Consider the following 61023-nt stretch of genomic DNA (forward strand, 5'->3'; position numbering starts at 1 on the left):
GGTGGGGGAGGGCGTTCTACCTCCAGCTACACCCCCAGGCCTTTAAAAAAAATAAAGCAGACTCACTAAGTTACCACTGCAGTCCTCCTTAGTCTCCCGAATACTGAGATTACAGCCATGGCCACAATGCCCAGCTACTCCGCTTTTTAGAAAGTGCCTTATCTAGTCAGGCCTGGTAGTGCACACCTGTACTCCTAGGACTTGGGAGGCTGAGACAGGAGGATCGCGCAGGTTCAAAGCCAGCCTCAGCGACTTAGTGAGGCTCTCGGCAACTTAGTGAGACCCTGTTTCCAAATAAAAATATACCATAGGTCTGGGAATATAGCCTGGAGGTAGAAAGCCTCTGGGTTCCACCCCCAGTACTGCAAAAAAAAAACAAAAAAAGATAAATAAATAAATAAATAAACAAACAAAAAATACTAGGACTGAGGAAGCTGTTAGGACCCCCTCTGGCACCCACACGGGGCTGAGTCACTGCTGTAGCTGCACACTTAACTACGCGCATCCCAACTGATAGCAAGAGCCAGTGCCCTGTTCAGTACAGCAGCTGGCACGGTGCCCGGGACACTAGCTCAGGAGAAGTTCAGTGGAGAGGGGGTCAGTGGAGAGAGTTGAGGCCCGGCGACAGGGAGCCCGGGACGCCTCTCTGCGGCAGCCACTGACTCCCCTCCCTGGGCAGTCCTGGCTGCCTTGAACTCTGCCCCACTTTTCTTTTCCCAGGGCTCCCTCTCATCCTGCTTTGACTCAGCCTGCGGCTACGGGTCACGGATGAGACATCTAAGAACCAAGCAGGTGGGATAACACCCAAGCATCCCTTTTTATCCCAGAATGCCTCGCTGTAACAGAAACATCTCGGGCTGCCAGCGGAATTAGGTTCCAACCGAGGTAGTAGAAAGAAGGTCTGTGGACACACATCTGGGCTCAGGGTCTAAGATGCTGTCCTCAAGCCGGGCGTGGTGGTGCATGCCTGTAATCCCAGTGCTTGGGAGTCTGAAACAGGAGGATCACAGGTTCAAGGCCAGCCTCAGCTCCTTAGTGAGGCTCTCTGCAACTTAGTGAGACCCTGGTTCAAAATAAAGAATAAAAAATAGGGCTGGGGGTGCAACTCAGAGGTAAAAAGCTCCTGGGTTCAATCCCCAGAACCACAAAAAAAAAAAAAAAAAAAAAAACCCTAAGTGTCCTGGGCTTCAGAAAGGATACGTCGCCTAGCAACTGTCCTCTAACCGCTGACCCCCACGTCTACGGAAAAGGAATTTCTAAAATCCATCCCGAGAGGGTCTGCATTCCCCAGACCCAACTCCATTCCTCCTCGCCCACGCCTTACAAGTGGCAGGTTGGGGTCGGAACGGCCTGTGGAACGTCTACACATCTGACAGGCGTCCGCGTGTGGTGCCGATGGCCGGGACCAGCCTGAGACACTCTCCCGCGCTCCCCTCATGCCAGCGGCAGCAGAAGCATCCTCCTCTGCCGTCCCAGGAAGATGGAGCGCGGCCCGCCCTCTGGCACACGATGGGCAGTGGCCCGTGTCTGAAAACGAATTCCTTCACCCACAGCGATGTCATTTTTCCTGCCCAGAGACATGGCTGGAGAATGAGCTGGCAAATGGGCGCTGGGGCCACGTGCGGGGAAACTCGGTTCCTGCTGCCGCTGCCGCTGCTGCCCACAGGTCCTGAGTAATCGCCCAGAATTCACTTCGCCTCTATCTGAACCCTGACTCTGCTTCCTCAGGAATTCCCCAGGGCAGAGAGTCTGCAACCGCTCAGTTCTTTTGCTGCCGGCAAAGCTGCAGATGGAATATTTGGAGAATTTCCTTTGAGTGAGGAAATGGTGACCTTTAAACATTCATCGAAAGAGAAGGAAGCAGCCGGCTGTGGTGGGAACACACACCGGTAATCCCAGGACTTGGAGGCTGAGACAGGAGGATCGCAGGTTTGCGGACAGATGCGGCAAATTAGTGAGGCCCTCCGCAACATCACGAGACCCTGTTTCCAAATAAAAAATGAAACAGATCTGGAGGTGTAGCCCAGAGGTCCTTGGGTTCCATCCTCAGTACCACAGGAAGGAAGGAAGGAAGGAAGGAAGGAAGGAAGGAAGGAAGGAAGGAAGGAAGGAAGGAAGGAAGGAAGGAGCCTATAATTCCAGTATTTGGGAGGCTGAGAAAGGAGGATCACGGTTTGAGGTCAATCCTGGCAATTTAGCAAGACCCTCGGCAACTTATTTCAAAATGAAAAAATAAAGGGTTGGAATTGCAGATCAAAGAAAGAATGCCCCTGAGTTCAGAAGGAAGGAAGAGAGGGAGGAAACGCCACAGCACGATCCCCTCTGCCAGTGCCACCATCAGGGCTAAGCGGCTCAGCCTTGGCGCAAGCTCAGCATAGCCTCTGGGACACGGCTGGGAGGGACTCTGGTGTCCGGGGCAGAGCTCCACCTATCTGTCCCCTCACTCGCCAGAGGCCTGGGCTTCCACTTCCTAAAATCAGGAATACGAAAGAGTCTTCAGTGAGAAGTCACGGTCGCTCCCTGAGTCCATTTCTCAAATAGCCCTGACCCTGGCTCATCGGCCAATTGGCCTCCCAGCCTGAGGAAGGGACTTTGGACCTGGCCTCCAAAAAACTTCCCCCTAAAGCCAGGCGTGGTGGTAGGCACTTGTAATCTCGGTACTTGGGGGGCTGAGACAGGACGATCACAGGTTCTAGGTCAGCCTCAGCAAGCAGTAAGGCTCTCATCAACCTAGTGAGACCTTGTTTCAAATTAAAAAAAAAAAAAAAAAAAGAGCTGAGTGCATAACTTAGAGGTAGGATGCCCCCGGGTTCCATCCCCAGTACCACAAAAAGATAAAAATAAAATAGGCCTGGGTAGCTGGGCGCGGTGGCGCACGCTTGTAATCCCAGCATTTGGGAGTCTGAGACCTGGAGGATCGTGGTTCGCGGACAGCCTCAGCTAGTTAGTGAGGCCCTCTGCAACTCAGTGAGACTTGATTTCAAAATAAAGAATAAAAAATAGGGCAGGGGGTGTAGCTCGGAGGTAGAATGCTCCTGGGTTCCATCCCCAGACCTGAAAAAAAAAAAAAAAGGCCTGGGTAGAGGTCGAGATAGAATGCCTCTGAGTTTAACCCCCAGTACCACAAAATAAAAATAAAAAGTCTTCCCTAGACTTCAGGCTATCCTCCTCGGAGGAGGCCCACCAGTCCCTGAAAACCAATGCTCAACTGTTCACCCTCAGCTCCCTGCCTGAGTAAGGCCAGAGTTGTCTCCAGTGACCTTCATCCCACCCTGGCTGAAGCGGAGCAGCCCTTACACCTCCCCAAGGCGGCTACCTTAGCCACCAGCCTGCGTGTTCTTTGGCAAAGTTTCCCAGCTGCAGATGCAAGAGGAAAAGAGGGAAGGACAGAAGGAGAGAAGCGGAGAGGCTGCTTATTCCTGAATACCAATTGTGAACAATATATTGCGTGGTCAGAACTTAATGGAGCCCAGCCCAGTGGTGCACACCTGTAATCCCAGTACTTGGGAGGCTGAGACAGGAGGATGGCAGGTTTAAGGCCAGCCTCAGCAACTTAGCAAGACCTTCAGTGTCTCAGTGAGATCCTGTTTCAAAATAAAAAAATAAAGAGTTAGGGGTGTAACTCAGAGGTAGAATGCCCCTGGGTTCAATTCCTAGGACAAAAAAAGAGGGAAAATCCAGCCCTACAGAAGCCATAAATGGCTTTACTTTTTTCCAGCAACTTCCCTCAAATGCACGCTCTCACACATCGCTGACATCTCAGGCCAATGCAGAACTTTCTGGTATAAATAAATAAGTATCTCGTATATGAACAGTCTTGGATTTCTCAACGTTTCTCTTCCACACCAAGCCCCAGAGGCTGGTTGCCAAGCTTTTATCCTTCAGGCAGGAGATTAAAAGAACCCGTCCTGGGAACCAGGCCAGTACTGCCACGAGGGGCCCCCAGTCCAGCGGCCCTGCCAGGACTAGCCAAGGAGCCGCACACGTGGACTCGAGCTCCCAACCAGCTTGTGAGTTGCCCATGCTTGGGAACCTAGGAGAACCAAACACCAGCAGAAGATTTCTAAGAGGAGACCAAACAAACCAACATTGTAAAAAGCAGGGAGAAGAGAGAGATTATGCAAGAGAAGAAAACTTTAAACACAAGGCCTGCCGTGGTGGTACGCAACGGCAGCACTACCTACGTTGGAATCTGGGGCAGGAGGACCATTTGAGTCCAGGAGTTGGAAACCGGCCTGGGAAAAATAGTAGGATCCTGTATCAAAAAAGATATCTAACTGAGCGGTCGTGGTGGCACACGCCTGTAACCTCGGTACTTACGAGGCTGACGCAGGAGGAGCACAGGTCCAAAGCTCGCCCCAGCAACTGAGTGAGTCCCTGGTCAACATCGCAGGATCCTGTTTCAAAATAAAAAGTGAAAAGGGCCAGAGGTGTGGCTTGGAGATGGAATGCTCCTGGGTCTAATTCCCACTACCAAAAATAGTAATATACACACATATATAACTATTATTCTCAAGGTATTAAGTATAGAAGTATCTCAGGATATAATCTCTCTCAGTATATAATTGCAAATACATAATCTCAGTATATAAGATATATTAGCATATGTTATAGTAATAAGATAGTATAACTGTAAAACAAAAAAAAATATTATGGGAGAGAAAGGGGGGAACATTCAAAGAACAAAATATATGAAAACTCAATAAAAGAGTTGAGAGAGAGCCGGGCGTGGTGGGCACGCTTGTCATCCCCGTGCTTGGGAGGCGGAGACAGGAGGATCGCGCAGGTTCGAAGCCAGCCGCGCGCGCTGGCTTAGGAGACCCTGTTTCCAAATAAAAATGTAAAAATAGGTCTGGGAGTGTAGCCCAGAGGTAGAAGGGCTTCCAGGAACCCCAGTACCACCAAAAAATAAATAAATAAATAAAAGAGTTGAGAGATAAAGTTAAGTAAATCTCTCAGAGAGTGAAACAAAAGGATAAAGATGTGGGAAGTGAAGCTGAACTTAAAATAACATTTGAGGTAAGAGAAAATAATCAATTAACAAAGTTTTCCGAACTTTAAGTACACAAGTTTTTCCAGATTAAACAGCCCGTTGAATGCCTAGCATAATTTTTTTAAGAAAAACTACCCACACAATGAAATTTCAATAGAGTGAGGCTACAGAAACGATCCTACTATATTCCAGACCGAAAGCAACAGTCACATGAAAAGAACCATCTGGTGTCAAACTTATCCATGACAATACTGAAGACAGAAGAAAGTGGGTCGTGAAGGAAAGTCGATCCCAACCTCAAATTTTATACCCAGCCAAGCTATCAACCCTATGTCAGAAGAGACTACAGATGCTGTCAAACACACAAGTTCCTAAAGAAACTATGACTTCTTGCACATATTCTCCCAAGAAACCACACGAGGAAGTCAATCAAGACAGAAGAATACTTGGGGAACAAGAGCATCCAGGTAGGAAAAAGGCAAAGGAAACCCTGACACTGACAGAGATTCCTGGGTACAACAAAGAACTGCCCATCCAGACTAGAGCAGACTGGAACACTCTAGAAAAGCTTTTATCCCGAGATAGAAATAAACTGACCAAGACAACTGAATGTCTTAAGAGAAGACGTAAACAATTAGTGAAGTTTAGGATAGAATTAATGACAGCTAGAGGTGGATTTACCACAGAGCTAATCAAATTTAAAATTTAGAACCCTTCATTCTCAAAGCCCTTTCTAAAGACCTGTACCTAATTTTGTATTTATAATTACATATTTATTTTCTTAAAGAGGACTACAAGTACAGATTATATCCATCCCTAGTGGAAAGGACACAGAAAACTCAACAAATGGGGGTGGGGGAGACCAATACTAAGGGAAAATAAAATGTTGAACTGGAAAGGAAGACTATCTTGTTACTAAATGGCTCACGTCTGAAAACACTTACCACGTACTGGTATTACTGGGTCTGGACCACCAAAATAGAGAAGTCTGGAGAAAAATGACGATGTCGCTCTGGGCAAACTGAGTCACGGCAGAGGGTGGACTTAACCAAAGAGAAGCGTTCCCAGATTTCCCCATGAGTTACTCTGCTCTTATCTGTGGGCTCTGGAAATTTTATAGAACGGAACCTGTGGCCTTTCGGAGTAGAGAAGGAAAGAGTTCGTAGAAACAAGCAGAGAGAGGGGAAGTGATGTCTCCGCTGCCCCTCTGCAGAAGGAAGTCAGGGTCATGGGCTCTGGTTTTGTCAAAGGTTCCCTGGAGGACGCTGAATTTCACCTCCACTCCAAACTTCCAGAATTTCAAACCAGAGGGGGAAAGTGTGTTAGTCATCAAGCGGTGTTTGGAAGCCAACAAACCAGTTTAAAAATTAAAAGCTTACAAGCTGGACATTTGTGAGGCTGGGACAGGAGGATCACAGGTTCGAGGCCAGCCTCATCTGATTAATGAGACTCTCAGAAACTTAGCAAGATCCTGTTTCAAAATAAAAAATAAAAAGGACTGGGGGCATAGCTTGTAGGTGGAATGTTTCACATGGGTTCAACCCCCAGCACCACAAAAAAAGGAATTAATTCATTTAAGTAAAGCTTACATTCTCTTCCTCCTACCAAATTAAATTCCAAATAAAGGTTTAAGTGTAAAAAAAAAAAAAGAAAACTTGGCAAATCTATGAAGACAAAGGTTCAAATAATGCTATGTCCATATATGAAGCAATCACTACTAATCTTTTTTTTTTTTTTGTACTGGAAATTGAACCCAGATGCATTCTCCAAACTACACCCCCAGCCTGATTTTATTTCTTATTTGGAAATAGGGTCTCACTCGTTGCTGAGAGCCTCACTAAGCTGCTGAAGTTGCTGAGGCTGACTCTGAGATCCTCCTGTCTCAGCCTCCCAAGTACTGGGATTGCGGGCGTGTGCCACCAGGCCTGCCTTGATACTAATCTAATATGTATAGGGAGGATGAAGGAAGCAGGGTGGGGCGCAGAGGGAAACACACCACGTGTTGTGTACATGGATGTTTATACCGTGTGTGTGTGTGTGTGTGTGTGTGTGTGTGTGTGTGTGTGAGAGAGAGAGAGAGAGAGAGAGAGAGAGAGAGAGAGAGAGAGAAGAGAGAGAGAGAGAGAGAGAGAGATATGCTGAGGAGTTGAAGCCAGGGGATTCTTTTTCCAAGCTACACTCCCAGCCCAATTTTATTTCTTATTTTCTTATTTGAAAACAGGGTCTGGCTAAGTTGATGAGGTCTTCCTACTTGCTGAGGCTGTCCTCGAACCTGTGATCCTCCTGTCTTCCCCAAGTACTGGGATTACAGGTGTGCGCCACCATGCCCGGTTTGTTCACACCACTTTGAACCTCACTATGATGTACAATTACAATGCAATAATAAAAGTATAAAAACTAGCCAGGGGCCGGGCGCGGTGGGCACGCTTGTAATCCCCGCGCTTGGGAGGCGGAGACAGGAGGATCGCGCAGGTTTGAAGCCAGCCTTGCTGGCTTAAGAGACCCTGTTTCCAAATAAAATATAAAATAAGTCTGGGAGGGTAGCCCAAAGGTAGAAGGGTTCCATCCCCAGTACCACCAAAAAAAAAAAAAAAAAAACTAGCCAGGGGTGGTGGTTCACACTTGTGATCCCAGCATTCGGGAGGCAGAAACAGGAGGATCGCAGTTTGTGGCCAGCCTCAGCTACTTAGTGAGGCCCTCTGCAACTCAGTGAGACCCTGTTTCAAAATAAAGAATAAAAATAGGGCTGGGGGTGTCGCTAGGAGGTAGAATGACCCTGGGTTCCATCCCCATTACAAAAAAAAAAACTAAAATAATAAATAATGTTCTCAAAAAGATAAACTATAAATTACCAGAAGAAAATAAAGGCAGGTACTAAGATAACCCCGAGGACTCATTTCCTTGGCATGAACGTCCTCTGAAAGTGGAACTCAGGGCCCCGGGGTCTCTGGGGCAGCAGGGAGTGTCCCACCAAGCCATCGCCCTGCCTGGCACTCCGCCCCGCCTCCTGCACTCCGCCCACACTCTCAGGTCTGCCTTCTGCTCCGCCCTCTCTCCTCTTCCCTAACACAGCTGGACCTCCAGCTTCAGGCTCTGCACATGCTGTTCATATTGCCTGGATGGCCCGCTCTTCCTACCCCCTCCACACCTCATCTGGCTAAACCCTTCCTCTCCGCTCAAGTCCGCTCCCTCAAGCTGACTTCCTCGGACCTTTTAGGGTACATTCGGGTGTCTCCTGTACATATCTTCGTAGCATCTCATACTACCCCCTCCTTTCTTGGGGGGAAGGGGTACTAGGGATTCAACCCAGGGGCATTCGACCTCCTAGCTATATCCCCTTTTTATTATGAAACAGGGTCTCACTAAGTTGCCGAGGCTGGCCTCAAACCTATAATCCTCCTGTCTCAGCCTCCCAAGTGCTGGGATTACAGGCACGCGCCATGGCCTGCTATAATCTATGTTTTCCACTCTGTATCAAGGAGGGGCTGCGACTGTTGAGTCAGGAAAGGTCTAAGTTCCGTGGTCAAGAAGGGAAGACAGACTCCAAGTGGAAAACAGAGTGAGCAGCGGTGTAGACAATGTGAAACATGGCAGAGAAGGGAAAGGACACTGTGCTGAACTCAACACTCTCACCAACCCAACATCACCGGATCCTTTAAAACCCTCCGGAGCCAGAGCTGCGACCCGGGTTTTACAGACGAGGCGGCTGCAGCGCTGCATTAGGCGGCCTCCCGTGCCGCACGGTAGGGGCCGCGAACGTCACGCCTGCGTCTCCGTTCATCCCGTTGCCTCATCCTGGAATATCCAGTCTCTGCAAATCTGAATCCCAAAGCAAAGCGCAGCGCAAGGCAGCGCGGTGCTAGCCAAGCCTCTGCACGAGTTTCAGCCACTCCCTTCCCGTCCGTCTCTGCCCGTCTCTGCGGCCGCCCTTCTTGCACCTGTGCTTACATCACGGTCGCCTGCACGCGTCCCATGAGCTGGGAAGCTTAGGACAAGCGGAGCTCTTGCTGCTTGTCCCACGGTTCCGGGACAAGGCTGTGGGCTGCCAAGGCCATCCGCGTCCCCATCCCCTGCTGCTCCTTGCCCGAGTCCAGCCTCTCTGCTGCCTGCACGTCTCTGTCCGTCCATCTGTCTCTCTCCACACAATGCAGTGAGCAGCCCCATATGGGGCTGAGTCTGCTGAGCGCGGCCCCGAGACCCCACAGAAGGAGTAATGCAGGAAAGGGAACATGAGCATCATACTTATTTTTCCTTAGATGTTTGTTTCCTGATCAAAATGCTCCAAAACCTGCCCGGACTTTCAGTCTCAGAAAACTCAACTTCCTTTTCCTGAGGGTAATTAAGGGCCCAGCTGACCCTGGGTGTATATGGAACTTTCTAGAAAACAAAACACACACACTCACACACAAAAAAAGCCAAGTCACCCTCGTCATCGAGTCTTACCAGATGTGGCAAAGTGGCCACTTCCTTCTCCTGTGTCATCCAGTGTTACGTCAGAGCCAGGACGGGCATCTAAGTCTGGAGCTCCTGCAGCCGCCTGCGGCCCCGCCTGCCCACCCCGCCCTGCGCCACAACTGTCCTGACCCAGGAGCCTCTCGTCCAGGGGCCAGAGTTCCCACGGAAAGGGGGAAGTGGCACAGAACCACGCGCCGGCATAGAATCGTGCTCTCGGCTATCTGCGTGCGTAAAAAGTGGAGCTCCCGTCACACTGAATGCTTCTTCTCTTTTCTATAAAATATGCTTTGAAGCTGAGCATGGTGGCCTATCCCTGTAATCCCAGTACTTGGGAGTCTGAGACAGAAGGATTACAGATTCAAGGTCAGCCTGAGTAACTTAGCAAGGCCCTCGGCAACTTAGCGAGACCCTGTTGCAAAATAAAAATAAAAAGGGCTGGGGGTGTAGCTCAGAAGTAGAATGTCCCTGTATTGGCACTGGATTGGTTCCATCCCCAGTACCAAAATAAATAAATAAGTCTTAAAGCTAGACACGGTGCCCTATGTCTATAATCTCAGTATTTGGGAGGCTGAAACAAGAGGATCACAGGTTCAAGGTCAGCCTCAGCAATTTAGTGAGGCCTTCAGCAACTTAGTGAGACCCTGTTTCAAAATAAAATATGGCTGCCAGGCGTGGTGGTGCACGTTTGTAAGACCCCGCTTGGGAGGCTGAGACAGGAGGATCGCGCAGGTTCGAAGCCAGCCTCAGCTGGTTTAAGAGACCCTGTTTCCAAATAAAATATAAAAATAGGTCTGGGAGTGTAGCCCGGAGATATAAGACCCCTGGGTTCCATCCCCAGTACCACCAAAAAAATTAATTAATTAAAACAAATAAATAAATAAAAATAAAATATGGCTGAGAGTATAGCTCAGAGGTAGACTGCCCCTGGATTCAGTCCCCAGCGCCACAAAATTTAATTAATTAATTAAAAAGGGATGGCGGGAATTGGGTAAAGGCTAATTGGGTGATATGTGCATGTATGTCTCCACCATCTTGTATCCCACTAAGATATATGACATTAATGCGCCAATAATATTTTATTTTTTGGTGGTACTGGGGGTGGAGCCCAGGGGCTTTTCTACCTCCGGCTACACTCCCAGACCTATTTTATATTTTATTTGGAAACGGGGTCTCACTAAGTTGCTGACAGCCTCACTCACTGAGTGGTAGCTGAGGCTGGTTTTGAACCCGTGCGATCCTCCTGTCTCAGCCTCCCAAGCGCAGGGATTACAAGCGTGCGCCACCACGCCAGGCTAATAATATTTCTAAATAAATAAATAAAAGGGCCAGTGCGCGTCTCAGAGGTAGAGCGCCCCTCGGTTGAACCCAAGTATCACCCCAAAAAAACGCTCTGACATGACCAAGTACACCATCCCGATCTTAGATTTTGGAGGAAGTATCCTCTGAGTTGCCTGGCATTCACTTTATTCTGGGCCCTTTTCTTTTCGGACCTTATTTAACTTTATATCTGGCATGCAAATTTTGCCAGAATGCAAGCCTCTAGTTAGGTTTTCCGTTTGTCCTCCTGGAAACGCCTCTCCGGCGGGCAGAGGGTGCCGATCCAGACCCTCGATGCGGTCCAAGAAGTGGGAGCACGTGGGAGAGGGATTCCGTAAAGCTGTGTGTCATCCTGTGGAAGGGGAAGGGCCGGCTCCAGGAGCCCCCAGTGGGGGAAGGGAAAAGCCAGGACCGTGGGGTCCTTGACCCATTTGACAGAAAAGAACTTCAGCACATGCCCATAGAGACATAGACAGGGAGTTATTTTAGAAAGCAAGAATGCAGAATCAAGGGAGTGAGAATCATGGGGGTGAGGACACCCTCAGTCTGGTGACTGGAAGCCAGTTTCTGGTGTCTGGTCAACACCAGGTCATCGGGCAGATCGTGATCTCTCTCCATCATCAGATCAAGAGATGAGCTTGAAAGGGGAATCAGACTAAGAAATAGGGGAGATCAAACTAAGACAGCAAGACAGGATCTTTCCCGTTTCTCCCTACTCCTCCCCTTATCCTGCTTGTGCTGACACCACACTTGTGGTTAACAAAGGGAGAACTGTGCTCCAGCTGCATAGCCGGCTGACCTCGACAGTTACAACCTGGAGATAGCCTTGAGACTAAACTAAGGATGCAGACGTGCTTGAAGCTGGATCCGGTGGAAGGATCACTGTATTCTTGGAACAACCACAAGGTTGCTGATGTTTGCCAAACCTTTATTCCTTTGTTTGTAAGGCCTATAAAAACCCCTGCGCCCAAAGCTCGGGGCTCTCAGCCTCTGTTCAGCTTTGCTGATCATGCTTTGAGCCCCAGCACGCTGGAAGAATAAAACCTTTGCTTTTGCATGAAGAGAGTGGCTTGGGGTCCTCCTTGGTTGTTGCGCAGGGCGCCGATGTCAACAAGCTGAGCTGAGCTGAGCTGAGCATGGTGGCACACCCTTGTAATCCCAGCACTTGGGAGGCTGAGACAGGAAGATGGCAGGTTCAAAGCCAGCCTCAGCTACTCAGTGAGGGTCTCAGCAACTTAGTGAGACTTTGTTTCCATATAAAATAGAAAGTAGGTCAGCCCGGTGTGGTGGCGCACGCTTGTAATCCCAGCATTCGGGAAGCTGAGACAGGAGGATTGCGGTTCTCGGACAGCCTCAGCTACTTAGTGAGGCCCTCTGCAACTCAGTGAGACCCTGTTTCAAAATCAAAGGAATAAAAAGTAGGATTGGGAGTGTAGCTCGGAGGTAGAAAGCCCCTGGGTTCCATCCCCAGTACCGCAAAAAAAGAAAAAAATTATAGATGTATGTATGTATGTATGTATGTATGTATGTATGTATGTATGTTAGGTCTGGGAGTGTAGGCCAGAGGAAGAAAGTCCCTGGGTTCCATCCCCAGTACAGAAAGAGAAAGAGAGAGAGAAGGGGGAACAGAGAGAGAGACAGAGACAGACTGAAAATTCCCAAAATTATAGGTTCCTCAAGATATCTTCCTTGTTAACAGGACAAAGGGTAATTATAGTTTGGGGCTTTGCTTTTGCTTTTTTTGTTTTTGTTAACTTTAAGATTTACATATTTCCCAGGAATTTGAGAGATACCGGCCTGGGAGAAAGAGCTGGCTGGGAGAGTGATCAGGTCTGAAGAACTCTGGCGCCAGCTGCATTTTACCTCTCCTTCCTGCCTGTCTCCTCCTTCTTCCTTTCCTCAATCCACCTCTGTCCTGGCCTGGATGCTGTGTTCAGTAGGTGATGCCACAGAAGCCAGCTCTGAAATGGTGGTCATTTACCACAACCTCGGCCTCGCCTCGCACGCACGTGGCGCCCAGGGCGGGTCGCCCAGTTCCCAGGAGCCGCCTGGGGAGGAGCGCGTCACGCCCCAGTCACTTCCTGCTCGCAGCTCATTGGCCAGGACGCGCCCCTGCCTGACTGCGGGGGAGACCCCAAAGTGAAGACAGGTGCTAGTCAAGGCATCCCGCCAATGAGCGCCGTCCGCCCCATGTGTGTTCCCCAGATTTCAAGACAGGAAATACCAAAAAAAAGTTCAGAGTACCCAATTGCCTAAAATAACGTCTACACGGGCCTTGAGGAAAGAAAGATATAAAATGCACAGAAATAGTAGCAGCAATGATCTCTAGCTATTAAACTGTGGATTTTATGTTATGTTTCACATATAATAAAACATGGTAGAATATATACTACAAATAGTACAGTATATATTGTATTCTAGCGCATATATTCTGTATATAGTTTATGTACTGCACATAATTATAATATATGTAATATTATATAAACATATTTATATTAATATATATTCATACTATATTAGCATATTTTTAAATGTGATACATTTTGCGTAGTGGAATATATGTACTTTACATATTTTATATAGCAGAATATATATATATTCTATACATATTTTACATATATATTTTACATATTTTATACATTTTACTTTATATATAAATATGTAAGTAAATCATGTTAACATATTTCATAATATATAAAATACAAATATGTTTATAAATATGTAAAGTTATAAATATGTGCAATATAAGTATATAACAAATATATAGTAGACTTATATAAATACGTATAGTAGGATATATGTAAAGTAGAATATACATATATAACATAGAATCTTTTTATTTATTTATTTTGAAACGGTCTGGCTAAGCTGTTGAGGTTGGCCTCAAGCCTGCAATCTTTGTCTCAGCCTCCCAGATCCTGGGATTACAAGCTCACACCTCCACACCTGGCAGAGCTATTCTTCTACGCTATATTATTTTATATTATATTTTATTTTTATATTTTCCTAGCTCAGCAATATTTAATAAAGATGTTTCCAAATCCCCCCAAAAATAGCCATCCGAGTTATTTTTTAAAATTCAGAAACAAATTCAGACCAGAAATAACTGTGTCTCCAACGAGGAAGTTGGCTCAGAGGGGAAGGAAGCGTCTTTAAAACTGCCCTTCTGATGATCACAGCCAGCCAGGGAGAGGAGCGAGGAGCCGGCCCAGACAGGCCCGCCGCCGCACAGGAAGCCTCGATGAGCTCATGTTTCGAGCGCATTCGTGGAAGACGGCAAAGAGAAGGCACGGCCCGATTAATCACCAGCTCGAGAGGAGAGAAAGGGAATTTAGAAGCCAAAAAAGCACCTCAGTTAGGGAACAAGTGAGCTGAAGCAAAGGAAGAGAGGAGGGGAGCCGTGGCCACCCACCTCGGCCTCCACCCCAGGCCTCAGCTGGCCTCCCTTCTCAGCCTTTGCAGAGCGCCCAGGCTTGAGCTAAGACCTCAAGATGGTTTCCGTGTGTACTTGGTGCGAACAGTGCATTTCTCTGTATGCTCTCTGTCCTCTGTCTAACTAACTGCTATAGAACCGCAGGATTGTTTTCAAATAAAGTGATCTTTAAAAGTCCAGCACATGAGCCGGGCGTTGTGGCGCACACTTGTAATCCCAGTAGTTGGAGGCTGAGACAGAGGATTGCAGGTTCGCGGCCAGCCTCAGCAGCTTAGCAAGACACTGTTTCAATATATCAATAAATAGGGCTGGGGTGTGGGTTGAAGGTAGAATGCCCCTGGGTTCAGTCTTTAGTGCCAAAAAAGAAAAGGAGAGAAAGGGGAAAGGGAGAAAAGGAGAGAGAAAGAAAAAAAACAGTGAGTTTCTATTTTCCCCCACTATCATGCATTCTCCGTGTGACCTTGGGGCAATACTCTCCCTCTTAGCCTGTTCCTTCTTTTATAAAACTAAGAGTTTAAGCCAGCTGTGGTGGCACAGGCTTGTAATCCCAGTACCTGGGAGGCCGAGGCAGAAGGATCGCAGGTTAGAGCATAGCCTCGGCAATTTAGTGAGGCGCCCAGCAACCTCGTGAGACCCTGTTTCCAAATAAGAAATAAAATCCATCTAGAGGTGTAGCTCGGAGGTAGGATGCCCCTGGGTTCAATTCCCAGGACCAAAAATTAATAAATAAATAAAGATCAATATTTTAAAAAATAAGACTTTAAACTAGATGGTCTCCAAAGAGCATCCTTCTCCAACATGTAATTCGAGAACTCAGACAGAGCAGAAGGTAACTTTCCTTTAAAGAGCCCCGGGGCTGAGCCCGGGCTGAGGAGGAGGCGTCGGGGGCTGACTCTGCTCGGCACCTCGGCAGCCGCGAAGCTCCGAGCCCATCCAATCGCATCTCTAGACACTGGCTTCCTCCTCCGTAAAGTGTGATAAGAATTCCTACCTCACAGGTCTGAAGAGAGGACGAGTGAGATAAGGTACCCCAGCACCCGCAGCCGTCAGATGTTAGGGCTTAGGCTGCTGTGTTAAACCTTCTTCTCTTCCCTGTCGTGGAACTAAAAAGCAGATTATAACAAGATAGGGCATGAATTCAGACTAAGCACTCGGCCTTCTCTCCATGTGAAGGCTTACACGGGCTTTATCCCTCTGAAGACTCTTTACAAAAAAAAAAAAAAAATCTGTCCCTCGCTATCCACAGGGAATTAGTTCCAGGACCACCCACCCCTGCTAATACCAAAATTCAGGATGCTCAAGGTCCTTAAATAAAATGGCTTCCTACACACACCCTCCCGAGCCTTTAAACCACTCTTATGTGACTTATCATACCTAATACAATGTAAAGTTCTGTGAGTCGTTGTACTGTAGTCTGTACATGTTCAGTAAAGATACCGTTATTTTTTTTCCCAAATATTTTTGATCTGTGCTCGATTGAATCCGGGAATAATGCAGGATCCATGGATACAGAGCCGAATTTTCTTTAGAAAATTTGTCGGGAAAAGTTGTGCTTTCCTCTGCAGTTGAGCCATTCCTGTGTGTCCGTGTGTGTGTGTGTGTGTGTGTGTGTGTAACTGGGGACTGAACCCAGGGGCATGCTACCTCCGAGTTATACCCAAACCCCATTTTTTTTATTTTGTGGTACTGGGGTTCCTGGAAGCCCTTCTATCTCCAGGCTACACTCCCAGACCTATTTTTATATTTTTTTAAATTTGGAAACAGGGTCTCTTAAGCCAGAGACACTGGCTTCGAACCTGCGCGATCCTCCTGTCTCCGCCTCCCAAGCACGGATGACAAGTGTGCGCCACCACGCCCGGCCTTATTTTTTATTTTGAAACAGTCTCGCCAAGTTGCTGAGGGCCTCACTACGTTGCTGAGACTGGCCTCAAACCTGTGATCCTCCTGTCTCCACCTCCCAAGTGCCGGCATGACAAGTGCCGCCACGCCTGTTGCGTGCAACAATTTTAAAGTTTCTTCCAAAGATGTTTACTGATGTTTCCTGTCTTCGCAATGGGATGGCAAGACCACGCCACGTTCCACTGCCGACCAATCAGTCGCCCCTGCCCTGTTGCCTGCGCATCACAGAACAAGAGATTTCACTGGAGAGAGGAAGACAAGAAGGGGAAGCGTCAAAAACCTTTTTCTCTTTTTCTTTCTTTCTTTCTTTCTTTTTTTTTTTTTTTTTTTGCAGTACCAGGGGTTGAACCCAGGGCCCAGGGGCATTCTATCTCCAAGCGACCCCACCCCTATTTTTTTATTTTTTATTTTTAAAACAGGGTCTCACTAAGTAGCTGAGGCTGGCCACAAACCTGGGATCCTCCTGTCTCAGCCTCCCAAGTACTGGGATTACAAGTGTGCGCCACCACGCCCGGCTTTTTCTTTCTTTCTTTCTTTTTAAAAGAAGATCCTAGAATCACTGAAAGATGGGGTGCTTGAGTGACACAAGACCTCAGGAAGGATCTCCTCACCCCGTCACTTGGTGCTGGCAGTGATAAGTGGTCTAAGCATCCGTATGCCGAGGAAGAGAAGGTTGCACTTAGAGCCAGGCTGAGTGAGCTTGGATGGGGTCACTTAGCCTCTTCAAGGTTCTCAGCTATAAAAAGAGGTGCCGGAGCCGGGTGTGGGGCGCACCCTTGAAATCCCATTATTTGGGAGGCTGAGAACAGAGGATCACGGTTCAAGGACAACCTCAGCTACTTAGCGAGGCCCTCTGCAACTCAGTGAGACCCTGTTTTAAAATAAAGAATAAAAAATAGGGTTGGGGGTGTAGCTTGGAGGTAGAATGCCCCTGGGCTCCAGCCCCAGTATTGGGGGAAAATAAAAGGTCTGGGCGTGTAGCTCAGAGGTTGAAGGCCCTGGGCTCCTCCCTATCACCAAAACTAAATAAATAAATAAGCAAAAGGGGCTAGTCCTAACTCCCTCTTGTAGGTGCGACAAGGAGCCCAGTGAGCGGTCCTTGGGAGCCACAAAGCCATTGTCACAGGAAGAGCATGGCCGCCATTGCTCGGATTTCCCTCTGCTGAGGTGGTGAGGGCAGCTACTCGCCGTCGACACACGTCATCGCCCGCGCTTAATTCGGTGGCTCATGAAAGATACATGAGGCGCCCAGCAGAACCTGTAGTGTGGACTCAATGCGTGCCTTTGGGGTTTGTTTGTTTTTTTAATGATTTAGATAACAGGGAATCAAGCGTGTTTGGAGGCCCCTGTGAGGGCCGGCAGGTGCACACATGAGGCCACCGCAGCCCCTGTCACAGGACACACACATGCTAAGTACCCATAATCCTCTCCTTTCCTAGAAGAGATGGGCTGGTAATCTTTGCTCACCCTCACTGAAAAGCAGTCTCCTCCCCCAGAACAGCAAGGACCCCTCACTCTCTAACCCTCCCGACCCTGCTTTTCCTTTGGGGGAAAAAATGTTTCTGGTAGGGTAGATGATATAGTCCTGTATGTGGGAGGCTGAGACAAGAGGATGGCAGGGTTGAGGCCAGCCTCAGCAACTTAGGGAGACCCCGGGCAACTTAGCAACACTAGTTTCAAAATAAAAATAAAATAAAATAGGGCTGGGGGTGTAGCTCAGAGGTGGAATGCTCCTAAAAATCTCATCCCCAGTATCAAAAAACAAAAACTCTAAGAAGGTCACAAAATAGATCCGGTGATACACTAGCCAAGTGGACTATTTCTCAACCAAACTCTCCTTGAGAAATGCAGCTGCCACATCTGGGAAATTCTCTCCAGCAGAGGAATGAGGACGGGCCGAGATGGGCGTCGCCACAGACGGCAGAACCACGGTGTTTTCCCGCATTACCACAGAGGCGCTCTCCTCCAGAACATCCTCCGGGCTCAGTGGCGGCCTTCACCTGCGCATCCCCTCCCTGTGCAAGTTTCCAACCCAGTGTGTTCAGAAGGACTCTGTCTTCTTCGAGGAGCCCGGGCTTCCGACGATGCCCATACAGCTCCCGAGGACGAGCCATCATTAGCGATGTTGTTATTTTTGTTTAGTCGTGTCTCCATAGCAGCCCAGACCCACAATTGTTTCTTAGTAATAGGCTCCCAAGGCGCCGGGAGGCAGGAGCGAGCAGGATTCGGGGTTCTAAGCTGCCCCACGGGGCGCCACGGGGAATAGAGACGTGGGCCCAGGGGCACGAGCTTCTGCCTGAATCCTGACCTCCCTCACTTCCCTGTATCCGAGGGACCACTTGCGGCCGTGGCTCTTGTCCATCACTATGGTAACACCAGCCTGGGCAACAGAGTCAGAATCGAGATGCTGCACGTGGAGTGGACCTCAGCTGTCATCCCGCCAACCCCAGAGTGACAGGGAGACAGGACCCAGGAGCGCACAACGCACTCACACAGCGGTTTTCTTCCAGTTCTCCTCCCTCTCGCTTTTTATCCCATGATTCCATACCTTTTCTTTCTCTCTACTTTTCTCTCTCTCCTTCCCTTCCTCCTCTTCCTGTATCTGAAATTTACACAGTCAAAACTCCAATGGGAAACCCACCACAACGTTGATTCGTGAAGAGTCTGATGAGCCAGGTGCGGCAACAGCTCACGCCTGAGGTCCTAGTGCTCAGGAGGCTGGGACAGGAGGTTCGCAGGCTTGAGGCCAGCCACCTTGGCAACTTAGTGAGACCCTGATTCAAAATAAATAAATAAAGCCGGACGTGGCGGCGCACGCTTGTAATCCCCGCGCTTGGGAGGCTGAGACATAAGGATCGCGCAGGTTCGAAGCCAGCCTCGGCTACTTAGTGAGGCTCTCAGCAACTTAGTGAGACCCTGTTTCCAAATAAAATAGAAAATAGGTCTGGAAGTATAGTCCGGAGGTAGAAAAGCCCTTGGGTTTCACCCCCAGTACCACCAAAAAATAAATAATAAAAATAAATAATAAAAAAATAAACAAAATCTTCCCCACCCTAAGGGCTGACAGTAGAGCTCAGAGATAAATTGCCCCTGGGTTCCATCCCCAGCACCAAAAAAGAAAGAGAGTCTGATTGGTATTGTATCATTCGAACTGCTGACTTTCAGGATGCTGAAAATGTTTGAAATAAACCCCGGAGGCCCTGACGGTGTCGTATGTGAAGATCTGTGCCTTCTCTTCCCCCAACCAACATCTCCAATAGAGCCACTGCTTTGTTTTGTTTTCTTTTATACTGTGTCTCTGTCCACACCTCCCAGAGTGGTCCTCACATGGCTTGACTTATCCTAGGAATGGCCGGATTTGACCCAAGGCTCCGGTAAAGGGCCACTTGATCCCAACACGGCTGGGGTTGACAGTTCATCTCTGTAGGAAACGGGGACCAGATTCAGAGGGGAAGGGGATGGGGACTTGTCAGATATTATCTTGAGGTTATTCCTACGTACTCAAAGAGTATATGCAGAGAGGGGGGGGGCATGGTGACACATGCCTCTAATCCTGGTACTTGGGAGGCTGATACAAGGGGATTGGAGGTTTGAGGCCAGCCTCCGCAACTTAGGGAACTCCTGTTTCAAAAATACAAGTAAAATATAGCTAGGGAGCCAGGCGTGGTAGCACACACTTGTAATCCCAGCATTAGGGAGGCTGAGACCAGAGGATAGCGGTTTGCGGACAGCCTCAGCTACTTAGTGAGGCCCTCTGCAACTTAGTGAGACCCAGTTTCAGAATAAAGAATAAAAAAAAAAAAAACAGGGCAGGGGGTGTAGCTCAGAGGTCGAATGCCCCTGGGTTTCATTCCCAGCCCCTCAAAAAAAAAAAAAAAAATATATATATATATATATATATATGTATGTATGTATGTATGTATGTATGTATGGAGACAGAAGGCCCCTGGGTTCAATCCCCAGTATCACACACACACACACACACACACACACACACACACACACACACTCCCCTCGAACATCACCCAGAAGCTGCCCGTGGTTGCCAGCTATCGGGCTGGTTCACTCTCAGCCCTGGGGTGACAACAAGAAAATTAAGTCAAATTACAGAAAGCACAGCCAGCCGGCTTCCCTCCGCCCCAGCCGTCTAATGACTGATTTGGGGCTTTCTTCCTTCCTCTCTATAACATCTTTTAGACGTTTACAATCGTGTGGCGCAAGCGCGAGCCGAGCCCAGTGAGAACCCGGGAGCCCTGGCCCGAGCCGGCGGAGTCGCGGCCGTCCTCGCTCTGGACGGAGTGGATGGAGCCGAGGAGGACCAGTGGATGGAGCCGAGGAGGACCAGTGGATGGAGCCGAGGAGGACCAGTGGATGGAGCCGAGGAGGACGGGCAGAGCTGCCCCGTGATTCCCCTGCCGCGGCCGGGCCACGCCTTCGTCGGAGCAGCGGCTATAAAAGGCCGCGCCTGACGCAGGCTCCAGCTGCCGCAGGCTGGGAGTCAGCTCGCTGTCTGAGTGAGTCGGCAAAGGTACGTCCTTCTCCCGGCCCTGGCCCCCGACACCTGCGGCTCTCTGCCACGGTCTCTCGCCCGCCTTTTGTGAAGCTGTGGCCTCTCCTTTCTTTTCTTGTCCTTCCCTGATGGGGAACTGAGGGGCCCCAGAACTGGATTCCTGTGAAAGCCACTGTGGGTACCACTATGTCTTTTTTCTTCCTTTCTTTTTCTTTTTTCTTTTTTTATTACTGGGGATTAAACCCAGGGAGTCGCTCCTCTGAGCTGTGCCTTTAGCCTTTTTTTTTTTTTTAAGTACAAGCCAGGGGCATTCTACCTCTGAGCTATATCCCCAGACCTATTTTTTATTCTTTTATTTTGTATGTGTGTGTGTGTGTGGTACTGAGGGTGGAACCCAGGGGCTTTTCTACCTCCAGGCTATACTCCCAGACCTATTTTATACTTTATTTGGAAACAGGGTCTCGTTAAGTTGCTGAGAGCCTCACTAAGTAGCTGAGGCTGGCTTCGAACCCGTGCGATCCTCCTGTCTCCGCCTCCCAAGCGCGGGGATGACAAGCGTGTGCCACCACGCCCGGCTTATTCTTTTTTGAAACACGGTCTCACTGAGTAGCTAGCTGAAGATAACCGCAATCCTGAAACCCTCGTCTCAGCTCCCCAAGTACTGGGATTACAAGCGTGGGCCACCACACCTGGCTGGGCCTTTCTATTTTTGAAACAAGGTCTCACTAAGTTGCTGAGCCTGGCCTCAAACCCGTGATCTTCCTTTCTCAGCCTCCCAGAGACTGGGATTGCCGTGGGTGCGTGCCGCCACGCTGGGAGGGAATCCCGACACCAGTAACTACCTGGAGAAGCGGCACATTTCCAGCTCTGTCCTCGTCTCCTGTCTCCGCATCTCCCTAAGGCAACTACTGTCTCGTTCTCACGGCTTGGGTTTTGCTCTGGACCTATCCAAGCAGACCAAATGTCAGCCATGTGCCAGGCGTTGGGCTGGGCACGCAGCAAATAGCAAGACAAGTAGAACCTTCTGAAGGAGGTTAACAGCCTCGTGGAGGAGAAAGCTCATCTAAAAATTGTGCAAGAAAGTGAGAATGAGAGAAAGGCTGGACGCGGCTGGTCGCTCAGGGAGGGCTTTTCCCTAGAAGCACCGAGTCGCTCCTGCCGGAGCTCGTTCCCAGGGGCCTCGGCTGACAGACGCTGCTGTTCTCTGTCGCAGGAGTCAAGATGGCCAAAGTCCCTGACCTGTTTGAAGACCTGAAGAACTGTTTCAGGTAAAACCTAGATTCTGTCTCCTGTGAGGTACCGAGGGGGTCAAGCCCCGGGGCGTCCCGCGAGGAGTCACAGTGACCACTGTGGGGCGGCTGCTACGGGCCGTGGAGATGTGCGCGCGTGTGAACTTAAGGTGCAGAGAGCACGTGGGAGGGTTGAGCATCCAGGGTGGTAAACTGAGATTGCACTGGCTGGGAGAGAGGCATTCTAGAATTTTCTATGTGTGTGTGTGTGTGTGTGTGTGTGTGTGTGTGTGTGTTACTGGGGATGGAACCCAAGGGCATTCTACCTCTGAGCTACACCCCCAGCCCTATTTTTTATTCTTTATTTTGAAACAGGGTCTCCCTGAGTTGCAAAGGGCCTCACTAAGTAGCTGAGGCTGTCCGCGAACCTCGATCCTCCTGTCTCAGCCTCCCAAGTACTGGGATTACAAGCGTGCGCCGCCACGCCCCGCTCTCCTTTGAAATTAAAATTCTACAAGCTGTTAGCCGTGGCAGTTCTTATAGCACTAAGCCTGTTCTGATGATTACTGATTCCAAACTACTATATGAATGTATGTATGTGTATGTATAAAAGTCCTTAATTTTCAGTAGTAGTAATGGCTGTGTGTGGTGCGCGTGCGCGTACAGTTCCCATTAAACATGATGCCGGTGCCACAGAAGACTAACAAACAGCATTGCCCTCTCCTTGTGCCCTTCCGACAGTGACAATGAAGAATACAGCTGCATAGCTGAGCACCTCTCTCTGACTCAGGTAAGCAAAGCATGTCGCCCCCGCCCCACGGACCCGCCTCTCAAAGAGCAAAGCGCCGGTTGGAGGCTTAGACACTTTCTCCTGCCGTTCTGCTTCGAGCCCGAGACTGGTGTCTTCACTGCAAGGCGCCGGTAGTGGCTGCTCATCAGCTTGTCCACAACAGCACAGACTGCCCCTGGAAACCCGAGAACGCCGGAAGGTGTTCTCAGCCCCTCAGGCCGCTCCGCCCAGGGTCTGTCCCCTAAGGTGACACGTGGTCGTCCTCTCTGGCAGCCCCCAGCCCAGCAGCCCCTGAAGCCGAGGTACCAACAGCAAGCCAACGCGAGAGAGAACTTTGCAGACACTCTCCACGCTGTGTGATGTGGTGTGTCTGCGGCACTGGCTTTAAGAGCTGTTAAGCTGTTCCCACGCTGGGTGTGGTGGTGCAGACCCGTAATCCCAGTGCTGGGGAAGCTGAGACAGGAGTATTGCAGGTTTGAGGCCAGCCTCAGCCACTTAGCAAGACCTCAGCGACTTCATGAGACCCTGTTTCAAAATAGAAGATAAAAAGGGTTGGTGAGGTAGCTCAGAGGTGGAACGCCCCTGGGTTCAACCCCCAGTACCAAGAAAAAAAGAAAAAAAAAGCTATTCGCATAGGAGCAGTGTCATCTCTAGGCATCCATGAGGGGATTGCGTCCAGGACCCCCATGATCCCAACTTCGGCAGACGCTCAAGTCTCTTCTAGTAAATGGCAGGGTATTTGCAGACGTCCTTCACATCCTCCTGTGAGCTTCAGATCGTCTCTATTTATAATACCTAACACCCTGCAAACTATATGCCAAGACCTATTAGACTGTTTAAGAAATAATGACAAGAAAATATACATATGCGTTCAGTACAGATGCAGTTTCTTTTTTCTAAATATTCTCAATCTGAAGTTGGCAGCTCTGAGGCTGTGAAGTCCATCAATAGAGAGGGCTGACTGTGTTTTTTTAAAAAAATTGAGCACTCCCGGGAGTGATGGCGCACGCTTGCAATCCCTGCGCTTGGGAGGCTGAGACAGGAGGATCGCGCAGGTTCGAAGCCAGCCTCGGCTACTTAGTGAGGCTCTCAGCAACTTAGTGAGACCCTGTTTCCAAATAAAATAGAAAATAGGTCTGGGAGTGTAGCCCAGAAGTAGAAAACCCCTGGGTCCCACCCCAGTACCAAAAAAAAAAAAAAAGAAAAATGAGCACTGTCAAGGAGGGAGGGAGGGAGGAGGGAGAGAGGGAGGAGGGAAGGAAGGAGGAGGGGGGAGGGAGGGAGGGAGAAAGGAAGGAAGGAAGGGAACAGTGGTGAAGGAACTGCCTCTCAGCTGCCACTTTCTTTTCTCAAAGAACTCCTTCTATGATGGAACTGACGGCCCACTCGATGAGGACCGCGCGGATAAACTCGCGTCTCTGGGAGCCTCTGAAAGCTCCAGGACATGTCCCTTCACCTTCGAGGACAGCCTGCTGGTGGTGACCAAGACGTCGGCCAGCGGGAAGGTTCTGAAGAAGAGATGGCTGAGTGTAAGCCAGCCCATCACCGATGAGGATCTGAGGGCCGTCGCCAGGGAGCCAGAAGAAGGTGGGTGCTCGGCGCCGTCGCCATGGCTTTCTTTCCCAGCTTTGACCTAAACAGGGAGAATTATGGCCGCAGCCAGCGTCACGGAAGGGAACCAGCCTGCGTCTCAGAACTAGTGTGAAGGAAAATTAGGTTTTGTGCTTCTCCGGTGGGAGGAGCTCAGCAGAGGCCTGAGTCTAGAATACGTGGCTGGTTTCTTGGCCATATTGGAAAGGTCATATGGCTTAGAGTGTTTGGGGAGAAAGTAGTTAGTTATGCACTCTCAGAAGGTGACCTCTGCCATCTAACTCTGCCGCCAGAGCCTGTTACTTAATCTTTCCCCTACTGCAGAAAAGAACCAGAGTCCTACGTCCTTGGATTGTGAAGATTAAACCTCTGAACTGGGCATGGTGACACACCCCTATTATAATCAAGTACTTAGGAGGCTGAGACAGGAGGATTGCTGGTTCAAGGCCAGCCTCAGCAACTTAGCAAGGCCCTGTTGCAAAAAAATAAAAGAGAGCTGGGCGTGATGATGGACACCTGGAATCCCAGGATTTGGGAGGCTGAGACAGGAGGATCGCAGGTTCAAGGCCAGCCTCAACAACTTAGCAAGACCCTGTTTCAATTTAAAAAATAAAATAAAATAAAATAGGACGGAAGGTATAGCTCAGAGGTAAAATGCTCCTGAGTTTAACTCATAATACCAAAAACAAAAGTACCACCAAGCCAGGCGTGGTGGGCATGCTTGTAATCCTAGCATTCGGGAGGCTGAGGCAGGAGGGTCGCAGGTTCACAGCCAGCCTCAGCCACTTAGTGAGGCTCTCTGCAACTTAGTGAAACCCTGTTTCAATATAAAGAATAAAAAAATAGGGCTGGGGATGGAGCTTGGAGGTAGAATGGCCCCGAGTTCCATCCCCAGACCCGCAAATAAAAAAGTCCCTCCAAACTTCTAGTGTAGACTATGTCAGCAGAGCTGTTAGCCGGTGTCATGATTCCGTTCCTCTTGCTACCTCTGCTGATAGCACCAACACTACCAGCCCCCTGGCAGCTGCACCCTCTGAGCTCCCCACGACCGCACATTCTCGTCCTAAGTGTGCAAGAACTAAGCTCTTTGAGATAGGAGCCGGCCCACCTCCTGCACCCTGTGCGTGGGGACCCAGCGCCGATTCGCTTCCATCGACTGTGAAACGCAGCTTTACTTCTGCGTCTTAACGGCCCCTGCCTCCGGGGGAAGCCTGAGCCCGATGTTCCTGGGGTCTGGGGGGCGGGGTTGTTTGGTTGATTTGGGGGTTTTGTTTGATACTAGGGGTTGAACTCAGGGACATTCTGTCTTAGAACATAAAAGTCACTCACTTTTGAACGCACTCATAATCATCCCAAAGGGTGTTCGTTCAAAAATAGAGATAGGATTACTGGGCGTCTTCCTAACTACTTAGAAACCACCAATCAAAAATGAGAGAGTTGCACAAATAATCTCTTTTTTTTTTTTTTAAAGCAAAACCCAACAATTTTCAGGAGGAATTAGTTCGTTTTAAAAGGGGCAAAAGCCAGGTGTGGTGTTGCACACCTATAATCCCAGTACTCGGGAGTCTGAGACAGGAGAAACACAGGTTCAAAGCCACCCTCAGCAACTTAGCAAGACTCTGTTTCAAAATAAAATAGGGCTGGGGACATAGTTTAGAGGTAGAATGCCCCTGGGTTTAATCCCCAGTACCACAAAAAAAAAAATGTTTTAAATAAAATAAGCAACCACAACGCTAAGCTTAGAATCAAGTGTGCCACTGACCGGCTGACTTCGCTTCCTCTCCTGCATGGCTTCCTGTCCTATCTCCTAGGCCGCGCGTGTGTGAATCCTCTGTGCTTGTCCGTGGACATTAACCTGAACCGGTGCTAATGATTTCAGAAATGATCACACCCTGGTCAGCACCCCGAACCTTCCGGAGCAACGTGAGGTACACCTACAGGCAGGTCATCAGAACGCAGATCGCCCTGACCGACGCCCTCCACCAGAGCATCACCCGAGAGGCCAGAGGCCGGAATCTCAGGGCTACTTCGTTAAATAACCTGGACCAGGAAGGTAACCGCCAGCCGCACACCCTGGCCTCCTTTACTTCATTCCTTTTCGAGTTCCTGCTTTCAAAGAACGAGCCCTGGCCAAATCCTCAGGCAGAGACACCAGCGTCAACCCAATCCGCGAGCTCCATCCGAGAGCCGCCGGCCGCCTTTGAGGGCTCAGTGAAGCCAACGCTGCCTTTCTCCTGCCGCCGTACAACCAGTCTTGCCCTCTGGGTTTTATTGCTATTATTTGTTTCCCTTGGTTTGGTTTGGTTTGGTTTTCTATGCTGCAGATTAAATACAGGGCATTCTACCTTTGAGATACACCCCCAGCCTATTTTATTTTTCATTCAATTTTTTGTGGTAGCAGGGCTTGAACCCAGAGGCATTCTGCCACTGAGATACACCCTCCCCAGCCCTATTTTATTTTTTATTTTTGAAACAAGGTCTTGCTAGGTTGATGAGAGTCTCACTATTTGCTAAAGCTGGCCTTGAACCTGCAATCCTCCTGTCTCAGCTTCACAAGTGCACCGCCACACTCAGCGCTATCTATCTAGCTCTGTCTCTATCTCTCTTTCTTTTTTTTTTCTTTCTTTTTTGGGGGGTACTGGGGATTGAACTTAGAGGCATCCTACCTCCAAGCTATGGTCCCAGCCCAATTTTATTTCTTTATTTGTAAACAGGGTCTCAGTAGGTTTCTGAGAGCCTCGCTATATTGCTGAAGCTGGCTTTGAACCTACAATCCTCCTTCTCAGTCTCCTAAGTATTGGGATTAGGAGCATGGGCCACTACACCTAGCTCGACCCCCTGATCTTAAAGATGAAGGAACTGAATCTCAGAAGTATTAATGGCTGCCGGGTGTGGTGGCGCATGCATGCAATCCCCATACTTGGGAGGCGGAGACAGGAGGATCGCGCAGGTTCAAAGCCAACCTCAGCTGATTTAAGAGACCCTGTTTCCAAATAAAATATAATATAGGTCTGGGAGTATAGCCCAGAGGTAGAAGGCCCCTGGGTTCCATCTCCAGTACCACCAAAAAAGGAAGGAAGGAAGGAAGGAAGGAAGGAAGGAAGGAAGGAAGGAGAAGGGAAAGGAAAGGATAGGAAAGGGAAGGGAAAGGGAAGAGAAGGGAAGGGAAGGGTGAATGGCTTACTCAAATTTACCAAGAAGCCAATGGGGAGCAGTATTCTCCATTAGGAAGCCTGCCAATCAAACTTATAAACAACACAAACTAAGAAGCTCCTCTTCATCTTCAATAGCATAACTGCCAGACTAAACAGCCACTTCACTGCAAATGTGGTCTATAGAATGAGATTTAGCCGGGCGTGGTGGTGCACACCTTGTAATCCCCGCACTTGGGAGGCTGAGACAGGAGGAGCGCAGGTTGGAGACCAGCCTCAGCTACCTAAAAGACTCTCAGCAACCTAGCAGGCTCCTGTTTCAAAACAAAACCAAAGAAAAATGTTTAAAGAGCAGGCTGAGGGTATCACATGGAGGTAGAATGCCTCTGAGTTCAATCCCCAGTACCAAAGAGAGAGAGAGAGAGAGAGAGAGAGAGAGAGAGAGAGAGAGAGAAAATTTAAAAAAAGAAAGAAATAGAAATTCTAAAAACATCAAGTATTTACCTGCTTCAAAACTGTAGCAGATAATTTTAAAGGCTACAAAGATGTGTATAATTCCATTCCTGGCTCCTGTATTTTGTTTGTGGGTTTTTTTGTTTTGTTTTGTTTTGTTTCTATGGTATTGGGGGTAGAACCCAGAGGCTTTCTACCTCTGGGTTATACTCCCAGACCTACTTTTTTTTGTATTTTATTTGGAAACAGGGTCTCACTAAGTTGCTGAGAGCCTCACTAAGTAGCTGAGGCTGGCTTCAAACCTGCGCGATCCTCCTTCTCAGCCTCCCAAGCACAGGGATTACAAGTGTGCGCCACCACGTCCAGCTGTTTATGTTTTTTTTTTTTTTTTTTTTTTGCAGTACTGGGGATGGAACTCAGCATTCTACCTCCGAGCTACACCCTCAGCCCTATTTTTAATTCTTTACTTTGAAACAGGGTCTCACTGAGTTGCAAAGGGCCTCGCTAAGTAGCTGAAGCTGGCCACAAACTGCGATCCTCCTGTCTCAGCCTCCAGAATGCTGGGATGACAAGCGTGCGCCACCGTGCCCAGCTTGTATGTTTATTGATAACATAGTTGGGGTCCTAATTAAACACACATGCACGCACACCTTACGTAGCACTTGATTTTATACAAACACAATGGATTTACTCTCTTTTCCTCTCTTTCCTTTGCCAGTGAAATTTGACATGAGCGCCTACATTTCAGAAGAAAGAACTAGATTCCCTGTGACCCTAAGAATCTCCAAAACTCGGCTGTTTGTGAGCGCCCAGGATGAAGACGAGCCCGTGCTACTGAAGGTCAGTGTCTTCAACGTGGAGCTCGCTCTTATTGACGTCTCCTTGTTCTGTAAACGGCCCCAACGGCCAGATGCGCCGCAGGGCTGCCCGGTCCGGTTCCCTCCTGTCCCCGATGCCCCATCCCCGGGTCTCAGACACGCAGGGTCCCACCCGCTTCTCTTTCTTGAGTGGAGACTAGACCAGAAAGGAAGCGCTATATTGAGAAATCAGAGAGCCCAGGTAGGAGGCTCTGATGGCAGGCGTGGGAGTGGGGTAAGAAAAACAGGTGCAAAAAAGGTAGTACTGGGTTATGTTGGGGGACGGAACCAAGAGATAGGAGAGGAGATGGAGGCACATTTGCTGAGATGGAGAACTAGGATACTTGAGGGCGCAAAATCTTTGCTGACCCTGAAAAACCGCAAGGAACCTCAGGAGGATGTTTACTTTGGGTTTAAAAGCCTGCAGGGAAGAAGCGAGTCCACAGGGAATGTGAAGATTACTTTTTCATGACGATGTTGTTGGATTCTAATTCACACTCACAGGAAGCGTCGTCTAAAGAAGGTCGTATGCAAAGCACTCGGCTACTGGCAGATCTGGGAGATCGTGTGTGTGTCTATGTCCGTGGTTCACTTTTAATTTTTGACTTAGATAAAGAGCTAAATGTCGTCTAAGTACTAAACTGTAGCCTGACACAGTGGTACACGCCTGTAATCCTAGTACTTGGGAGGCTGAGTGAGACAGGAGGATGGCAGGTTGGAGGCCAGCCTCAGCAACTTAGCAAGAGCCTGTTTCAAAATAAAAACAACATGAAAACGGGGCCGGGGGTGTAGCTTGGAGATAGATGCCCTGGATTCAATTCCCAGGACTCAAATGTCTCCCCAGAGGGACGGTTTGCCCAGTGGGAGGTCAGAGTCCTTAGAAGTGGCAGCATGGCCAGTGGCCTCTGTTGAGGGCAGGACACATCTCACCCCGCCCACCTGGATGCGGTGAGACAGAGTCATTGGCCGTCATGACTAGCTTAGATTTCTCTTCAATTAACTAAGGAAATCGGCTCTCTGACTAGCTGGGCCACACATCTGGCAGGCGTGCGACAGATGCTTGGTAGGTTAAGGAGTAAAGGAAGAAGCCACATCACTGCACGGGAATCAGGGCCCCAGAAGGCCGGGTGCCAAGCGGCTGCGCCTCCCTCCTCTGCCCGGCACCTTCTTGCGCTCTGATGGACTCTGTCTACTCTTAGGAGATGCCCGAGACACCGAAAATCATCACAGCCGGTGAGAACAACCTGATCTTCTTCTGGGAGACTCAAGGCAGCAAAAACTACTTCACCTCGGCCGCCCATCCAGACCTCTTCATTGCCACCAGGCAGGACAGCCTGGTCCACCTGGCCAGGGGCCTGCCGTCCATCACGGACTTCGAGATCTCGTGAGGCTGCCGTGGGCCCGCGCGAGGCGTGACCGTCCGTATGTACCGTGTACAAGAAGAGGTCATCGTCCTTCCTCTTAATCACCTGCTGAGCACGTGCTGAGCCTTTGTAATTCTAAATGAATGTTTACCCTCTTCTTAAGAGAAGCATGAAGGGGATGGATCCACGCTGACGCCAGCACTATTTGTTCTCCTCGAGACACCCTATACTTTGAACAGTCCCGTCTTGATTATGATCCTTCAGAATAGGCCATCAAAAGCTGTCGAGAGACTCCGTCCGTAGTATTACAGACGGGTTTAATAAGGCCTAAGTAAAGTACAGAATATACAAATAGCAGTTGGAGTGAGAGGCGACCAGAATTTCATTCCAACTGTGTGCCTTCTGCGTCTAAGTTGCTGATGGACTCAACAAAAACAGGATAGCTATCTGGGACCTCAGTTTTATTGTTTTCAAAAGGGAAGGAATAAGCCAGGTGTGGTGGCGTGCACCTATAATCCCAGTACTTGGGAGGCGGAGACAGGAGGATTGCAGGTTAGAGGCCATCCTCAGCAAAGTTAGCGAGCCCCTCAGCAACTTAATGAGACTCTGTTTCAAAATAAAAATAATAGGGCTAAGGGTGTACCTCAGAGGTAAAATACCCCTGGATTCAATCCCCTGTACCAAAAAAGGGGGAAGGGGATAATATCTATATCTCCCCTGCCTCGATTTTTATACCAAATGATAGGGTCATTTCAGTAAAATACCTCTTGAAGCTGAGCCTCAAGATGACAGACCATGGAATGTTATTGTTAAATTATTATTCATATGTATGTATTTATTAACATATTTAAGATAATTATAACCTAGTATTATATTTATGGCGGCTCCTCACGTCCTCTGAGGGTGACCAGGCATCCTCAGCAGCCGCAGGGCTGTCCAGGCTGAGTGTGTGAGACGTAGTTACACCTGGGACTGTGGTCCAAGTCATGATTTTGACAGAGCCCTGCAGTCTGGCTCCCGGGACCTGGGAGCCCGGAACTGCTAATAAATCTATACCCATCTCTGTGGCCGTCCTCCACTCTGCGGCCCTAAGCTCGACCTCCGGACGCACGTCCTTCCATCTCGCCTGGGATCAGGTCCAGCTGGAAGGGACTTGACCGGGCCCTAGAGAGGAGGGACCGCGTGCTGACAACCGCCGGAGATGCTGGCGCTCGGCTTTCTTTCCCAGAATGCAACTGAGGCTGCTTCTAGGGTTAAAAATCATGATCAAACCATAGTGTTACGTTATTATTGATGTAGTGATTGGTGCATTATTATCAGTCGTAATCGAATAAAACTACAAATTTGATCTGACACTCTTTTTTTTTTTTTTGTCTTGGATTTTTGTTTTGTTTTGAAGATGTGGAGTGATTGGGACCTTACTGGCAGAAGGGAAATTTAGAGGCGTGGACCGCTGCTAGGAGGAAAAAAAACACTCGGTTGCTTTCGAAAAATAGGCTGTTCTCCAAACAGTTAAACTCAGAATTAGCCAGGCACGGTGGGCACGCTTGTAATCCTGGTACTCGGGAGGCTGAGACAGGAGGATCACAGGTTCGAAGCCAGTCTCAGCTACTTAGTGAGGCTCTCAGCAACTTAGTGAGACCCTGTTTAAAAATAAAGCATAAAGCCGGGCGTGGTGGCGCACGCTTGTAATCCCCGCGCTTGGGAGGCGGAGACAGGAGGATGGCGCAGGTTCGAAGCCAGCCGCGCTGGCGTAAGAGACCCTGTTTCAAAAATATAAAATAGGTCTGGGAGCGTAGCCCGGAGGTAGAAGGGCTTCCAGGAACCCCAGTACCACCAAAAAATTAAAAAAAAAATAAAATAAATAAAAAATAAAGAATAAAAAGTCGGGCTGAGGATGTAGCTCAGAGGTAGAATGCCCCTGGGTTCAATCCCCAGTACCCCAAAAAGGGGAGAAACAGTAGCAATTATATACCTATGAGTACTAAAAAATATATGTCCAGCCAGCACGGTCACACATGCCTATAATCCCAGGACTTAGGAGGCTAAGACAGGAGGATTGCAGGCTTGAGGCCAACCTCGGCAATTTAGCAAAGCCCTCAGCAACTTACTGAGACTCTGTTTCAAACTAAAAAATAATAATAATAAAAAGGACTGAGGGTACACCCCTGGGTTCAATCCCCAGCAACCCCCCACCACCAAAAAAAATTTTTGTCCAAACAAAAACTTGCAGTATTATTCACACTAGCCAAAAAGTAGCAAGAATCTTAAGTGATAATTGGGCAAATATATCTCTCCGGTGGACTAATATCCATTCCATACCTGGATTGGTCACAGATCGCTAGAGTAAAAGAACTCACGGGACATAAAAGGGGGTTTATGAAACCCACTGGCCGTCCAAAGCAGCGTAGTCCCAGTGGCTGCCGCACACGGGGAGCCAGAGGACCCAGCCCCTGGCTGAGCCGTCCGAGAGCTGGAGTCTCAGCATCCAAGCGACCTTCAGGCGGCCCCAGCCCAAGATGGAAACCAGGGAACCCTCCAGAGAAGGGATGGCGGAGGTCCCGCTGAAGAGCTGGAGGCTGATATCCCAGGCGAGAGCAGATGCGCTTTCCTCAGAAAGAGCCGCGCCTGCTTCCACGTGGCTTTCTCCAGCTTCTAGCCAGGATCTGCGCCTGTCAGAAGTGTGCTGCCCACAGTCCGGGCAGGACTTCCGCTCAGCCTGCTGTCCCACGAACCAGTCATCTTCTCGACACGCCCAGAGTCACGTCATCTTGGGTGTCTCGTGATCCGATCGGGTAGACGGTCCAGATCAAGCATCGCGATGGCCAAAGCTGAGTGCTGATGTAAGCTATTGCGTGGACATCAAACTCAATGAAGAAAACCCATCAGGATCCGCACGGTGTGCAGGTCCGTGTGTCGGAAGGCTCCAGAACAGGCAGCTCCGGGAGATGGACAGTAGATTCGTGGTTTGCAGGGGCTCGGCAGTGCGGAGAACGGGGATGACAGCTAATGAGGAGAGGGTTTCCTTGGGGAGTGATGAAACGTTCTAAAATCGGATTGTAGGCTGTAAGTGGGTGGATTGTGTGGTAGAGAAGATGTCAGTAAAGCTTATATAATAAAAACAATCCTAATTAGCTAGGAGAAGGGAGGAAGAGAGATTCGGTTACCAGATGGAGAGCGGGATAGAGAGAGGGACAGAAGGGAAAATCAGCGAGTCTGGGTGGTGGCGAGGAAGGGAAGGTCACAGGAACTAAGGCTGAAGGAGCCCGAGGCCGGGCCTGCAGGGACTCGGGGCTGTGTCCAGAGCGCAGGAGGAAGCGGCCGAGCCAGCGGGGCAGAGCTATCTGCCATGGATGTTCGCTGCGTGAGCAGCGCAGTTTCAAACTTGCATAGCTTTCCCCCCACATTTTGTGTCCTACAAAATAGTCTTTCAAATATCCAATGGATGGAGAGATAGGAACTGAACTGACCCAAGGAGCGCCAGGAAGCAAGAGGGCACGTCTGGGCTCCTTCTAAGGACAGTTTCGTAACCAGCCTGTAACAGGCCAGGCGACAGATTCTGTTTTAGCAGCACCAACACCAGCCATGTTTCTGCAAAGGCGCGGTAGGAGCGAGGAAAGACTCCAGCACTGGCCAGGAGGCTGAACAGGTGGCTTCCAAAGCGGAAACCCATCCAGCACTAAGACCCTGAGAAGACCAACACAGTCCCCGCACTGCTTCACGCTGTCCCTGAAGGGCCCTGTTTCCTACTCATGAACAAAGAAGGCGCTTGCCCATCGGCTGGATTTATCATTGGACCCAAAGGCATGGCCCTACACAGAGTTCAAAATTTTCACTAAAATCCTTATTTATTTTTTCCTTTTCTTTCATTCTTTGTTTTCTCTTTGTCATTGTTTTGTTTTGTTTGAGGGAATGATTTTGGGTTTTTGTTTTGTTTTGTTTTGTCATGTTTTGTTTTGTTTGTATTAGAGACTGGACCCAGGGGCATTCTACCTCGGAGTTACACCCCCAGCCTTATTTATTTTTATTTTGAAACAGGGTCTCACTAGGTTGACAAGGGTCTCACTACCTGTTAAGGCTGGCTTCAAACCTGTGATCCTCCTGTAAGCCTCCCAAGTACTGGATTACAAGCATGTGCCACCACACTCTGTATTTATATATATATATATATATATATATATATATATATATATATATATATATATATATTTGGAACAGGGTCTCACTAAGTTGCTGAGGCTGGCCACGAACCTGCCATCCTCCTGCCTCAGCTTCCCAAAAACCAAGATGACAGGTGTACATCACCATGCCCAACTATTCCTTATTGATTTTTACTGGTAATTCCCTGATCTTCTGAAAAACGCATTCTACACTACTAATGGAAATGTCAAACCTGCATTCGTCCAGAAGTCCTAGCACGGTTCTCTTCCAGACTCTCCACTCTGGGCCAAAGAGAAGACCTCTGCAGTGGCTTCACACCCTCTGAGAACTCACCTGGCTTAACAAACTGAGTCCCTCTCTACCCAACACCACTCCACGGCCAGGGAGGATGTGCCCTAACACTCAGGATGCCGAGAGCATTCCCCAGAGCACGGGGTAAAACAAGACTCGGTCTTCAAATAAAACCAAGTTCAGGCTGAAACAAGAGGAAAGAGGACAACTGGGCCTGCCCGCTGCCGTCCCCGTTGGTGAGCCAAGTCAGAGACGTACAGCAAAAGCCACGTGTGGTGGCACACACCTGCGATCCAGAACTTGGGAGGCTGAGACAGGAGGAGAGTGGGTTTGCAGCCGGCCTCGGCAACTTAGTGAGACCCTGTTCAAAATCAAAAGGACTGGGGGATAGCTCAGAGGCAGAATGCCCTTGGGCTCAATGCCCAGCACCAGGTGTGTGTGTGTGTGTGTGTGTGTGTGTGCACGCGCGCAAGCTAAAAGGAATCACCTGAAAAACCTATAGCAGGTCCTCAAAAACCTAAAAATAGAACGACCGTGTGACCCAACAATACTACTTGTTGGTGTACACCCAGAATACCAAGAAGAATCTCCGAGGGAACTGTACACCGCGTCCACCACCAGAGGAAGCAGCCCGCCACCCGCGGGGCTCAGCACCACGTGGCACACGCAGACAGCACCTTGGGGTCAGCCCCGGGGATTCTAAAGTACGCCGCGCGCCGAGGACGACCCTTGAGGGCCGCTGGGCCGGGTGGAGCCGTCAGCTGGTCGGACATTAGCAGACAGTCTCCCACCCGAGACATTCCCTTCCCGGATGGCACCCTGACTAGTCAGAGTCCGAGGCAGAGGGGAGGATGGGGCTTGGCAGAGCCGCCGATGGCCGATGGGGAGTCCGTGCTTAGTGGGCCCGCGGTTTGAGTAGCAAAAATGAGCACGGTAGGTTGTGCAATTGTGAACAGGCTTAATGCCACTAACTGGACGCTTCTAGAAACAGAACGCTTTTTTTTTTAAAGGGGGGGGGTTAAAATGGTAAGTTTCGTTTTGGATATTTTACTAGAACTAAAATAGAATTAAAAGGGAGGGCGTGCAGCTCAGAGCCGTGCGATCGACCCATCCGACGCTTGCAAGTCGAGCTGTGCATGGGAGGGGGCGCCTAACGTCCCCCATCTCCTGGGGACCAGCGGGGTCTGAGAGTGGGGACTCAAGGGGGTCCCCGCAGCAGCCCTGCGGTGGGTGCAGCGCGGGGCCGGCCCGCCCCAGGAAAACCCAGCCCGCAGCCGCCTGGAACCTCAGCTGTCAAAGCGCCCCGCCCCTCGGAGGCCCCGCCCCCGGAGGCCCCGCCCCGGAGGCCCCGCCCCGGAGGCCCCGCCCCCGGAGGCCCCGCCCCCCTGAGGCCCCGCCCCCGGGCAGCCGCACCGCGCCGGCGTCGCACGTCGCTCCAATCACCGCGCCCCAGCGAGAGCCCGAAGGCCGGGGCCAACCGGAAGACGTCGGTTTCCTAGTGTCCCGCCTCCCACGGCTCCCGATTGGTGAGATCGGCGGGTTTCAAACCCGCGAGAGCCAATGAGAGCGCGCGGAGCTTTTGTGCGGCGGCCGAGGCTCCGGGCGCGGCTTTTGAAGGAAAACTGTCGCGGAGCCGTCATGGTGGGGCCGGGCCCCTCCGCCGCCGCCGGTGAGTAGGGTCGCAAGCCCCTGTTTCCTGCCGGCGCTCGAGTACGAGCGGGGCCGCAGTGAGAACGCCCAGCGAGTCCTCCACGCGGAAGCCGCGTGTCCGCGCGCCCGCTGCCTCAGTTTCCCCCACGGACCCCACCGAGGCATCGAGGTCCGCGGTGGCGAAAGCGAGGCGCGGGGCCGGCCGCCTCCTGCCTCTCCCTGCCCTGCAGAAGGATGTTGAGATAAAGAAGCGGGGCCCGCGCCCGGGCGAGGCCGCGGCATCCAGGACTTGGGTCAGCAGAGCTGGGTGCGGCCCCCGGGCCCAGCCTGGACCGGGGCGGACAGGGGCCTGACCCGAAGCCTGGCTCTGCGCCTCCGAGCCCGCCGCAGACTAGACTGAGGCTGGCTGCTCACATCTGCGCCCAGGTCTCGGGATCCTGCGGCCCCTGGCCCCGAGAGGTGCCCTGGAGCCCTCCCTGCCCTCCAGGATACTCCTCCAAGAGTACAGGGGATCGTGATTCTCTCAGCCATGCCTGCTGATGCCTCCTAGGTCTGGACGCTGTTGATGCCTCCTAGATCTGGACGCTGTTGATGTCTCCTAGGTCATCAACAGCTATGCCTGTTGATGTCTCCCAGGTCTGGACACTGTTGATGTCTCCTAGGTCATCAACAGCTATGCCTGCTGATGCCTCCTAGGCCTGGACACTGTCCGAGACACTGCACACTAACCCATCAGGATGGGCTTTTCTGGCTGGCCTTGGTGGCTCACTCTTGTCATCCAAGAGACCGGGGGATCGCAGATTTGCAGCCAGCCTCAGTGACTTAGCGAGGCCCTCCATAGTTTAGCGAGACTGTTTCAGAAATAAAACGGGCTGTGGGTGTAGCTCAGAGGTCAAAATGCCTTTAAGTTCAATCCCTAGTACCAAAGAGGGGGGAGCTTTTCTGTATCCATTTTATGGGCACAGCAGCAGCAAGATGTGCCAACCTGCTAGAAGTCACAGAACTGAGACTCCAACGGCAAACCTCACAGACAAGAGCCGGGCTTTCTCATACTGCCGGGCAGGCGCCTAAACGTATTTCTCACCGCTGTCTGGAAAAGATGCACCAGGGTCCAAGAGCAGAACAAAGAACACAGGACAACTCAGTTTAAATATGGTTAAGGATAGTTTTGCGCCCCTGTAGACTTTTTTTAATCACTGTAATTTTAGACTTCCAACCACCTGCTCCTTCTCTATTCCCCACTCCTGAACTTCCATATTCTTTGATATTTTCTTATGGCGCCTAGATGATTTTGCCTTATATTGTAATTATTATTTTGCCTATTTTATTTCTACTACTGAGACGTGTGTGTGTGTGTGTGTGTGTGTGTGTGTGTGTGTGTGTGGTACTGAGGTTCCTGGAAACCCTTCTACCTCCGGGCTATACTCCCAGACCTATTTTTATATATTTTTTTTAATTTGGAAAAAGGGTCTCTTAAGCCAGCGCGTCTGGCTTCGAACCTGTGCCATCCTCTTGTCTCCGCCTCCCAAGCGCCCACAGTGGGATTACAAGCGCGCACCACCACGCCCGGCTAATTGAGACTTCTTGAAAGCAGTATAGGATGAGTTTTGAGATTCTTTTTTCAGATTATTTGGATACATAGTTTGATAATCTTGGAGATGGGACCCAAGTCTAAACATGAAATTCATGTGCCTAATTTTTCTTTAGTCTCATAGGAAACCATCTAAGGGTTTTTGGGTAAAAACCATGATCTTTTAGGAAAACATGTAATACCACCAGTCCTAGCCCACCAGCTCAGGTGAGCCAGTAGCATCATTTCTCCGTGTTGAGCATGCTATGTCGTAGCTGAGAACAGTGGCTGTGATAGAGATTCAAGACAGACTTGTTTTCAGATTTGGGGCTTTGCTGCATGTTAGCTGGGTAACTTTAAGCATATTTTACCCTCTCTGAATTTCAGACCGCATTAATACCTCACAGGACTGTTATGTGGATTAAAATAAGCAGCTCAAATACGAAAAGCTTATTCTAAGGCTGGTTTATAAATGATATTGTTGCTATTTATGTAAAGTGAAAAATCCTACAGGTCTAGAAACTTTATAACATGTTGCAAAGCCACAGTCATTACAGAAAAGTGTCGTCTTTGTGTCTGTGTCTGTGGTACTGGGGATGGAACCCAGGGGCATTTTACCCCTGAGCTATACCCTCACCCTGTTTTATTTTATTTTGAAACGGGGTCTCACTGAGTTGCAGAGGGCCTCACTAAGTAGCTGAGGCTGGCCGCGATCCTGCTGTCTCTGCCTCCCAAGCACGGGGATTACAAGCGTGCGCCACCATGCCCGGCAAAAAGTATCCATTTGTAGAATATAAATAAACTGGTTGAACTCTCTGGCTTAAGTTCTGCCTTTTCCTTGGCTGTCCTACAGAAGAGCGGCAGAGAAAGCTCCAGGAATACCTCGCAGCCAAGGGAAAGCTGAAGAATCCGAACACCAAGTAAGTCTCTGCCGTCCGCTCTGCCTGCTTGGTGGCCCTCGCTGCTATCGCGATGTAAGATGTAAAGCCTTTCCAAAACACAGCCTTTGGCTCGCAGCCGTCCGGCCTGCGCTGGGCTCCTGTGATAACTAAGACCAGACTCGCAGTCCAGACATGACAACACATCCAGCCCGTTGGTAGCCTACTGACAAAGACTCGACATTCGTACTGCGACAGTCTCCAAGGCTGGCAGAGAGGATCTCGTGCTATTCACCGTGCAGGAAGCTTTCCTTGTTCCTTCTTTTTCGGCAGAGAGTTGATTTTCCTGAAGGCAGTTTTAGGTCAGGGAGTTGAATGGTCCCGGTTCTGGGTTTTCTCACAAAGCCAGTTGCGGTAGGTCCACAGTAGGGCGCGCCCACATCCTCCAGCTGACCATGCGCACTGAGCCCTCTCTGGTCATTACTTTTGAGCCAGGCAGAACGTAGCCGCTCACCTATGCGCTTTTGCCAGCATCTTACATCCTGGGGCTGTCCGTCCTTCCCGCCTAACATCCCTGCGTCCTCTCCCCACGCAGCTCGCTCAGCTTGCATTTTTACAAATTCAGCTTGCACCCTTTATTTTCCCTTGAGTTTTTACTCAGTTCTACCTCTTTTATGAAATGAACCTAAATTATTTACTCCACAGGTCTCCATTTGCTAATGTAAAATGTGCCAGCCATCCTCCTTCCCTTCCCCGCCCAGCCTTTTCAGTGACTCAGTGCTAGAGAGGCAGCAGTTAAGAAGGGGGTCCCTGCCCTCCCGGGGCCCGCGTTCTGGGAGATCAGGATTTCTGCTAGCCGACCAGTTGGTTTGGGCCCACGTAGGTGGAATCCTTCTCAGTTCTGCTCTGTTCTACTTTTATTTATTTATTTATTTACTTATTATGGTATAGCTGGATCTATGGTGGATTCATTCCCAGTTTTCTGAGACTCTCCATGTTGATCTCCACTGTAGCTGCACTAATTTGCATTCTCTGTATACTTTAAATCATTTCCAATTCACATATAATTTCTTTTTTTTTTTTTTTTTTTTTTTTTTTTTTGGTGGTACTGGGGGTGGAACCCAGAGGCTTTCTACCTCCGGGTTATACTCCCAGACCTTTTTTTTTTATATTTTATTTGGAAACAGGGTCTCACTAAGTTGCTGGAAGCCTCACTGAGTAGCTGAGGCTGGCTTCGAACCCGTGCGATCCTCCTGTCTCAGCCTCCCAAGCGCGGGGATTCCAAGCGTGCGCCACCACGCCTGGACACATATAATTTCTAATACAATATAAATGCTACATAGTTATACTGTATTTTTAGAGAATAATAAGCGGAAAGTCTGCACATGTTTTATAAGGATGGAATTTGGCTTTTCAAATATTTTTGATCCAAAATTGGTTAAAACCACAGCTGTGGATCCCACAGATACGGAAGGTCCACCGTATATCACATTTCCCCCGAAAAATTCTCAGGAAGTTTGTTAAGGGAGCAGTTAATTTGCTTATCTCCAGTGTCTGGCACACTGCGGTTTTCAGAGATGATGCCTGAAGCCGGCCGTGATGGTGCACACTCGTAATCCCAGCATTCAGGAGGCTGAGACAGGAGGATCACGGTTTGCAGCCAGCCTCAGCTACTTAGTGAGGCCCTTTGCAACTCAGTGAGACCGTGTTTCAAAATAAAGAATAAAAACTAGGGCTGGAGGTGTAGCTCAGAAGTAGAACGTCCCTGGGTTCCATCCCCAGTACCGCCAACAAAAAATAAAAATTAAAAATGATGCCTGAGTGGATAAAACTATGTAAATATGAAGAACGAACATTTCATTAGCACTGTGAATATTGAAAATTAGAAGATTAGGCTGCTACATTTCTGTATAGTATTAAAATGGTAAAAAAAAAAATGGGTAAGAGCAGGTGGCAGTTTTTGAGTAAGAGAATACAAGATTAAAGAAGAGAAAACAAAAACCTTTTTATAATTTTGAATCTTTACCATATACAGAATTCTAATGACTTAAAATTCTAACCATAATTTTTAATCAGTATGGATCCCAAGCCTTGTTGATCTTTTGATATTAGGATTAATTTTATTTTTTGTCCTTTATAGGCCTTATCTGAAAGCCAAGAATAATTGCCCAAATCCACCACCTTCTAAATCCGTAAGTAGAAATTAGTCGTATAAGAAATATGCATTTGGGGGTTTGGGGAGAGTTTGTCTGTGTTTTGGTACTGGAGATTGAACCCAGGGGTGTTCTACCTCTGAGCTACACCTAACTCATTTTTTTATTTTCTGTTTTGAAACAGAGTCTCACTAGGTTGCTGAGAATCTTGCTCCATTGCTGAGGCTGCCCTCAAACCTGTGATCTTCCTGTCTCAGCCTCCCAAGGTCTGAGATTACAGGAATGCGCACCACGCCTGGACAACATGGGTGAATCTCAAGAACCTTACGCCAAGAAACCTGACACAAAAGGCCACATATTGCATGATTCCATTGATATAACAGGTCCAGAACAGGCACAGCTCTAGGGGTGGAGAAGCAGAAAGGAGACCGGTGGTTTCCACAGCCTGCCGGGAGAGGGAAACGGGGAGTAACTTCTAACATTACTGGGTTTCTTTCTGGGTTGAAGAAAGTGTTCTGGCATTAGCTAGTAGTGATCTCTGTACAACTTGTAAATATACTAAGACTCACTAAATTGCATGCTTTAAAATGGTGAATTTTGCCAGGCGTGGTGGTGCACACCTGGAATCCCAGTACTTGGGAAGCTGAGACAGGAGGATCGCAGGTTCGAGGACAGCCTCAGCGAGCAGTGAGAATCTCATCAAGCTAGACCATGCTTCCAGATAAACATAAAATAGGGCTGGGATGGAGCTCGGAGGTAGAATTGCCCTGGATTTCATCCCCAGAAAATTAATTAGTTAATTAGAGCCAGAGGTGTACCTCAGAGGTAGAATACCCCTGAGTTCAATGTCCAGTACCACAAAAATAAATAAATGCCCCTGGATTCCATCCCCATTACCGTTAAAAAAAAAGTGTGCTATTGTTATGAATTTCTTAAATATTGTTTCTTTGTCTTTTCAGACTATTAAACCCAAAAGAAATGTCACCAGCCACACTGTTTTGCCTGTCAAGCCTACAAGGCCCATCAGCACTAAGCCCCAGCTCAGACCAGCCAATACCACAGGGTCCCAGAAGCCCAAGTCGGAGCCCTCACAACTTCTGAGCAAAAGGCCGACTTCAAGATGTGTTTCTTCCAACAAAGACTGTAAGCCTTCCAGCAGGAGTCAGCAGCTGCGCAAGGCTGGGCCTTCCGCTTCAGGAGAGCCATCCAGAAAACCCAGGTCACCCAGTGCCCGGGGGCTGAGCGCCTCACAGCGGCAGGTCCCAGGTCAAGGGCGCTCTAAATGCTCAGACTCTGTGGGTAGCACCCAGGTCAGAAACAAAGCTCCGGATGGCTTTCTAAAAGAGACAGACAAAGAAAACATGACCCAAACCCCATCAGAGCCTGGGAGGAAACCAGATGCCGAGCTATGCGGCGGCATCAGGAAGCCGAACTCTAACTCTGATAGTCAAGCCACCAGCAGCTTAGCTCCCGTACCAGCCTGGGGCAGAAGTTCAGTGAATAGCACTGTTCTGAAAGACAGAGTCAACAAACAACTTGTTGGGAAAACACAAACCAGGACTGTGCCGCCGACATCACAGCCGCCCTCTAGAAAAACAGTTGTTCCAAGAGCCCCCTCCCGCTTTATCCAGCCCCTGAGCCGGACTCAGGCCTCAAAGAAACCAGTGGTCAAGGGCGCACAGGTCCACAGGGGTCCACATGCACAGCCTCACCCTGGTGCTGAACAAAAAGTAAAACACACCAAGCCCAGGACACACCCCGGTTTGCCTCAGGGGGAACATCGCAACAGACACCCAAACGTCCAGCAAGATCAGAAGCCCACCCAACCTCGTCTTCGACCCCAGACATCCCATGAACTGCAAAAATCAAAGGCCGTGAGCCAGAGGCCGAGTGTGCCAGGCGGCAGCCTTGACCCAGCCCTTCCAAGAACCCCCGGCCTAAGAGCAAAGAGAGCCCACGCCGGCAGGTGCGGCCACAGCCTTCAACACAAGGCACCAACTCTGGACTCCGCGTTGAGGAGGGCTTTTCCCCAGCACCAGGTGCTGAGCAAGACAGCTCCCAAAACCCAGGCTGCAGTCAGGGCCATAAACGGGAGAGGAGTGCCGCGTGGTGCCCAGACAAATCCAGAGATTAAGAAGAAGACAACAGCCGATGATCGAAGGTATTTGTTTTAATTCCAAAAGCTGGCAGTTTAAGGTAATTAGGCAAATTGATCATCAGGAAGTATTGGTCAGGAAGTGGGCCAGAAATAATAGCTCCTAAGTAATTTGTAGCTGCACCCTGGGAAAAAAGATGTGAAGGAACTATGACAGACACCAAGACTTGACAGAGCTCGGGGATACCCACACGTATCATATAAACCATTCTTTGTAAATTTCTTTATGCTTAAAATTGTACTTAAAAGTTGAAGCCGGGCATGGTGGTACACGCTTGTAATCCCCGCGCTTGGGAGGCTGAGACGGGAGGATCACACAGGTTCTAAGCCAGCCTCAGCTTTAGTGAGGCTCTCAGCAACTGAGTGAGACCCTGTTTCCAAATAAAGTATAAAATAGGTCTGGGAGTATAGCCCAGAGGTAGAAAGCCTCTGGATTCCAGTACCACCAAAAAAAAAAAAAAAAAAAAGTTGAGGCTGAGCCAGGTGTGGTGGCTCACACTTGTAATCCCAGTACTCGGGAGGCTGAGACAGGAGAATCACAGGTTTGCAGCCAGCCTCAGCTACTTAGTGAGACCCTGTTTCAAAAATAAAGAATAAAAATTAGGGCTGGGGGCTGTAGCTTGGAGGTAGAATTCCCCTGGGTTCCATTCCCAGTACGGCAAAAAATAAAAAGTTAAAGCCGGGCATGGTGGCAGATGCCTATCATCCCAGACTTTGGGAGGCTGAGACAGGAGGATCGCAGGTTTGCACCCAGCCTCAGCAACTTAGGGAGACCCTGCTACAAAATAAAAAGCAAAATATGGCTGGGAGTATAGCTCAGACATATAGAAGTCCCTTGGGTTCAGTCCCCAGTATCACTGAATAAATAGTTAAGACATAGAGAATGGATGAGTAGGAATGGGGTTGCAGGTGTTGACTACTCACACAAGAAGCGCCCCGCAGGGGCCGAACAGCAAAATTGGAACAGGGCGGTGAGGAGGAACCAGAACAGTGAGGAAGGAGGACGAGCCATGATGAGTTCAGGGGAGTTCCAGGGAAGAAGGCCCAACAGGCGTCCCTGGGTCTGAGGGCGGCCCGCCTTGGAAAGGAAGTTAAGCAGAAAGGGGCAGTTGTCCAGATGGGAGAAATCAGGATCTGGGGCTGCTGGGCTTGGCACTCATGCACGATGCCCAAAGCAAACCGAGCCGAAGGATTGTATGCAGGCTCTGCCCAGGGCCGGACACGGTGTCCCGGTGTGAGGAGCCCCCCGGGGCGCGTGTGTGGACGCCTGGTTGGAGCTGAGTCCCACAGCATGCACGGAGACTTAGAGGAGTGATCAGAGGTGTAGTCAGTGACAGGAGAACAGGAGTTAGGCGCAGGACCTCAAGCTGACCACCACCACCCAGCTCTGCCTTCCTGCAAGTCAGAAAGCCACCTGGGGGATGGAAAGGTCAGGACACATTTTCAGCGAGCCCTCTGAGCCGAGACCTGCCGCTCGTGACAAGGACACGCCTCAGCAGAGAAAGGAGCAAACACGGAGGCCCCGCGTGTCCAGGTCACGGGAGCCCAGAGTCTGCGGAAGGCCTGGGTGGCCCCTCACTCCCCTGGGGCCTGCAGTGGGCCAGAGTTGGGCTGAGAGCCGAGCCCAGCACAGCCGTGCTCGCCCTTGCAAGCTCAGTGTCTGGTAGAGGGAAAGTGTCAGAGAGCGCGGCTCCGAGGTCCTGGCAGTGGGCTGGCTGGAGAGAAGGAAACGCCCTCTTGGTTTTTGTGTAGAGGGAAGGCTGAGAACGGGAAGAATGCCAAGAACACCGAGGAACCCGCACGGGGGTCTCTGCAGGTCTCCTCACAGAGGAGCCAGAGCGGAGCGGGGTGAGGGGCCGCAGGGCGGGATAGCAGCGTGTGGATCGGGCTCTGCGGTCAGCGGAACAGGGTCGATGGCATCCGCTTATTAAAAATGACTCATTGGAAGCTGGGCGTGGTGGCGCACACTTGTAATCCCAGCATTCAGGAGGCTGAAACAGAAGGATCATGGTTCTTAGCCAGCCTCAGCGACTTAGTGAGGCTCTTTGCAACTCAGTGAGACCCTGTTTCAAAATAAAGAATAAAAAACAGGGCTGGAGGTATAGCTCAGAGGTTGAATGCCCCTGGGTTCCATCCCCAGTACCACAAAAAAAAAAAAAAAAATTACTCATTGGAGCACACCTGTAATCCCAGTACTTGGGAGGCTGAGACAAGATCACAGGTTTGAGGCTAGCCTCAGTAACTTGTTGAGGCCCTCAGCATCTTCGTGAAACTCTGTCTCAAAACAAAAAATAAAGCCAGGCACAGTAGCTCTTACTTGTATTCCCAGTATGTGGGAGGCCGAGACAGGAGGACAGCAGGTTCAAGACCAATCTCAGCAACTTAGTGAGGTCCTTGCAACTTAGACCCTGTTTCAAATTAAAAGACTGAAATAGGGCTGGCAGTGTAGCTCAGTGGTAGAATGCCCCTGGGTTCAGTCCCCAGTACTGCAAAAGATAAATAATAGCCAGGCGTGGTGGGCACGCTTGTAATCCCCGCGCTTGGGAGGCAGAGACAGGAGGATCCCGCAGGTTCGAAGCCAGCCGCTCTGGCTTAAGAGACCCTGTTTCCAAATAAAATATAAAAAATAGGTCTGGGAGTGTAGCCCGGAGGTAGAAGGGTTCCATTCCCAGTACCACCAATAATAATAATAATAATAATTTAAAAACAAGAACCAGTGCTGGGTGTGTAGCAGTTCAGGAGGTAGAATGCCCCTGGGATTGCTAGGTCTGTTCTCCAGCTTCACACAGAGTTGAAATGCCTGTCAGACATCAGATGCTAACTTGTTTTATAAAGTTTTGGCCTCCAGGAAGAGATCGTGGTCTGAAATGTGTTTTTGCAAATCATCAGTACAGAGGAGTAATTTAGCTGCTGGAGCCCAGGCGTGCGTGCGCCCCCGCCCCTCTTAGAGGCACAAGTGGAGACTGAGTAGTGGAGGAGGGGGAGGTCGCGGCACCGCCAGGACAGCCACTTGAGCGCTGGAGGTGCCGAGTCACGGGTGGTCAGGAGGGCGGTTTGAAGGCCCAGGCCGGCAGCTGCAGCCCGTGGAGCCCTTCCACGGGGCCACCCGGCGCGCCCCCTCCTCCTGCCTGGGTGAAGGGTAGTTAGACCCAGCCCTTGGTGTCTTAAACCTTAGAAGCTAAAACCATGCCCCTGCCCTTTAATTGCGTAACAGGAAACAACTGGAAGAGTGGCAGAAGTCTAAGGGGAAAATCTACAAACGGCCTCCCATGGAGCTCAAAACAAAAAGAAAACTAATAGAAGAAATGAACGTTTCGTTCTGGAAGAGCATTGAACAAGAAGAGGAAGAGAGGCGAGCTGAGTGGGAAGTGTGCAGCAAGATCAACCGCACCCTCACGGAGTGCCTGCGGCTCATCGACGGGGTGAGCGAGCAGGGGGGCCAACACGGAGGACCCGGGTTCGCGGCCAGCCTCAGCTACTCAGTGAGGCCCTCTGCAGCTCAGTGAGACCTGGTTTCAAAATGAAAAATAGGGCTGGGGGTGTGGCTCAGAGGTTGAATGCCCCTGGGTTCCATCCCCAGCACCACACACACACACACACACACACACACACACACACACACACAATGTCTTTCTCAAATATAGTCCAGGGGAGATGACCTTCATCTAAGCAGAAATCCAGCTACTCTTTATTTATTTATCTATTTTTTAGTTTTTAGTTTTTTGGTACTGAGGATTGGACCCAGGGGCATTCTACCTCCAAGCTATATCCTCAACCCTATTTTGTAGTCTTTATTTTAAAACAGGATCTCACTAAGTTGTGGAAGGCCTCCTAAGGCACTAAGGCTGGTGGGGATCCTGTGATCCTCCTGTCCCAGCCCTCCAAGTGGGTTACAAGGAGAGCCGCCACGCCTGGCTTCCCTGTTGCCATCAGTGAGTATGTGGCGTCAGGGATGTGGTGACCGTGTAAGAACTCTTGAATGCCCTAGTGTTCGCTTGTTTTTCTGCTGCACTACATAAAAATACAGAACATGTTCCTTACCTTCTGCTATAAGGGTTTTTCTGTCTCTCTTTGGCCTCATGTAACTCTTAAAATTTAGTGATCGGCATCAAAAAAATCACTGAACTAAGCCGGGCGTGGCGGCGCACGCTTGTAACCCCGCGCTCGGGAGGCTGAGACAGGAGGATCGCGCAGGTTCGAAGCCAGCCTCAGCTACTTAGTGAGGCTCTCAGCAACTTAGTGAGACCCTATTTCCAAATAAAATATAAAATAGGTCTGGGAGTATAGCCCAGAGGTAGAAAGCCTCTGGGTTCCACCCCCAGTACCACCAAAAAAAAGAAAAAAGAAAAAAATCACTGAACTAAAACATAGAATTCAAAGGAGCATTAGAAGGGCCAAGGGTGTAGCTTGAAGGTGGAGTGCCCCCAGGCTCAATCCTCGGCACCACAAGAAGATGAGGATAACAAGTCCATGTAGCCTGTGTACATTGGGAATTCCTTAAAGTTCAGCACAGTTATACTCGGTGTGATGTCTCTGTACCTCCTGTGCTCAGTACCAGGAGGTGTGAGAGTAAGATGAAATAGTAATGACCTCTACATGTCTTCTTTTTCCAGGGCGTGCCTGCCAATGAAATATTTACCATCCTGTCCAGCATTCCTGAGGCTGAAAAATTTGCTAAATTCTGGATCTGCAAAGCAAAGCTGTTGGCAAGCAAAGGCACCTTTGATGTCATCGGGCTGTACGAAGAGGCCATTAAGAACGGGGCCACGGTGAGCGTCTGTCTTGAGTGGGGGCTTCGCAAAAATTTTCTTTCATATGGTTTTTCTGTTGTTTACAATATGAAGTTATCTGATGTGGTGTTAAACTTCTAATTCACTTCATAAAGTTAGACACAGAATGTGGAATCATGTACACAGTATGTTCTTGAACATGTTAATTAAAAGATTGATTTCGTAGAAAGCAGTGTCAAATGTAAACCAGGAGAATCAGTTTTCTTGTCAAGTGTCCAAGTCTCACTCAATGTGTATTGTAGAAATACACGGTTATAGTAATGATAGTCGCACAGAAAGTCATAACATCAATATTCAGTAGTTTTGTGGGGTTTTTTAGTGGTGCTGGGGATGGAACCCAGGGGCCTTCTACCTCCGGGCTACGCTCCCAGACCTATTTTATATTTTTATTTGGAAACAGTGTCTCTTAAGCCAGCTGAGGCTGGCTTCGAACCTGCGCGATCCTCCTGTCTCACCTCCCAAGCGCGGGGATTACAAGCATGCGCCACCACGCCCAGCTCGTAGTCAGTACTTATAAAGAACCTAGCCGGGCATGGTGCTGCACCCTTGTAATCCCAGTACTCTGGAAGCTGGGACAGGAGGATCGCACGTTCCCGGCCAGCCTCGGCAAGTTAGGGAGGCCCTCCGCAACTTAGTAAGACCTGTTTTAAAACAAGAAGTAAAATTGGGGTGGAAGTGTGGCTCAGAGGTAGAATTATTTTATCAGAAAATTCCTCTGCTGAGCCGGGCGTGGTGGCACACACTTGTAATCCCAGCATTCGGGAGGCTGAGACCGGAGGATGGCGGTTCGCGGACAGCCTCAGCTACTTAGCAAGGCCTCTGCAACTCAGTGAGACCCGGTTTCAAAATAAAGAATAAAAAATAGGGCAGGAGGTGTAGCTTGGAGGTCGAATGCCCCTGGGTTCCATCCCCAGACCCGCAAAAAAAAAAAAGAAAAGAAAGACCGAGGACAGGCCCCAAGCGTTGAGGAGCGCTGCATCTGTGCAGCTGAGCTTGGTGATTGTCTTTGTTGAGTTTAATCAATTGTTCAATTTTTTTTTAAATGAAATATATGACAACAACACCAAAAATATAAGGCATTTTCTCTCTAGTTAGCGTTACCTCTTAGGATGTAAAGTCTTTATGTGGGAATACATCTTCGGTGCTATGGTACAAATGAATAGGAAAATAATATTTGATTTAGAGCACTTTCATTGTAGTCAACTTTATTTATTACTTATTTGTGTGTGTGTGTGTGCGCGCGCGCGCGTGTGTGTGTGAGAGAAAGAGAGAGAGAGTGTGTGTGTGTGTGTGTGTGTGTGTGTATTGCTGAGGTTTGAAGTCAAGGGTGTTCTATCTCTGAGCTACACCCTCAGTCCTATTTTATTTTATTTTATTTTATTTTATTTTATTTTATTTTATTTTACTTTAAAACAGGCTCTTGCTAAGTTGCTGAGAGCCTCACTAACTTGCTGAGGCTGGCCTCGAACCTGCAATCCTGCTGTCTGTCCAAGTACTGGGAGTGGGGGCGTGGAGCACCACGCCCGGCTCACTGTAGACGCTCTACAGGCCTCTCTTTGTGAAAGTCCAGGACGCCGGCATTTAACCAGCGCTTTCTCTGTTCCTTCATCTCTCTCATGAAGCTTTAAAACGGAGACTTCAGCCAGACGTGGTGGCGCACGCTTGTAATCCCAGCATTCAGGAGGCTGAGACAGGAGGATCGTGGTTCACAGGCAGCTCAGCTACTACTTAATGAGGCCTCCGCAACTCAGTGAGACCCTGTTTTAATATAAAGAATAAAAAATAGGGCCGGGGGTGTGGCTTGAAGATAGAGTGCCCCTGGGTTCCAGCTCAATACCACAAGAAAGGAAGGAAGGAAAGAAGGAAGGAAGGAAGGACCTCAAATGCTATTTATTGCTGGACACCAGATTTTAAAAAAGAAACAGCTTTCTTATGGAAAGTTTATCTGATGTTAAATAAAAGTTTCTCGTGCATTTTCCACGCGCGCCTTTAATACTGTTGAGTCTCTTCTTCCCTCAGCCAATACACGAGTTGCGGGAGGTTGTTCTCACTATGCTGCAAGATATGAACAGAACTGCAGAAGGTACTGTGATTTTGGCGTTTAAATTCATTCCCTCTAGTTCTACCAGGAGAAATCATCCAGGAAAACACAGGAAAAAGAGAGTTACAAGTCCCCTGAGACACCTCCCACTTCCTGGGGTTCATGGCTCGGCTCGGCCTCTGTCAGGAGAGTCTGAGGTAAAGAGAGAAAGCCTTTGGTCTAGGTTACGTGTTGAAGCTGGGTGTGGTGCCACACTCCTATAATCCCAGGACTTGGGAGTCTGGGACAGGAGGAGTACAGATCCGAGGCCAACCTCAGCAATTTGGCAAGATTCTCAGCAATTAGTGCAACCCGTTTCAAAATAAATAATAAAATAGGGCTGCAGGATGGCTCAGGTAGAATGCCCCTTGGCTCAATCCTCAGTATAATAAAAAAAAAAAGTAAAAAAGATAGTCAGGTGTGGTGACCCAACACCTGTAATCCCAGTACTTGGGAGGCTGAGACTGACCGGAGGATGGCGGGTTCAAGGCCAGACTCAGCAACTTATCAAGGCTCTTAGCAAGAGCCTGTTTCAAACAGGGCTGGCAGTGAAGCTCAGAGATAGAACACCCCTGGGTTCCATCCCCAGCAGCACACACACACACACACACACACACACACACACACACACACACAGTAAGAGATTGAGGGTCAGTGTTGAAAAGGTATCAAGGGTCCATCTTTCTTTTTTTGTGTGTGGTACTGGGGATGGAACCCAGGGGCTTTCTACCTCCGAGCTACAGCCCCTGTCATATTTTTTTCCTTTATTTTGAAACCGGGTCTCACTGAGTTGCGGAGAGCCTCACTAAGTAGCTGAGGCTGTCTGTGAACCGCGATCCTCCTGTCTCAGCCTCCCGAGTGCTGGGATGACCAGTGTGCACCATCACACCCGGCCCCCCAGCCTTATTTTATTTGTATTTGGAAACAGGGTCTCTCTAGGTTGGCAAGAGTCTCACGACTAGCTGAGGCTGTCCTTGAACCTGCACTCCTCCTGTCTCAGCCTCCCAGGTACTAGGATTGCACGTGCCACCTCGCCAGCTCCGTGTTACTTTCCCATCTGATTTTTAGCTGGCGTGAAGTTGCTAAGCCTTGCTCTCCTTCCGCCCTCGCATACACAGGACTTACCTCCGACTCTTCAGTTGCTGAAAGCAATATCGCATCAGTGGAAGAGCTGGCCAGGAAGATGGGATCTGTGCAGTCTCGTCCCCCTCCAGAAGGGACGGAGCAGGCTGCAGCGACACCCCTACCGGCCAAGGCAGGGCAGGCCAGCCACCCTGGAATCAAGCTGCAGGTGGCGCCCATCCCCAGGTAAGCCAGCTCCCAGCAGGCCGCTCACCCCGCCTCCCTCCCTCAGCTTAGGGGAAGATGGAGCCACTGGCAGGGGGCGCTCTTTCTACAACATCCGCCCCTCTCCTCCTGGGGGGATGTGGCCTGTGGCTCAGAGTAGGGCCAGGGGGATGGGTTCGCCCCTTCCCGCCTGCAGGAGGTGCTGTGGCCGAGCTTGGAGCTCCCCAGCACCCTGCCCTGTGCCTCCCTGGGCCAGCACGCGTCCTTAGGACACCCAGGGCCCTGGGGTGTGTGCGTGCCAAGCCGCCCAGCAGCACTGGTCTCTCCCATTGCCAGGGGCTGTGCCAGGCCATCCATTTCTTTTTATTTTATTTTATTTTTTTTTCCCCAGTACTGGGGATGGAACCCAGGGGCATTCTACCTCCCAGCAACACCCCCTGCCCTATTTTTCATTCTTTATTTTGAAACAAGGTCTCACTAAGTTGCGGAGGGCCTCACTAAGTAGCTGAGGCCGTCTGCGAACCGCGATCCTCCGGTCTCAGCCTTCCGAATGCTGGCATTAGAAGCGTGCCCACCACGCCCGGCTAAGTAGGCCTTTTCTGAAAGTGCTCAGGTCCTGAGCCTGTCTCTCTGCCCGCAGGATGAGCGGGCTGCCGGAAGTGCAGGACGTGAAGCTCATCACGCCCGTGCGCCGCTCCGCCAGGATCGAGCGCGCCGTGGCCCGCTACCCCGACATGCTGCGGGAGCACGACGTGGTGGTGGCCTCGCTTGACGAGCTGCTGGAAGTGCAAGAGACGGACTGCTTTATCTTCCGGAAAAACGAGGCTTTGCCCGTGAAGTTAGGGTTTGAGGCCCTTGAACTATAATTTCTTGTTCTTTTTCAAAAGGTGTTTCAGGACCTCAAGAGATTAGAAATGCTCTCGTCCAGATGACCTGGAAAAATGTGCAACAGCACGGCCTCATGGATGAGGCCATTTCAGAAACCATCCCGGGTTTACTCTCAGATTTCACATCCACAGGAAGGCCTTTGCTTTCTATGCTTAAGACTGCAGTTCGCCAGTCCCACAGCATACATAAACTCAGACTATTGTGTAGTAATATTAATAGCTTCCTGTTGGAAAACCTTGCACTTCACTAATCTACTGTAATCCTCCGTGGTCATTTTTCAGTCCAAAGGCTGATGCTGAGAGCAGTGGGCTTTCCTTACCACGGGGCGAGCTCCTGCAGGAGACTGAGCCTGGAAGCCTTTACCCTTTCGGTATTGCAGCTCCGCACAAGGCCCATCCTGGACAGGGTGGCATCCAGCCTTTAGGCCTAGCCTAATTTTGCATTCATTATGCATATTAAAAAGGGGAGAGGGCTGGGTGGGGCGCTTGCTCCTCACCCCAGTGCTCCACCGGCCCCAGGGAGTGAGCGGGGTGACCCAGTACTGCGTTGCTTTTGCTTCCCCCAGGCAGCTGATCCTGGAAAGGTGAGACCAGTCATGTAAATGTAATGTACAGAAAAGCCTAGTCAATACATTTTAAACGCTAGCTTTCTTCATATTTAATGACTGTATAAAACAAAAATATAATAAATTGTTTGTTCTTATTTGTCTTATTATAGAGAGCAGGATGGCTTGGCACGAACCCTAGAGGCTCTCAGGGTTCATGCCAAGCCATCCTGGGGATGCCGCCCAGGGGCCTGGGTTGCACTCATGGCCCCGAGCACTCCCTGATAAAGGGTCTGACCTTCGCCTCACCCAGGAACTGGGATTGGATTGCGAGGGAAGTACTCCCCCCTCCCCCGATCTGGCTTATTATAACAAGGTTCATAAACCTGAGCTATGGCCGGGCATGGTGGCACACGCTTGTAATCCCCGCGCTTGGGAGGCTGAGACAGGAGGATCGCGCAGGTTCGAAGCCAGCCTCAGCTACTTAGGCTCTCAGCAACTTAGTGAGACCCTGTTTGCAAATAAAATATAACATAGGTCTGGGAGTATAGCCTGGAGGTAGAAAGCCTCTGGGTTCCACCCCCAGTACCGCCAAAAAAAATAAAATAAACCTGAGCTATGAAACCCTGATGCCACACACCGACCTTCAGTGAGAGGCAGATTGTCACCAGGGCCGGCCAGCTGGTCAGAACCACCAGCCCTCCCTCTCCCCCCTCCCCTCCACTTGCTCAGGAGCCAGGAAAGCCCAGAGGCTTCGAGAGGTTGCAGTCTGAACCTGGGACCTGGAAGAATCAGATGTTCAGAACGCATGGGCTGAGAGCAAGGCGCCATCAGCCTGCGCCGCGCCCCCTCGCTGCCCAGGGCCGCCCCTCGGGGCCGGGGGCTTGGAGACACCACTCTCCCCGCAAAGCCGCGGTCCCCTCCAGGGTTAGACTGCAGTGTGTCCAGCCGCCCGTGGGCTGGGAGGGGCAGTAGCTGCAGACCCTGGGTAAAAAGGACCACGCATTTTGAGTTTCTAGACAGTAAAGTAGCTCACAATTTCTTTTCAATTCCTTTAATTCGCTGCTGGCCAGCAGGAGGCGCCCGGTGCGCACTGATTCACAGAATACGCTGTCCTGTAACCCCCGGTGAAGGGGCCTATGAGGGACAGTGCAGTAGCCGGCACTGCCGGCAGGCTGGCCACACCTGTAATCCCAGCCCTTGGGAGGCGGAGACAGGAAGGGCCGACAACTCAGCAAGGCCTTCAGACTCAGCAACACAGCAAGAGCTCCAGCAACTTTCAACTAAAAAATAAAAAGGACTAGAGATGTGGCTGGGAGTTAGGATGCCCTTGGATTCAATTCCCGGTACCAAAATAAAAAGTCAGGCACAGAAGCGCAAGCCTGTAATCCCCAGAGGATTACAGTGCAAGTCTGAACCAGGAGGAACGCAGGCTTGAAGTCAGCCTCAGCAACTTAGACCCTCAGCAACTTTCAAATAAAAACTAATAAGGGCTAGGCGTTTAACCTGGAGGTGGAATGCTCCTGGGTTCAAGCCCCTGTATCCAAAAAATAAGCCCAGGAAAGCCACAGTAGAGGCAAGGGCCTCCACGCAGGTGTCCGGGCTCCGAGCTGAAGCTGCTGCTCATAACAGCGAGGGTCTCAGCCCACCACCAAGGATCTGAAACAGCACTGTCTCCTCTGTCTCCTTTTTTTTCCTTTGGGGGAGGGGTGCTGGAGATTGAACCCAGGGGTATACTACCTCCACTGCCTCCAAGATATACTCCATCCCTTTTTATTTTATTTTATTTATTTATTTATTTATTTATTTATTTATTTTTGGTGGTACTGGGGTTCCTGGAAGCCCTTCTACCTCCGGGCTACACTCCCAGACCTATTTTATACTTTTTATTTGGAAACAGGGTCTCTTAAACCAGCGAGTGCAGCTGAGTTGTTTGAACCTGCGACCCTTCCTGTCTCCGCCTCCCAAGCACGGGATTACAAGCGTGTGCCACCACGCCCGGCTTTATTTTAATTTTGAAACAGTCTTGCTGAGAACCTGCGATTCTCTTGTCTCAGCCTCCCAAGTACCGGGATCATAGTTAAGCACCACCATGTCTGGCGTATTTTTTTTATTTTGAAACAGAGTCTAAGTTACCACATGTTGGCCTTGAAGTCGTGATTCTCCTGTCTTAGCCTCCTCCGTGGTGTTTCCGAAGGCCGCCTGGAGTGAGGCTCCCATGGACAGGCTGCCTCTCCCAGCGGGGCGGACGGACTCGAAAGCTGGACCAGCAGCCGAGGCCTGCTTACAGAGGTGCTCGCACCACCAGACCTGATGCCCCATTTTGAAAGCAGTTACTCAAATTTCCCCTTTTCTATCCTGAATTAAAGTTTATGAATAATGTAATTCTCTCCCTAATTAAAAAAACACAAAGGGGAAATAAAAGCATTTTAGAATCTATTTCTGAATAAGTACTTGGACTCTATTTGAAGATCAAAAAAGCTCCTGTAAGCCAGGCATGGTGGTGCACACTTGTAATCCCCGCGCTTGGGAGGCGGAGACAGGAGGATCACGTAGGTTCAAAGCCAGCCACGCTAGTTTAAGAGACCCTATTTCCAAATAAAAATATAAAATAGGTCTGGGAGTGTAGCCCAGAGGTAGAAGGGCTTCCAGGAACCCCAGTACAAAAAAAAAAAAAAAAAAAAAAAAAGCTCCTGTAAAGCCGACATGGTGGCACTGTCTTGTATCCCAGTTCTTGGGAGGCCGAGACAGGAGGATCACAGGTTCGCAGCCAGCCTCAGCAGTTTAGTAAGGCCATCTGCAACTTAATGAGACCCTGTTTCCAAATAAAAGAATAAAATAGGGCTGGGGGAAAGCTCCCAGTGTTCCCTGGCTGGTGCCACCCACGGTCACTACAGCCCATCTGGCTCTTTGAGAGGAGGCATGGCCCTCCTCTCAAAAGAAGTCCAGGAATGGCCCTTCTTGCTCCACGATGGACTCATGCAGCGAGCGCTATAGGGCAATGAGGTGGAGATGGGCGACTCGGTCCACGGGAAGCCACCCAGGATGGATTCCCCAGTTGTGCACAGAGTCCCAGCCCAGGGCGCCAGGTTCCTTTTGGAAGCCCTTCTACCTCCGGGCCATGGTCCCAGACCTATTTTTACATTTTTATTTGGAAACAGGGTCTCCTAAGCCAGCGCGCGGGGCTGGCTTCGAACCTGCGCGATCCTCCTGTCTCCGCCTCCCAAGCGCGGGGATTACAAGCGTGCCCACTGCGCCCGGCAACAGGTTCCTTTTTTGAGTTGCAGTTATGTTCAAGGCTTTGACAGGGGGCTTTGGCAGGGCTGGCAGCCCTCCAGATCCTCCTCAGGTGGGCGGTCAGAGATGGCCAGGGGGATTCGGCAGAGACCCACCAGTTCTGAGATCGCCTGGAAGAGCGAGCTGAGGGGGAAACGCGGGAAGTTGAGGCACCCGGCGGTGCAGAGGTCAGCAGAGCACATCACTGGCTGGAGAACAGGGTCAGGCGGCAGCCGCAGTGGAACAGGCTGCCCGTGGTGCTGTAGCACTGGCCCAGCTCTGGTAGCCTCTGGCCAGGGGGCAGCACGAGGAAGAAAGACCCGGCCCACCCAGGTGCCCACCACACCAGCACCTCTGAAGGTGAGCACCCTCTACTGGGGCCAGGCCACGCCTTCCTGTGTCCACCTGCAGGGAAGAGCCTGCATGTGTGCATGCGTGCGTGTGTGTTTGCTGGAGATTAAACCCAGGGGCACTCTACCTCTGAGCTACACTCCCATCCCCATTTTATTTTTATGATGAAACAAGGTCTCACTAGGTTGCTGAGAGCCTCGCTAAGTTGCTGAGGCTGGCCTCAAACCTGCAATCCTCCTGTCTCAGGGATTATAGATGTGCGCCATTGCATTCAGCTAAGAAGCTTTTTTTTTTTTTTTTGGTGGTACTGGGGTTCCTGGAAGCCCTCCTTCCTCTGGGCTACACTCCCAGACCTATTTTATATTTTTGAAACAGGGTCTCTTACGCCAGCACGGCTGGCTTACAAGCATGCGCCACCACGCCCGGCAGAAGCTTTTTTTTTTTTTTTTTTTTGCGGTACTGGGGGTGGAACCCAGGGGCATTCTACCTCTGAACTACACCCCCAGCCCGATTTTTTTATTCTTTATTTTGAAACAGGGTCTCAGTGAGTTGCAAAAAGCCTAAGTAGCTGAGGCTGTCCACGAACCGCGATCCTCCTGTCTCAGCCTCCCAAATGCTGGGATTACAAGTGTGCGCCACCACACCAGGCTCAGCTTAGAAGCTTTAAACCCACAGACTGCACACATCTGGAAATGGGGCTGCTGTCCATCCACCACAGCCCGCACTCGGGGCCTCCCTCCAGTGACATGCCTGCACCCTGAACCCAGGACCACACCACAGCCCAGGTTACCTTCTGACTCTTCACCGAGGACCTGGCAAGGCCCGCACTCCCGGCCCCGCTCCCCACAGCGGGCTCCGCCACACCCGGACCCATCTCTTAGCGCCTGGGCCACCAGCACATTGATCCTGGGTGGCCTCGAGCGGGCTGCTCCCCTCCTGGAGCCTCGGCGCCATCTGTGAAGTTAGGGAGACAGTCCCTGGCCGGCCCACAGGCCACCAGATGACCAGACGTCTGGCCTTCACGCGCCTTCTCCTTCATGTCCCTCAAAAGGGCGCCCGAGTGGCCTGCCCCCGGGACCCCAGAGGCTGCGGGAACCTCCCAGCTCCGTGGCCAGCAGTAACCACAGGGGATGTTTTTCTTTCTCCTCTTTTCCCAGGACCCACAGGTCACTGGTCCTAAATTACATCTTCTCAGACCCCTTCTCCTCCGGCTGACCCAGGCTTGGACCATTGCTGGGTGGCCGGTCCCATGAAGACCCAGCCCAGCCGGCAGGTGCCGATGGCTAGACGAGCCAAGGGCCAGGGCCGGGCGAGGCCCCAACGCCACCCTTCTGCAAGAGCACGCCGCTGTCGTTCACAGCATCGGCCAGCAGAGGGCGCTGGAGGACAAGGCCAGGTGGTACCTGGGCGCGTGGAGGAGACAGGGGTCAACCAGGCCGGCGCCTTCCTCAGCAGCCAGAGCCCACGTGAATCTCCTTCTTGATGGAGTTGATGAGCTGCAGCCCGCAGCCGCTTCCGTCCAAGCATCTGGTGCAAAGATGGCCATGTGACCCAGGAGAGGAGGGCGGGATGACCTCCCTGGGCAGGGGGCGGCGATCCCTAGAGCATCCAGTGCTGGGCTCAGGCAGACCCCTGAGCCCACGCTGGGTGGGGTGGGAGGGAAGGGCTAGGGGGTCCCCCGCATCTTCTTAGTGTCCTGATGACCTTGGCTCCAATCTCACCGCCAGACCTGGACTCCACCGCCCATCCCCCTCCCCGCCATCCCGGAAAGCCAGGGCTCTCACTGGGACAGTTCAGCCAGGCACATGTCCAGCCGCTTCAGCTGCTCCAACCGCTCTGAGACAGACAGGGGCCGCGGGGTGAGCCCACCCTTCTGCCTACCGGGCTCCGGCCAGGGGTCTCTGCTCCCCTCACTGTGACATCTGTAACCCTAAGTGCCACAGGAGACTCCTCCCAGGCCCGTGGGAGGTGCCTTCCCAAAATCACACAGCCCCGAGAACAAACCCCAAATTGTCAGGCAACCCCTGAGCCCTAGGGGGGCTTCCAGTACTGCCTGAGCGGGAAGCGCATATCTCCCGCACACCCGAAGTCCTCTGGGGCAGGTGGGGAGGGGAGAAGGAGAGGGAGGAGGCCCCAGCCCCCCAAACATCCTGGGCCTCTGGACTCAGGTGAGGACTTGAGTCCCGGCTGCCTGTGTGACTTTGGGCAGGACGCGTCTCTCTGGGTCTCTGTGTATACAATACATCATCCTTCATAAACCAGAGTGCACACGATTGCCGATCGCCACCAACCCGCTACGGGAAAGGGAGAAGACCTCCCGGGACCGGCCAGTACTGATCCTAACCCCCGCAGGGGGCTCACCCTTCTCCCAGGCCCAGATGCCCAGCTCCCCAGACAGCTCGGAACCACCAGGCAGGCCCGCCAGCCCTGCGGCCTCTCGGACTTGACGGCGTCTCTGAAGATGTGGACCCCGATGTACAAGACGCCTTTCCTCCGCACCCCAGCAGCTCACACGCCCGTCAGGGGAGCCTGCCCTACCCGGGAGGAGGGCGCTCGCTCAGCCGCAGGGGTGGGGGCCGAGGACGCACCTCCAAGGTAGACGGCCAGTACTGGTGCGGCTGGGTATAGGTGCCCAGGCGGAGTCCTGGAGGGGGCGGAGGGGACCCTGAGCCAGGACCACCCCAGCCTCCACGCCGGCTGAGGGAGGCTGCGGGCTGGCCTGGCGCCTGCAGCCATAGGGTGAGGGATGAAGGAAGCCTCCCCTCTACCAGCCACCTGCCGCTACCGAATTGACCTGCCTCAGGACCGGCCCCTCCGCAAAGAAGTGGGGCTTCTGCATGTCCACCACTATCAGGTCAAAGTAGGACCTCCAGGGCCCGCTGGGATGAGGCTCCCCCCACCCCCGTGTCCCCAGCCAAGCTGGCACTAGGAAGTGCCCCCGGGGGGTGGCGGGGTGGGTGCTGGCGTGGTGCATGCCCTGCAGGGCTTCTTGTAGAAGGTGGGAAACTGCTCACTGCACAGAAGCCTTGACAGGCTGAGAAACGGGACCCAAGAGGCTGGCAGGGCCACAGGGGTAGGAAGGTCCCGGCTCCTCCCACCCCTGCCCTCCCTCCAGCAGGGCCTCAGTATCCCTGGACCCAAAAGGAAGCAGAGACCCCCGCACCTCTGTGCACACACATCTGTGCAATTGTAGCTGCTGCTGGTGGCCAAAACACCCTCCCTACCTCCTTCATCCGGCCCAGCAGGATGGGGATCCGGGCCTCAGGCAAAGATGGGGTGACTGGTGGTGTCTCCCCAAGCCCCCATCTTGGGTTTCCGCCCCAGGAGAGCCCAGCCTGGCCAGAGATGGGGTGGGTGGCGCTGCCAGGGAGGCACCCGCGTCCTTCTCCACGTTCCTCCCCAGGTCCTCCAGGGCCTTCTCCTTGAGGCAGCCCTGCAGGGGAGCAGAGTGGGACGAGGCCAGGGGAGGCCTGGCTGGACACACAGGTCAGCGGCCTGGAGTCTCCCCCGGGCCAATGTGGACCAGAGAGGCTGAGGTTGAGGTAGAAGAAATAAAAGAAATAGGGAGAAAGGAGACGTGGAGGGAGCGGTAACTTTAATGTGGACTCCGGTTGCAAAGTTCCCCAGTACCAGCTTTGTTGTGGTTCCAAGGATTGAACCCAAGGACCTTCTACCTCCAAGCTATACTCACAGACTCTTTTCTTTACTTTTCTTTTTCTTTCTCTGTTTTTTTTTTTTTTCAGTACTGGGGAGATGAAACCCAGGGGTGTTCTACCTCTAAGCTACACCCCCCAGCCCTGTTTTTTCTTTATTTTGAAATAGGGTCTCACTAAGTTGCGGAGGCCTCACTCAGTAGCTGAGGCGGGCCGCAAACTGTGATCCTCCTGTCTCAGCCTCCCACGTACTGGGATCTGGGATCGCAAGGGTGCACCACCACGCCCAGCTGTGTCTTTACTCTTAACCACTAGGCAAGACCTCCTCTGCTCACCATCCCTCACAAAAGCCCCTTGACTTTTCAGTGTCATCAGTGACAAAGGAAGGGTTCCAGAATGAAGGAGGCTGAAGAGCTTAACAAAGGAATGTACTACCCAAGCCTCCGCTGAGTCCTCACACAGGTGCATGAGTGCTCAGGACATTAGTAAGCCTATGGACATGGGTGGTAGCTTATGATGTAGGATAGAAGGAATAAGTAGGTAGAAAGGAGACAGACAGGAAGGAAAAGTAAAAATATAACTTTAATATAAGAACCTGGAGCTGAAGTGCCTCTGCCTCTAGTCCGCAAACCAGTTCTCTTCCCAGGCCTGACTCTCCCATAAATTCTTGGGAAACCTGTAGATCCTAGAGTCAACAATATTTCCGAGAAAACCTATAATTTAGGATACCCCAGCTTATCCGTCAATCAACTAATGAGGACCCCAATCAACCCAAGATCATCCACCCTAAGGCCGACCAGACCACAGACCATCAGGAAGTGCCTCAGAACTACTGGACTGACTCATCCACCCTAAGGCTGCCAGACCACCTGCCCACCATAAACCGCCCTGGGACTACCGGACCAAGCTCATCCGCACACACCTTCTCTAGCCCACCCCTCACGAAAGTCCCCTATAAGAAGAGAACCCTGATCTCCCCCAAAGGCCTTCCTCATCTTGAGGGGCCCGCATTCTCTCTTGAATGTGTATTTCCTCCCCTTTTCCTCAAATCAACCTCTGTCTATGTGTCTAACTGGCGCGTGCTCAAATTCTTTTCCGTCACGTTAGCCAAGGACCCTGCAGACCCCGAGTTCCTGAGCCGAGAGCTCACCCCAACAGTTAGATGGACCTGCAGGCTCAACGTAAACCTAGGAGGTGGGTGACTGTACCGTGGCCATCGAAGAAAATTTCCCTGTTCCTGGGAAATACTGAAGG

The 61023-nt window shown here is 50.6% G+C and overlaps 1 protein-coding gene across 1 annotated transcript; it reads left to right on the forward strand.

Annotated features, from left to right (window-relative positions):
* Positions 1–36132: 36132 nt before the first annotated feature.
* CKAP2L (cytoskeleton associated protein 2 like) lies at positions 36133–51923 on the forward strand (the record flags this gene model as incomplete). Its single annotated transcript, XM_080711441.1, has 9 exons — positions 36133–36163; positions 38568–38634; positions 40733–40784; positions 41705–42906; positions 46115–46322; positions 47514–47669; positions 49710–49773; positions 50889–51078; positions 51698–51923. 9 exons carry the CDS (start codon positions 36133–36135, stop codon positions 51921–51923), a joined length of 2196 nt encoding a protein of 731 aa, XP_080567567.1.
* Positions 51924–61023: the final 9100 nt, after the last annotated feature.

The sequence above is a fragment of the Muscardinus avellanarius genome (assembly GCF_963383645.1).
Source record: "Muscardinus avellanarius genome assembly, chromosome: 15".
NCBI classification, from domain to species: Eukaryota; Metazoa; Chordata; class Mammalia; order Rodentia; family Gliridae; genus Muscardinus; species Muscardinus avellanarius.